Source organism: Balaenoptera musculus, chromosome 1 (assembly GCF_009873245.2).
Source record: "Balaenoptera musculus isolate JJ_BM4_2016_0621 chromosome 1, mBalMus1.pri.v3, whole genome shotgun sequence".
In the NCBI taxonomy this organism is placed as follows: domain Eukaryota; kingdom Metazoa; phylum Chordata; class Mammalia; order Artiodactyla; family Balaenopteridae; genus Balaenoptera; species Balaenoptera musculus.
In genome coordinates, this window is record NC_045785.1 from 97,352,078 (window position 1) to 97,424,166 (window position 72,089).

Consider the following 72,089-nt stretch of genomic DNA (forward strand, 5'->3'; position numbering starts at 1 on the left):
AGCCCGCATGAAGCAACGAAGGCTCAACACAGCCAAAAAAAAAAACGTGCCAAACTTTTTGGCAGTATGTCATCTGGGACAATGATGCCAGTAGGGGGCTGCTTTGGATGCAAGTTTCCCAATCCCAGTGTCACATTGGATTATGCCTTAAAAGCAAGGCAGTATCATTGTTGGTTATTATAGCTGGAATTAAAAAAAAAATGCTCTCTACCCTCAGCTTGGGATTCTATCTGTATTCTTCTCATATTTCAATATTTTCCAATAATAAAAACAGACTCACTCATCTTAAAAAAAAAAAAAAAAAAAAAGAAGGCCTAAATGGGAACCCAGTGATTTCTCCATGTCTATGTGAGGTTTTGTCCATTCAGGAGGCATTTTGGCAGGTACTACTGCATGATAATGCAGCATCAATATTTTGTGTTCCCACTCCTTATCTGGCCAACTTTAAGTCTCCTAAACACCCAGGTTCTGTTATCACCTATGATGCTTGATCAATAACATGAACTGAGAAAACCAAACCATGAGTCTGACCTTCTGCTATATCCTTTTTCTAATTTAGTTTTTTTCATAGTTTTTGAGCATTCTTCTGGATTATTCAACAACATGGGCTGCCCTGACATTGTCTTATTCTCCATTTTTTTTTCTTGTTCCTCCAAATGGATTGTAAACATCTAATGGTCAGAAACAACATTAAGTTCTCAATGAAACCTTGTAGGATTGGGTCTGAGTGGGTGTACAGTTCTCTACCCTTCCCTGACTCCCAGGCCACAGCTGCCTCTGGTTGTCGAGCACTTGGATCAGCACTTGGGATGATGGAGAGGAGTACATTAAAGAAAACATTTTCTCCATCAAAATGATCATCCATTTCTGCTATGAGGAACTCTTGTCTTGAGATATTCTTCCTGATATTCCTAAAATCCTCTCTCTAATAACCACTTCTCTCTCCATAGATGTTCACTCTACTTATCTCTCTCTCCTTCTCTTACTTTCTCCTCCCTTCCAAAATCTCCAGTTCTCCTAACTTTCAGGCCTGAAGTTATTCAAACATTTATAGAGAACCTCTTATGTGCCAGACACAATTGTTCAACATACACAGAGCAACACAGAGGTTTACAGAGCTTTGAGTCTAGAGGTGAGAGAATATTCCAAAGACAAGAGGGGAGGGAGGGAGGGCGAGTGAGAGAGAGAAAGAAAGAGAACTAGAGTGATTTGTTCAAGCAATTCAAAGGAATTCAATAACCAGTATGGCAGTACAGTGGGGGTGGGAGTGGGGAAGGACTGGACAGCTGAGTGTTAGGAGTTAATAGGACCTGCTTAAAACCTATGGGAAGCCATTGAAGAGTTTTAAACTGGGGAGTGACATGATTAAATATGCATTTTTAGAAGGTGCTCTTCGGGACTGAGGCAGAAAACATCCAAGCTGATCTTGAAGGAGGCTGGTATCCAGTGACCCAGGTGAGAGACAAGGATTAGTGTAATGGCCCTGGAGTGATAAGAAGTAACCTGATTTGAAAAACATTTAGGCAAAGGTATAATTTAAAAGACTTGGTGGTTGATAGCATTGACATAACTCTTTAGGCCCAGGATGGAGCTGCTCCTGCCCCAGGTGCCATGTCAGCAAACTGAAATTTTTTATAACTTTTGTGTCCTTGTAAATGCTTTGCTTGACTGATCAACACATCAACTCTAGGCGCTATACTTATTTCCTTGTTCCTTCTCACCCCAAACAAGTTTGACTATGTGGCCCCAGTCAACCAGATATTTTTCTCTTTATCTCTTCTTTGCTCTTTATTTTCTATTCTATAAAAGCTTCCTGCTTTCTGCCCCACTTTGCAGTTCTCTTAATAGAGACTGTCTACTTCAAGAAGTGTTAAATAAAATTTGCTCCTGTCACCAAAATTGTCTTCTTTAATCATTTTATAGCAATAATATGTGGTAATGTGGGAGAGAGTGTAGCCTAAAAGGATGCTTTGAATCTGACTTGGGGAACTGAGAGTTTAGTCAAGCTTTCCCTGAGATGGTAATGGGGGTGAGGGGGTGGAAATCAGGCTGAGTGGGAGGAAGCTGAGTTTACTAAGCTGAATTTTGGATACTGTACTTGAGGTGCCTGTGTGGCACTCAAGTGAGAGACCAGGTTGCACATAGAGATGTGCATCTTTGACACAGAGAGATAGTAATCAAACTCATCAAGAAGTCTTTCTTCAATTACTCCACTTCAGGGGCCTGTCAGTGTGACAGCAGCCTCGGATGAGGGGCAGTGATTTCTCAGAGTGATGCCAGCTGAAGAGAGGAGAGTTTATAACAGCATTTCCTGAAGTATAGTTACACTGAAAAATTGTTCCCTGAGAAATACCTCACACACACACACGCACACACACACACACACACACACACACATTGTTCTATGATCAAACAAGTTTGGGAAAAGCTACATATTTAGGGAATGTTAAGAGAATATTAAGGACTGACACAACACAGTCTCCAGTAAAGAACCTTTTCTTCTTTGTTTAACTCAGCTTTCCCCATGAGCCAACCCTGGCCAGAAGTTATTCCAGAGTCTTTATGTCTCAGGGCAAAGGAAGATAGCAGAATTATTATTGGATGTTACTATTAATAAACTGAAGCTGAGAGGTTGAGAGTTTCTCAGTATCTCACAGCTAACAGAAATAAAGCTGGGACTGAAACCCAGATCTTGGGACTCTAAACCTGGAGCTCCCTCTACTAACCAAATCATTTCTACTAGTGCCCACTGGATTGTGCCTTGGAGTTTGCCCCTGACAATACCCTTACATAAGGACAGTCCAGCTTTTGAGACATGGAAATCTGAAAATAGTGACCCAATCAAACTGGAGACTACAGATCTTCTGGAAGGTAGTTGGAGGGAAGGTGGAGAGAAGGTGGAGTGGCTTAAGAGACATTCCTAAGTCTCAGCCCTAGAAAACTTCTTAAAATATTGATTCTTGGGTTCCACTCCAGTCTGTCTACCTGAATGGGACTGAAGAAGTATGGTGTGGTCAGGCATACTTATTCTTGAACAGATCCACAGGTAATTCTGAGATGTCACCTTGATTGAGAAGCACTGCCCTTTTTTAGACAAAAATCAATGCCAAAATCTCCCCAGAACCCACCAGTTCTCATAGATTCCTGCCTGAACCAACTTGGACTTCGAGTTTTTCCTGAGTTGCAGAGAAACTGGTTTAGACATTTGGGTGGGTTGTAGAGTAAGCTTCTAAAACCCACGGGGGAAGGATTGTATCTTTGAGGCTAAAGAGGGCGGGCCCAGCCCCACTTCCTCCGTCTCCTCATCTGGGCTTCCTGTCGTCACAGTGTGATCACATTTATTCCCCCTTCACTTCTCCTTTTACACAAATAGCCCCGACATCCGTGTCACCAGTCTTGTCTTGGCGCCTCGTTGATAATCACCAATTCTGCCTAAAGGACTGAGGAAAAGAGTCTGCAAAAGGTAAGATTGGTGATATTTTAATTTGGTTTGAGAGCAGAGACCTGAACCATATTATGTGGGCTAGGGTATCTTCTTAGGAGTCTCTATATACCTCTCTAGTAACTTTACAATTTCCTGAAACTTTTGCAAATATTTACTGCAGGTAGTAAAATTATGAACAAGATTCTAGTGACCCTCAAAAGGCAATCAGGCCGGAAGGAGTTTCAATTAACCGGATTCCCATTATCTGATATCTCTTTGGGTCAGGGCATTTATGTGCTTAAATTGCTTCAGAACTTGAATTTCTCCGTCTGGTCATTTCTGTTGACCAGAGCCATCTGTACAAGATGAAGCTGGGGAGATTTCCTACATGCGCTGGTCTTCAGAAGATTTGTCTTGTGATTTTAAAGTGAGCAGAGAACCAACAGTCATAGCTATTTTAAATGGCAGCTGGGAGATGCAGATCTTCTTCATTTGAGAAATTTTCAAAAGTAAAGTTAGTGACTCCCACTGTGATTCCTAGAGACACTAAACAGAAGGACTGCTATAAATTATAATACCCAGCTCAGAGTCAAGGACACAGGATATGCTCAGAACCTGTATTTTGAGAAGTAAAAGCTAGACACCACTAAGAGATGCTTAGATTGGTTGTTTTTAAAGGGCAGGAGGACCACTGTGATCCTCAGGTTTCCCCCAAATAAAATTATCCTTAGTATTCAAAACAAGAATATTGATAAATATAATATGACATGCACCAACTTTGCATGACTTGCAAAACAAACTTGATATTGCAATGATTTCTAATTCAGGCCCCATAACTAATAACTGAGGTCTTATGGACTCAGAAAGTGATAGCTAAGCTTTGGTCCTGGCTTTCTGTAACCACTATAGTCACTGGGGGTAAGGTTACCACAGGGAACTCTAGATGAAAACTTTCTCCTTCCAATATTTGCAAGGATCTTACTGGGAATGGAGAGGAAAGTCCCCTAGAACCATACTCACCCACCTAACAATGAGGCATGGGAATGGGGAAAAGGGCTCTAGATCCCCAAAGCACCTCAGGGGTTATTGCGCTTTGAATTTAAAAAATAAAGACTAGACTTTTTAATGAATTAATTTAATAATCAGATGTTAAGTACCTCCTAGGGCCAGGCACTGTGCCTGGGAGGAAGGGGGCAAAGTAGAAGGAAGATATTTGTCCAGCAAACAATCTTGCCCTTAAGGAACTCCCTTGGGAGATAAGAAATATCAGATATGTATGCAAGGGCTTTGGAAGAGAACCGAGCAAAAGCAGAATCTTAGCTGCTGGCTAAACAAAGAAGTTTTGCTTTCTCAATCTCTACCAGAATCTGCACTATTTTGAAATTGTGGTTGAATTAGAGCAGAGGCTGAACTGAAACATGATTTCCTGTGATGTTTCCTGTGTGGGCCAATTAGAGTATTTAACCTTTAAATGAAAGGATTGGACATCTTTATACCAGCAAGGAATGATTCAAAGCCCAACCTTTTACATCTACTACTATCTAAGTGACCTTGCATTTGGTAATTGACAAGAGACACACACTGGAAACCTCAAACTCTGTTGGTCTGTAGTTTCTTATGTCTTCAGGTTGACTTCTGACCGTGCAGAGGGCTTCAGACTAGGACCTGAGGTCTGTTTAACCTTCCTCACTCCTACTGTGTAACATGCCAGCAGCTAGGCATATGCTAAGCACTGGAGACCCAAGGATAACTGATGTGGTTAACAATTTCAAAGCATTTGTAGAGTAACATGAAGGACAGACACAGCAATACACAAATATGACACAATGTGATCTTTTCTATAATGGAGCAAGCGTGTGCACAAAATGTAGGAGTTCAGGAGTGTGCCAAAGACTCCCTGGGAGAGGTGACTGCTTGGGTTCATTTTCAAGGAAGGATGAGTTTGCTATGGAGACTGGGGGTAATGGCATTTCAGACAAGACACAGTGTATGCAAACTCAAAGAAATGTGAACACCCAGGCATGCTAGAAATGAGAGTAAGCAAATGAGATTGGACTATAACAAACCATGGTTGCAGGACCACAGGAAGTAGGAAATTTCTCCTACTTATTTCTAGAACCCCAACACCTGAAAGTGGAAAGCAAGATCTCTAACCAGGAGGGTCCCAAGCCCAGCCCTGGACGGAGCTATGCCTGAAACCTCCACTTGACAGGCTTGATGGAATGTGGCTTGAAATTAGGGTGAGAGTCAGATTTCTTCTTCTTCAACCTAGGTTTTCCCCCTAGATTTAAGTGAAAGGTGGAGCTTTTTGCGAGGTTGCAGCCATTCTCTTTCTCTCAGCTTCTGTTTCCGGAAATGCTGTGTTGATTTAGTTAGGATGGTTTGGTTTATGTTCCTGAATTAGTCAGCCTACAGTACTTCCTGTACCGAGTGAGCGTCCAATTTGTGCAGATCACCATGGGCCTAGAGACTGGACACCTGCCTTCAGGAACCTCCAGGACCCAGCTGCCACTGCAGGTGCAGAGCACTGAAGCAGAGTAATGCAGAGACATTAGACAGCTCTGCAGAGTGGGCCTCCAGGGTGGCTGCTAGGACAGAGGAGGAGAGGATTGCAACTGGAGGTTGGGTGGTCAGTTTGGGAAGGCCATCTGGAAGTAGGCCTTCAGAAAGAGGAAGATAACGTTTTTCCAAAGCCAGTGGGTGAGCCCTCAGGCTGTCCATCTCTGTGTTGGGATATAGAGGCAATTCCTCTATTCATTTCCCATTTCACAGTAGAGTTCCTCCCCAAGCAGTAGCAACAATACATCCTAGCTATGGCCAAAAGTTGTTCAGCCACAATGATACATTTCCATAACCATTTAAAATAAATGCACTATATTCCAAGTGTTAGAATGTTGATACTTAAAGGGAACTTAGAGATTATTTAAGCTTAAATAAAATGTCCAACTCATAGTGGGAGCCCTGTTTTGCTATTATAACGTTCCAATTTGTGTATTTTTCAGGTCAGGTGACTTGTCCAAAGTCATAAAATTACTTAACTAGTTATCTAGAATGTTTCCTGAGTCTCTGTGAAATGTTCTTTTCTCCACACTACACTATACACCTTTTTCTTATAGACTTCTTTTTAAATAGGCATCATTAAACTGTGTTATTTGTTCACATAAAGAAGTTTCCAGTGCTTTTTAACATAGGTAGACATGAAAATACAACTTAACTATAAATCCAGATGATCTGAAATCAATATGCTAACAAATCAAGTATTTAATATTTATTTAATTTGTCAAACTTTTGTTTGACATTTTATATTTCAGGAGAACTAGATTGAAGAATAAAGGTGAGAAATGATTTTGATAACTCACATCTTTTAAAATTTGTTCAAGTAAATTTGAACTCATGGCTTAATATTTACTCTATATTAGGAACAAATAGAGGCCTTAAAGAATTATCCCATGGTTTATTCTTCTAAAAATAGTTATTGTAGAATCGCAGTATTTATACCATGAGGGACTTAAATCGTAATGATTTCAAGATAGGAATCCTTCAGATCATTTACTTATGTTCAACTTTTTTTTTTTACCTTTAATTTTGACAAAAATTTGTACTTACAGAAAAGTTACAAAAACAATACCAAGAATTTCTGAACCCCCTTCATTCAGATTTCTCAAATATTAACGTTTTATCACATTTTCTTTATCCTCCAGCTTTCTCATTTGCTGACATGATATCTTTTCCCCTTAAGTGTTTTAGTGTGTATTTTCTACAAAAGAAAACATCCTCTTATATATCCACTTTACAATGATCAAAATCAAGATTTTAACACTGATACAATACTATTACCACTCTATAGATTTTATTCAGATTCCACCAATTGCCCACTAATATTTTTTACAGCAAAGGGAAATCTCTGATCATACATTGTTTTTCACCGTCGTCTCTCTAGTCTCCTATCTGGAACGGTTCCTGTGTCTTTCTTTGTGTTTCATGACGTTGATATTCTTGAAGAGTACAGGCAAGTATTTTCTAGACTGTCTCTCCATTTTGGTATTTCTGATGTTTCCTTGTGACTAGATTCAGGCTCTTCCAACTTTTGATAGGAATATCACAGAAATGGCTTTCGTTATCCCACAGAGAGCCTTGTCCACTGTGGGCAGAGCTTGCCTGAACACACCATGGACAGGTCTCTAGGACAGGGACCCTCCACAGCAAAATTCTACACATTTTATGCTAAGGAAAGAGAACCACTAGTCCACTGACTCTGGAACAATGGTAACTGTTTTGTGGAACTGTTCCTGATTTACAGAGAGGCCTTGTTATATAAGTCCCTGTCTCAGCTCAGCTGCTAGGAACATCTATGATTTTTCTGTTGAGTGATCATCTTCCTAAGCTCTCAAATGGAGGAAAATGAGACCCCCAAGATCATCTGGATTTGTTTTTCCTCATTTTTTCTCTTCTCTTTGCTTCTTCCTTCTTTCTCTCTTTTATAAATCACCAGTTCCTCTCCCTTGAGAACAGCCTTGAAAGGAAATTTTCACCGGAACACAATTTCAGGGAAGAATAAGATGACAGACACATTCCTTTGACAAAGTTATGGAGAGGTGAGAGGAAACTAATGCATGAAAGTTGATGGTTTGATTTGGTTTAATTTTAGTATCACCCTTCCCCCTGTAACTGCTTATTACTCCATGAATAGACATACATGCAAAACCCACATCCTACCTCAGCCACTGCTCACAGGGGTTCAAACTGTGAAAGATGGAAGGAGTCCTCCTGGAGGCTCATCACATTGCAGTGGGGGGAGTTGAGTTGGGAAGTGGGAGGTAAGAACTCAGAGCCTGGGACAATGGAAGGAATGTAGGCTTGGGAGACTGAAAGACCTTGGCCTGTGCCCTGTCGTTGCTGATTATTAGCTGGGTGATCTTGTGCCAGTTACATAGGCTGTCTGTGTCTTGGACTTCCTGTTTTAAAAGTGGGGCTATTGACACCTAAGTTATGAGGTTGATATGAGGATTATAAATAAAATTTATTTATGAAGAGCTTGGCATTTTGCAGAGTTCAGTGAACTATATCATTTATCTAAATTTATTTTGTCAAGACGGCCATAATTTTGGAGCCCTCATGGAGAACAGATTTCCTTTCCTATTTAGAAAAAACTTATGTTAATAATGGTCCCAATATTGTTCAGCAATGAATTAAAGACCTCCACAGATTCTGTGTAGGAATAAATGGGAAGCCAATAATTACCTTGCTGGATGTAAGAACATTACATGTTCTTCTATGTAAATTAGCAAATAGATCTGTATATCAAGAAATGTCTGGAAAGATGTTCACCAAAAATGTTAATGGTGGTTATCTCTGGGATGTGGAGTTTCAGAAGATTTTATGCTTTCTTCTTTGTACTCTCTTTATGGTTTAAATTTTTTCACAAGAACACACAAAACTTTTTTTAAAAGATATTTACAAAAAATGAAACAAGCAAAGGATACTAAAAAGGCCTTCTGGCACCTAATGTATTTTATTCCTGAAAATCTAGCAGAAATTTCAGAGTCACCCTTAAGAATGGACTGTTAGGGAGGCTCTGAACTTGATCTTTTCCTCAGTTTTCACTGAACCAGGCACCCTGATACTGAACCATCCAGGAAATATTATCTCATTTAACTTTCAGAACAACCTATGAGGTATGTATTAATGAATCACCATTTTAAAGATGAGGAAATTGGAAAAGTTAGAGAGATTAAGGAAGCTGATATTCTTGAAGAGTGCAGGCAAGTATTTTCTAGACTGTCTCTCCATTTTGGTATTTCAGATTTCTCAAATATTAACGTTTTATCACATTTTCCACTGCTAGAATTCAAAACTAAACCTGCCCGCGTCCATTACTAGTGTTTGTCAAACTGTTTTCCATGGAACACTATGTTCTCTGAGCTGTTAATAAGTAATCTGTAATATATGAATAGGTTAGTAGACTTTTCTCTTAGACACCCACAATGTACGTTAGTATATATCAGTTTTCACAGAAGTCACACATTTAAAAAACTGTTTATTATTTTATGTTTTATTTTTATTTAATCTCACTTCCAAAATTATTGACCATGGATTCCCCTCACTCCCTATGGTTTTGTTTGGGTTTTTTTGTTTGAGGAATATTTATTAACATCTCATAAATCTAATAGTCCGTGTAACAGCAAAGCTGTCTTGCTGTGGCTCCAAATCTAAAAGTGGATCATATAAGGCTGGAGAGCAAGAATTGATAGTTTCTTGGAACTTCTGTCCAACTTTAGCCACTTCTAAGCTTGATTACCTTCAAGACTGTATTAGATGACCTGCAAATATGGGTTAAAGAAAAGAAAGAGACTGAACTAGAAATCCATGAGACAGCTTAACAGCCTGAGCTCTTTGCTTGGAGGAAAATTAGTAAAGGGTGAACTTCCTCCCTGGCCTCCATGTCGGGTGTGGGAGGTGCTGCAATTAACTGCAGTTCAGTCACAGAGGTTTCCTGGAAGCTGACATCAGGGACTTTCTTCACAGGGCCACATGAGTCACAGATTTTGACTGCAGAGGGGTGTCAGTTTTTCCGGTGGGGTTGGAAGGGGTGGGAACTCAATAACTGACCAGCTACAGTGAAGAAAGGAAAGTGGAATTCTCTCTTGATTTATGTGACGTTCTCTCTTGATTTATGTAAAAGCTGGGTTCATTGTTGTATATGGTAAAAGTAATAATGATCTTCACAAAACGGGCGGCTTTTCTCCTTCAGTTTGGTGCAAGTCTAAGTGGAAAATCAGGAAGGAGAAAGAGGTTCTTTTTCCTGTCTGTGAAGGAAAGAATCAGCGGGGATATCTGCAGATTTGTGGGCACCTCATTAGTTGATGCTCTGTGGACAATAGATTACAAGGTCCTGAAGCAGCTGTCACAGGATCTGAAGATATTGGACATGAGGTGACTCTAGGAGGCATCTGGTCCAATTTTCTTCTGGGTTGGTTATTTTCCATGTCTAAAAAATTAGTTTAATGGCACAATAAATCTCAAGCCCAAAGCTCCTCACTCTGCAGTGTCATGTTCATTCCACTACACCAGATTATTTAGAGTTAATGAGCAAAGTTCCAGTCATTTGTTCATTCAACCATCTTACTTTCTTAGTGTAATTAGGTACTGTGTTAGGCCTCGAGGATTCAAAGTTGAATCCCTCAAGAAGCTGACAGTCTAGGGAGCTGAGTCTCAGGATGATTAGTAGCTAACCTAATTAAGGGGTCAGACGGAAAGAAAGGGGCAAATTCCAGCAAAGGACTGCTGAGCAAAGGTAAGGAAGGAAGCATGGAGAAAAGTATTCAATGTAACTTGCTAGATTTTAAAGTATAAGACTGAGAACGTTGCAATGAATTTGGAGAGATGGACAGGAGCAAATTAGGAAGGACCTTTTAACATATGTATACATGCATAAAACCATAACTACAAACACTGTAAATTAACAATACTTTAATACAAAAAAATAAAATAAAATAAAGTTGTAAATTTTCCTCTAAAAAAAAAAACTGAAGAGCAACAGTCAGCTCTACCCACCACCATTACCTCCCATCAGGAAACTTGCATGAGCCTCTTAGATAGCCTCATCCACCAGAGGGCAGACAGCAGAAGCAAGAAGAACTACAATCCTGCAGCCTGTGAAACTAAAACCACATTCACAGAAAGATAGACAAGATGAAAATGCAGAGGGCTATGCACAAGATGAAGGAACAAGATAAAACCCCAGAAAAACAACCAAATGAAGTGGAGATAGGCAACCTTCCAGAAAAAGAATTCAGAATAATGATAGTGAAGATGATCCAGGACCTCGGAAAAAGAATGGAGGCAAAGATTGAGAAGATGCCAGAAATGTTTAACAAAGACCTAGAAGAATTAAAGAACAAACAAACAGAGATGAATAATACAATAACTGAAATGAAAACTACACTAGAAGGAATCAATAGCAGAATAACTGAGGCAGAAGAACGGAGAAGTGACCTGGAAGACAGAATGGTGGAATTCACTGCTGAGAAACAGAATAAAGAAAAAAGAATGAAAAGAAATGAAGACAGCATAAGAGACCTCTGGGACAACATTAAACACAACAACATTCACATTATAGGGGTCCCAGAAGGAGAAGAGAGAGAGAAAGGACCAGAGAAAATATTTACGGAGATTATAGTCAAAAACTTCCCTAACATGGGAAAGGAAATAACCACCCAAGTCCAGGAAGCGCAGCAAGTCCCATACAGGATAAACCCAAGGAGAAACATGCAGAGACACATAGTAATCAAATTGGCAAAAATTAAAGACAAAGAAAAATTATTGAATGCAGCAAGGGAAAAATGACAAATAACATACAAGGGAACTCCCATAAGGTTAACAGCTGATTTCTCAGCAGAAACTCTACAAGCCAGAAGGGAGTGGCATAATATACTTAAAGTGATGAAAGGGAAGAACCTACAACCAAGATTACTCTACCCGGCAAGGATCTCATTCAGATTCGATGGAGAAATCAAAAGCTTTACAGACAAGCAACAGCTAAGAGAATTCAGCACCACCAAACCAGTTCTACAACAAATGCTAAAGGAACTTCTCTAAGTGGGAAACACAAGAGAAGAAAAGGACCTACAAAAACAAACCCAAAATAATTAAGAAAATGATCATAGGAACATACATATCGATAATTACCTTAAACGTGAATGGATTAAATGCTCCAACCAAAACACACAGGCTTGCTGAATGGATACAAAAACAAGACCCATATATATGCTGTCTACAAGAGACCCACTTCAGACCTAGGGGCACATACAGACTGAAAGGGAAGGGATGGAAAAAGATATTCCATGCAAATGGAAATCAAAAGAGAGCTGGAGTAGCTATACTCATATCAGATAAAATAGACTTTAAAATAAAGAATGTTACAAGAGACAAGGAAGGACACTACATAATGATCAAGGAATCAATCCAAGAAGAAGATATAGCAATTATAAATATATATGCACCCAACGTAGGAGCACCTCAATGCATAAGGCAACTGTTAACCACTGTAAAAGAGGAAATTGACAGTAACACAATAATAGTGGGGGACTTTAACACCTCACTTACACCAATGGACAGATCATCCAAAATGAAAATAAATAAGGAAACAGAAGCTTTAAATGACACAATAGACCAGATAGATTTAATTGATATTTATTGGACATTCCATCCAAAAACAGCAGATTACACTTTCTTCTCAAGTGCGCATGGAACATTCTCCAGGATAGATCACATCCTGGGTAACAAATCAAGCCTCAGTAAATTTAAGAAAATTGAAATCATATCAAGCATCTTTTCTGACCACAACACTATGAGATTAGAAATCAGTTACAGGGGAAAAAACATAAAAAACACAAACACATGGAGGCTAAAAACTATGTTACTAAATAACCAAGAGATCACTGAAGAAATCCAAGAGGAAATCAAAAAATACCTAGAGACAAATGACAATGAAAACACGATGATCCAAAACCTATGGGATACAGCAAAAGCAGTTCTAAGAGGGAAATTTATAGCTATACAAGCCTACCTCAAGAAAAAAGAAAAATCTCAAATAAACAATCTAACCTTACACCTAAAGGAACTAGAGAAAGAAGAACAAACAAAACCCAAAGTTAGCAGAAGGAAAGAAATCATAAAGATCAAAGCAGAAATAAATGAAGTAGAAACAAAGAAAACAATAGCAAAGATCAATAAAACTAAAAGCTGGTTCTTTGAGAAGATAAACAAAATTGATAAATCATTAGCAAGACTCATCAAGAAAAAGAGGGAGAGGACTCAAATCAAAAATATCAGAAATGAAAAAGGAGAAGTTACAACAGACACCGCAGGAATACAAAGCATCCTAAGAGACTACTACCAGCAACTCTATGCCAATAAAATGGACAACCTGGAAGAAATGGACAAATTCTTAGAATGATATAACCTTCCAAGACTGAACCAGGAAGAAATAGAAAATATGAACAGACCAATCACAAGTAATAAAATTTAAACTGTGATTAAAAATCTTCCAACAAACCAAAGTCCAGGCCCAGATGGCTTCACAGGTGAATTCTATCAAACATTTAGAGAAGAGCTAACACTCATCCTTCTCAAACTCTTCCAAAACATTGCAGAGGAAGGAACACTCTCAAACTCATTCTATGGGGCCACCATCACCCTGATACCAAAACCAGGCAAAGATACTACAAAAAAAAAAATTACAGACCAATATCACTGATGAACATAGATGCAAAAATCCTCAACAAAATACTAGCAAACAGAATCCAACAACACATTAAAAGGATCATACACCATGATCAAGTGGGATTTATCCCAGCAATGCAAGGCTCTTCAATATACGCAAATCAATCAATGTGATACACCATATTAACAAATTGAAGAATAAAAACCATATGATCATCTCAGTAGATGCCGAAAAAGCTTTTGACAAAATTCAACACACATTTATGATAAAAACTTTCCAGAAAGTGGGCATAGAGGGAACCGACCTCAACATAATAAAGGCCATGGACGACAAACCCACAGCAAACATCATTCTCAATGGTGAAAAACTGAAAGCATTTCCTCTAAGATCAGGAACAAGACAAGGATATCCACTCTCACAGCTATTATTCAACATAGTTTTGGAAGTCCTAGCCATAGCAATCAGAGAAGAAAAAGAAATAAAAGGAATACAAATTGGAAAAAAAAAGAAGTAAAACTGTCACTGTTTGCAGATGACATGATACTATACGTAGAGAATCCTAAAGATGCCACCAGAAAACTACTAGAGCTAATCCATGAATTTGGTAAAGTTGCAGGATACAAAATTAATGCACAGAAATCTCTTGCATTCCTATGCACTATGATGACAAATCTGAAAGAGAAATTAAAGGAAACACTCCCATTTACTATTGTGATAAAAAGAATAAAATACCTAGGAATAAACCTTCCTAGGGAGACAAAAGACCTATATGCAGAAACTATAAGACACTGATGAAAGAAATTAAAGATGATACCAACAGATGGAGAGATATGCCATGTTCTTGGATTGGAAAGAATCAATATTATGAAAATGAACTATACTACCCAAAGCAATCTACAGATTCAGTGCAATCCCTATCAAATTACCAATGGCATTTTTTATGGAACTAGAATAAAAAATCTTAAAATGTGTATGGGAGACACAAAGACTCTCCGAATAGCCAAAGCAGTCTTCAGGGAAAACAACGGAGCTGGAGGAATCAGACTCCCTGACTTCAGACTATACTACAAAGCTACAGTAATCAAGACAATATGGTACTGGCACAAAAACAGAGATATAGATCAATGGAACAAGATAGAAAGCCTAGAGGTAAACCCACACACCTATGGTCAACTAATCTATGACAAAGGAGGCAAGGATATACAATGGAGAAAAGACAGTCTTTTCAACAAGTGGTGCTGGGAAAACTGGACAGCTACATGTTAAAAGAATGAAATTAGAACACTCCCTAACACCATAACACAAAAATAAACTCAAAATGGATTAGAAACCTAAATGTAAGACTGGATACTATAAAACTCTTAGAGGAAAACATTGGAAGAACACTCTTTGACATAAATCACAGCAAGATCTTTTTTGATCCACCTCCTAGAGTAATGGAAATAAAAACAGAAATAAACAAATGGGACCTAATGAAACTTCAAAGCTTTTGCACAACAAAGGAAACCATAAAAAGATGAAAAGACAACTGTCAGAATGGGAGAAAATATTTGCAAATGAATCAACGGACAAAGGATTAATCTCCAAAATATACAAACAGCTCATGTAGCTCAATATTAAAAAAACAAACAACCCAATCCAAAAATGCGCAGAGGACCTTAATAGACATTTCTCCAAAGAAGACATACAGATGGCCAAGAAGCACATGAAAACCTGCTCAACATCAGTAATTATTAGAGAAATGCAAATCAAAACTACAATGAGGTATCACCTCACACCAGTTAGAATCGGCTTCATCAGAAAATCTACAACCAACGAATGCTGGATAGGGTGTGGAGAAAAGGGAACCCTCTTGCACTGTTGGTGGGAATGTAAATTGATACAGCCACTATGGAGAACAGTATGGAGGTTCCTTAAAAAACTAAAAATAGAATTACCATATGATCCAGCAATCCCACTACTGGGCATATACCCAGAGAAAACCACAATTCAAAAATACACATGCCCCCCAATGTTCATTGCAGCACTATTTACAATAGCAAGGTCATGGAAGCAACCTAAATGCCCATCAACAGACGAATGGATAAAGAAGATGTGGTACATATATACAATGGAATATTACTCAGCCATAAAAAGGAACGAAATTGGGTCATTTGTTGAGACGTGGATGGATCTAGAGACTGTCATACAGAGTGAAGTAAGTCAGAAAGAGAAAAACAAATATCGTATATTAACACATGTATGTGGAACCTAGAAAAATGGTACAGATGAAACAGTTTGCAGGGCAGAAATTGAGACACAGATGTAGAGAACAAACGTATGGACACCAAGGGGGGAAAGTTGTGGGGGGGTGGGTGTGGTGGTGTGATGAATTGGGCGATTGGGATTGACATGTATACACTGATGTGTATAACATTGATGACTAATAAGAACCTGCTATATAAAAAAAGTTTTTTTTAATTAAAATAAAAAGATGCTAAGTTGTGACAGCAATAGAAAAAGAATACAGACTGCACGCAGTAGCTACCTAAAAAAATTAAAAAAATAACCGTCACTACAGTCAAGGTAACAAACATATTCATCACTCACAAAAGATTATTCACAGTCTTTTGCGATCTCTTCTTCCTGTCCTTCCCTGCTCCCCCTCTATTTACCCCACCCCATACTCCTCTACCCCAGTCCCCAGGCAATCATCCATCTGCTTTCTATTGCTATAGTTTTCATTTTCTAAAATGTTATATAACTGTAATAACACATTAGGTACTCCTGTTTTGTCTCACTTCTTTCACTCACTTTAATCATTTGGAGATTCATCTATGCTCTAGAGTGTACCAACAGTTCATTCCTTTTTATTCCTGAGTAGTATACCGTTATATAGTTATACCACTGTTTATTTATCCATTCACCTGTTGTTAGAGCTCTAGGTTGTAAATTAGCTTCCTGGACCTAATTCCAATATATGTGTGTGTGGTGGCTTCCCCACACTAACAAGCAATCCTTGGAGACCAGCAGAGTGTCCAAGAATTCAACTCAATTCTGACACTGTCTACCCAGAGATAGAATCAGATTCCATTAGTAAAGGGCTCAGTCCCACAAGACTTCCTTCCACTTAAGATACCAGTCCCAAGCCCAGGTTGTTACCTGTGCTTCTGACCTACTTCCTATAAGTCAGAAGTTCCCATAACCTCTTTTTGAAATCTGGATAGAAGCCCTTTATCTCATATGTGATTTGGAAATATTTTCTCCTCATCTGTGGCTTGTCTTTTCATTGTCTTAACAGTATCTTTTGAAGAGCAGAAATTTTTTAAAATTTTATGGAAGTCCAATTTATCAGTTCTTTTATGGATTTTGCTTTTGGCACCTTATCGGAGAATTCTTTGTCTAACGAGGTTGCAAATATTTTCTCCTATATTTTCTTCTGGAGTATTATAGTTGTAGGTTTTATGTTTAGGTCTATGATCTATTTTTTTTTACTTAATTTTTGAGATATATGTATCCAAATTAATTTTTTTTGCATATTTGCAATATCCAATTGTTCCAGTATCATGTTGAAAAAATATCCTTTCTCTGTTGTATTAACTTTGTATCTTAGTTGCAAATCAGTTGTTCACATATCTCTAGTTCTCTATTCTGTTCCATTAATCTATTTGTTTATCTTCATGCCAATACTATGCCTTCTTTATTGTAACTTCATAGAAAGTAGCAAAGTCAGGTAGTGCTTGTCCTCCACCTTTGTTCTTTGTCAAATTTGTTTTTGCTATTCTAAGACCTTTGCATTCCCAAGTGAATTTTAGAATCAATATTCGAACATCTACAAAGAAGTCTGCTGTGACATTGATTGCAGTTACAATGAATCTATAGATAAATTTGGGAAGGATTGACATTTTAACAGCACTGTCTCTTAGCCCATGTACATGGTATATCTCTCCATTTATTTATATCTTTTTCAATTTCTCTCAGCAATGTTTTTTTGTTTATTTATGTTTGTTTTTGTTTTTTAGTTTTCAGTGTGTAGGTGTTTCACATCTTTTGTAAGATTAATTCCTAAATATTTCATAGTTTGATGCTATTATAAATGTATTTTTAAAAAATTGACTTCTGATTATTTGTTGCTAATGTACAGAAGTACTATGGATTTTCATTCTTTATTTAAGTATAGTTGATTTATAATATTGTGTTATTTCAGGTGTACAGCATAGTGATTCAGTATTTTTGCAGATTATACTCCATTATAGGTTATTACAAGATGATGGATATAATTCCCTGTGCTATACAGTATATCCTTGCTGCTTATCTATTTTATATATAGTAATTTGTATCTGTTATCCCATACCTTTAATTTGTTCCTCCGTCTTCCCTCTCCCATTTGGTAATCACAAGTTTATTTTCTATATCTATGAATCTGTTTCTGTTCTGCATATACATTCATTTGTATTATTTTTTAGATTCCACATGCAAGCAATATCATATAGTATTTGACTTTCTCTGACTTATTTAACTATGCACAGTATTCTCTAGGCCCATCCACATTGTTGCAAATGGCAGTATTTCATTCTTTTTTATGGCTAATATATATATTATATATATATATATATATATATATAAATATATATATATATATAATATATATACATTTCTTTATTCAATTCAATATCTCCTTTATTCAATCGTCTGTTGATAGGCACTTGGGTTGTTTCCATGTCTTGGCTATTTTCAATAGTGCTGCTATGAACATTAAGGTGCAATTATCTTTTTGGATTAGAGTTTTTGGTTTTTCTGGGTATATAACCATGAGTAGAACTGCTATATAATATGGTAGTTCTATTTTTAGTTTTTTGAGGAACATCCATAGTTCCTTAGTGGTTGCTCCAATTTACATTCCCACCAACAGTGTACAAGGGTTCCCTTTTCTCCACATCCTCGCCAACATTTGTTATTTGTAGACTTTTTGATGACAGCCATTCTGACAGATGTGAGGTGATACCTCACTGTGGTTTTGATTTGCATTTCTCTAATAATTAGTGATGCTGAGTGTCTTTTCATGTGCCTGTTAGCCATCTATCTGCATGTCTTCTTTGGGAAAATGTCTGTTCAAGTCTTCTGCCCATTTTTGATTGGATTATCTGTTTTTTTGATATTGAGTTGTATGAGCTGTTTATATATTTTGGATATTAACCCCTTGTTGGTTTCATAATTTGCAAATATTTTCTCCCATCCCATAGGTTGTTTTTTTATTTTGTTGATGGTTTCCTTTGCTGTGCAAAAACTTTTAACTTCAATTAGGTCTCATTTGTTTCTCTTTGCTTTTATTTCTTTTGCCTTAGGAGACTGATGCAAGAAAATATTGCTATGATTTATGTTGAGAGTGTTCAGCCTATGTTCTGCTCTAGGAGTTTTATAGTTTCCGGTCTTACATTTAGGTCATTAAACCATTTTGCATTTATTTTTGTATATGGTGTAAGAGAATGTTCTAACCTCTCTATTTTACATGTGGCTGTCCAGTTTTCCCAGCACAAGTTTTTGAAGAGACTGTCTTTTCTCCATTGTGTATTCTTGCCTCTTTTGCCATATATTAATTGACCATAGGTGCATGGGTTTATTTCTGGGCTCTCTATTCAGTTCCATTGATCTATGCATCTGGTTTTGGGCCGATACCATGCTGTTTTGATTACTATAAGTTTGCATTGATCTTATGGATAAGATCTTATAGAAAACCCCGAAAGAACTTTTTGGCCAACCCAATAGTACATGTGAAGTCTGGGAGGGTTATAATCCCAGCTTTGTTCTTTTTTCTCTGTACATTGACCAAGTATCTCCCAGACTAAGATATATCTATGGATAAATTATTTGTTTAGCTAGAATTTTTAATTAATTTAACTCTTAAGATGTGAAATTTACCAGTCCTTATCTCCAAATTTTTGAGATTCCTTATGATAGCTCTTTGCACAGGCAATATCAAGTAATGAAAGATGAATTTGTCAAGTCCCAAAGAACAGTACTAACTGCCATGGAAATACAAAGATTTTCAGCTGGATTGATGAAGGAGGTGACATTCAAGTGAACACATTCAAATGAGTGTAGTCTTTTTGAGCAGCTAACCCTTGACTATGAGGCCTGGGAAATACTCAAATCCATCTAAATAAACTTGGGTTCCATTTATTGAGTACTGGTCATATATCAATCTCTGTGGTAAGATGATTTAACCTTTACTTCTACCCTATAATGTATAAGTATTACCCCATTTTACACAGGGATAAATTGTAACTGGAAATGTTAAGTAGGTTTACAAATCTCACACACCTGTTCAGTGGCATATGTGAAAGTTGACTTCAAGTTTGACTTCAAAGCTTATGTAATAAATCATCATACTTTTATTTTTTTTTACCTCCTAAGCATTTCCAAATAAAATTAAAATCCACTTTTATTTTAACTTGGTTAAAGTAATTATTAACAATTAAGAATAATTCTGAGGGTCAAGATAAGAAGGAAGGGAAAAGAGAAGGACAAGATAAAGAAATAGGAAAATGGTATGAGATAGATATAAGTATTTGACCTTTTTAACAGAGAAGATTACTCTATTATGTAACATAAGTAGCTCATCAGGCTTATTTATAGCCTGAATGAACCATCCCTTAAGACCATCTGATTTCTGGGTATCTTGACACTGTAACAAGGGTATGATGGATTATAAAAGCAATCTATGCACTAGAAAAAGCATAGTTCTAATGGGAGAAAAAACAATAAATTGACTTTCTTGCTTTGTATATCAGTTTTATGTGCAGTTTTAAAATATGAGTCATGCTACAGAAACTCATTACTTCTGAGAGAAAATTCAAAACTGTGTATCTGGATCTCTAGAATTGAGGACCAGACTTTGGATACTGATGTCCTCACTGAAAAACAAAATTCTATTTTTAAAAAATTCAAGCTCTCATTGTAATCTCTTTTTGTTTCTTCACTGGATATTTGTTGGTCAGTGTTATCTCTGCTGTAAGATTGACATTTTCTGGAGGATAGCTATTGCTTAGTCATGTTTATATCTCCCACAGCACCTAGAACAGAAAACACCATATATGTTTCTTCAGTAGAAGAATGAATAAGGCATAGATATGTTCCCCCCGTTTTCATGTGGAGAAGTTCATAGACCAAATGTAGAATGTATATGCATCTCAGGGTATTTAAGAAACTGGTGGATCAAGTCACTGACTTTCTCCACAGCTGATTGACCAGCCTATCCCTGATCCCAGGGCTGCCTTCAGTCCCTGAGCACTGGCCTGGTATGTGTCACTGACTCACCCTCCTCTAAGAATGGCTCTATTGCTTACTTCTAGAGTGCTTAATTCAAGGTTAAGCATCTTTAGCTTGCTGAATTGAAACAAACGTGAGTGTCCAAGATGAAACAATTGGTTCCTCAGTTCAGAGACTAAAAGAGCAAGAAGTTTGGGGAAACTTTCCAGAAAAGATTCACAGCTCAAACCCAAGGTGATGCTGGAGATCTTTGAACCCTGGACATATGTGTCCTCTGATCTCTGGTGCCACTTTGCAGAGCCAGGTCACTTATGTCCTCTTTTCTTCCTTCTACTTTTTAGGGCAAGAATATCTCAGCATGGGCATGAGTAGCTTGAAATTGCTGAAGTATGTCCTGTTTTTCTTCAATTTGATCTTTTGGGTAAGTCTGTCTCTTCTGAGCATGGTTGAACTCACCTCTTCCTAGCTACACTCTACTTCTCTCTCCTCTCCTGAAGAGCCTGGTGTGGAGTGGAACCCACACATGCCCAGGTCAGGTGCAGTATACCCAGCCTAAGAAGAAGGGAATGATAATTTTCTCCCCTCTTTCCATCCTGCCATAGTATAAGCCTGCAAAATTGAAAGATACCAGTGCAGTTGGGGATACTGTTTCTCTGGGAGCTTTAGGCTATTACTGCTCACTGCTGACATCTATGGGTGAGAAACCTAAGACTCTACATTCTCTGTATTGAATGGCTCTTTTTTTCTTGCTCCCCCAATGCCCAAACCTGACCCCCTGGAAAAAATAGCTGATTGAAAAGGAAGTCACCTTTTCTGGGGAGGTGTCACTATACCAGATTCAGCAATTGAATTTCAGACATAGAATAGGTTGGTACTCATGTTTCTATGAGAAGATTCTTAAAAGTTTGGCTTCTCTAGTTTTCTGCCAAGAAAGATGAACTTCTCAACCAGGGTATTCTCTTTACATGGTTGTGGTTTCCAAAGGGAAGACCATATATAAGCAGCTGAGGGAACAAGGAGTAGAGATCTGAATCATGAGGATCTGGAAGCAAGAGTGGGAATCTGATGCATGAAGATACTGTGTTACCCATAGGAATGAGCTTTCCCTGGTATCTGATATGGGTAAGATGAGGCATGAGTGGGACATCCAGGAGATGATAACTTTTTTTCTAGGTGCATGGGGAAATCTGGGTAAAGAGTTTGTTGGGTAGAACCAATAGAAAAAGGTGATTCTAATCTCAATTAAGTGAGTATGAGGAGATATTCAAGAACCACATTTTATTTCAGAGTGTTATGTGATTCTTCCTTTCAGCTCTGTGGCTGTTGCATTTTGGGCTTTGGGATCTACCTCCTGATCCATAACAACTTTGGAGTGCTCTTCCATAACCTCCCCTCCCTCACGCTGGGCAATGTGCTTGTCATCGTGGGTTCCATTATCATGGTGGTTGCCTTCCTGGGCTGCATGGGATCCATCAAGGAGAATAAGTGCCTGCTTATGTCGGTGAGTTACTCTCACAGCTGATGTGGTGTCCTAAGCGGGGTGACATGATGCCTTGGCTTAAGCCACAGGCAAGATGTTTTCTGGCAGCTCACCTATTAGTGCAGGGAAATCATAGGAACATAAATTTGGCACCTCAGGTCAGTCCACTCTGTCTAGACCAGTAGTATTTTGTTTTTGACTGGGGTCCCAGGGATGGATAAGAGAGGGCATTGCTATCCTCCTTGACATCCATGTTACACTGTTAATGACGACCTTGTCATTATAATTTGCCTTCATAACTTTTATTTCTTTTTTTTCTATAGATTTCAACATTTATTTTATTTTATTTTTAAATTTTTATTGGAGTATAATTGATTAACAATGTTGTGTTAGTTTTGGGTGTACAGGAAAGTGAATCTGCTATACATAAACATATATCCACTCTTTTTTTGTTTTTAGATTCTTTTCCCATGTAGGTCATTACAGAGTATTGAGTAGAGTTCCCTGTGCTATACAGCAGGTTCTTATTAGTTATCTATTTTATCTATAGTAGTGTTTCTATGTCTATCCCAACTTCCCAATTTATCCCCCCCCATTTCTTATTTATATCTGGTTGAAATCAACTGTCATCCATCTGCCTAAATCCTCCTCACATTATTATATATTTCCAGGATCTGACTCAGAGTCACTAACTGATGGAAAATATAGTCTCTAGATTCTTCTGAGTGCTGTAACCCTCCTAAAATGGCAGAGGATGCTTACCTATCTGATATCTGCACTAGATACACCTTAGTTTGAGTGACCCAACCGGGTGAAGGCCTAGGCTGCAGCCATTGAGGTCTAACATGAGAGATGCTAAAGCTTTTCACTTGCTCCCTGTCAGTTACCTATCTTAAGGAGCACCTTTAGACTTAGGTTTTTCCTGTAAGATCTATGGAGGAAGAGCTCTTCATTTCTCTGGTGTGCTCAGAACAGAGCTTGGTATAACAGTACCACTCTATCCATAAATATGGATTCCCAATCACCTTTCTTTTTCCTCAAGTCATGTGGTTAATCTTCTTTCCATTATGGGTCAACTGTTAAACTGGAGTCAAGAGATAGAATAAGAGGGCTTCCCTGGTGACACAGTAGTTAAGAATCCACCTGCCAATGCAGGGGGCACGGCTTCAAGCCCTGGTCCGGGAAGATCCTACATGTCGCAGAGCAACTAAGCCCGTGTGTCACAACTACTGAGCCTTCACTGTAGAGCCCCGCAAGCCATGACTACTGAAGCCCGTGCGCCTAGAGCCCGTGCTATGCAACAAGAGAAGCCACCGCAATGAGAAACCGGCGCACAGCAACGAAGACCCAATACAGCCAAAAATAAATAAATTAATTAAAAAAGAAAAAAAAAGGGGGATAGAATAAGAAAGTCCTTGTTCTCAGATAGTTCCCAGACTAGTGGCAAAAGATGGAAGATTATAGACTTGGGAAAAAGGTTTTCAGCAGTCAAATTTTGTGTTGGGGTAAAAAATGAAGGAAAGTGAATAAGTGAAAATGTGTTTTCTGTTAATTGTGATTAGTGTAAGCACCTAGAGTTGGAGATAAATATGAGTTAAGACCATGATTAGAGCACCTTTTCTCCCCATCTGTACAGGGCTATTCTCAACCTCTACCATCACCTTCCTCCACCCCAAAATAGCCCTTTGCTTGCCGAAAGGACCAGGCCCCAAACTCTAAAGACACATGGTTTAGTTTACTAGTTTTTGCTCAGTTGTTTCAATAGGCTGATGCCAAAACTTCTTCACTGATTCAACAAATGGTATTGCCTATTCATTATGCACATGTAACTCAGTAGGCACAATGGGAAGAAGAGAACAAAGTTAGAAGACAGCTGATCTGCCCTCTAGAGTCTTGGAGTCTAGTTGTAGGAAAAGAACAAATATTCTTCACAAAACAAGAGAAAGCTTATGAAGGCTCGAACAGGCAGGAACAGAACCTGCAGCACATGTGCAGAGACACGCCTGGATGCTCCCAGGGTGAAGTAGAAGTGGGGGAGGAATGAGGATCAGTGCTGTGAGCATCTCTCTGCTTTGCCCCAGTTCTTTGTCCTGCTGCTGATTATCCTCCTTGCTGAGGTGACCTTGGCCATCCTGCTCTTCGTGTATGAACAGAAGGTAAGTTATAGAGAATAAAACTCATTGCTGTATTGCTAAGAGTGGGTAGTGTGCAGTGGAGAAGAAATTGGCACAAAATAAGTCCTATAATAGAGTTAGAATCAAAGTAGAAGGATGAAGGAAAGAGGGATTAATTGCAATTGGGGAGAGAAAAAAAATCATGAAGGAGATTGCATTTGAGTGGTGTTTTGAAGGATGAATAGGAAGAACAGTAAAAAAACAAGTTTATCTTCCTCCTAGTTACCTATTTACTTTTCTCCATGTGTTTAGCAGTACAGAATATCTGTCTCAGTGCCTAAGAGAACACATGCTTTGATTGTCCATTTTCCTCCTTTGTAAAACCAGAGTTCTGGACGGACAAGAGACCACTGTGTACTTCTTCCTTCAGTGGCATCTCATCCTCAGCATTTCTTCCTATATATAAGCTCCCTCCCCTCACTTCCTAGTTCTGAGGAGACCATTTGGAAGGGAGGAGCAGATGGAACCATTTTATTAGCCTACATTAGAAATTCCTTGTTCCTTGAACTCACTTGCTTTTTACAATGTCTTCTCTGCTGGAATGTGCCCCACCCAGCTGAATGACTATGTGGCTGAGGGTCTGACTGAGAGCATCCAGCAATATTATTCAGACAACAGCACCAAGGCGGCATGGGACTCCATCCAGTCATTTGTGAGTACAAGTGGAATCCTCCTCAGCTCAGCCCAGACATAATTTTCCAACCTCAGTCCCTGGGGACTAGACGGGTCTTCCTTTCATGAAAGTTTCAGAATCTAAGGTCCACAGCCCCTAGGTTCAGAATAATGCTTGGCTGTCACAAACAGGAGAGCACAGGAATCAGCTTGATTGGTACAAAGTTGTCTACATTCTCTCTTTTACCCTTCACCCACTCAGGCTCATTTCTAAAGCCCTACTAAGATGTAAGAAAGACCCAAACATGTTATACTGGATTCATTTATGTATTTTCCAAAATTTTTCTGAAAACAGAAATTGTTTAATGCAAGAAATCTTTTTTGAAGTCCTGAGTATCCCAAATCATTCTTGTTATCTAGCTCACCAGCACCCCATTCCTCATGCCCTAACCCACCAACAAACATATATATTAAATTGGTATTCCTGCCTTGGTGTGTTGGGGTCAGGGAGCCAGCATGATACTGGCATAGCTTGTGTCTCAGACAATACCATTATGACCACATGGAGTCGCCTGTGGCCCTGCTATGCCTGCTTAGTGTGGAGTAAAAGAAATAGCACAGGAATTAAAGCCCAGAGACCAGGATTGGGTGGTCTTGGAAAAGTCACTTAACCTTTCTGGATCCCCAATTCTTTCTTTTTCTTTCCTTTTTTTAAAAAAAAATCCTGTTTAGAAGCCTTCTTATTATAGAATTTCTAGACTTATACAAAAGAAAAGAGAATAATAGAAAAATGAATCTCTGGGTACATATCACCAAGCTTCAATAGTCAACATGTTGCCGATGGTGTTTTAGCTAACCCTCTATGCTTTTTTTGCTAGTATTTATTAAAGCAAATAATAGATATTATATCATTTAAAATTAAATATAAAGATAAGTTCTTTTTTCACAAACACTTTATTTTTTTAGAGCAGTCTTAGGTTTACAACAGAACTGAGAGGGAGGTACAGAGATTTCCCATATACTCCCACACATGCATAGTCTCCCCCATTATCAAATCGCTCACCAGAATGGTACATTTTTTTTTTTAATTTTATTTATTTATTTTTATTTATTTATGGCTGCGTTGGGTCCTCGCTTCTGTGAGAGGGCTTTCTCCAGCTGTGGCGAGCAGGGGCCACCCCTCATCACGGTGCGCGGGCCTCTCACCGTCGCGGCCTCTCCCGCTGCGGAGCACAGGCTCCAGACGCGCAGGCCCAGCAATTGTGGCTCACGGGCCCAGTTGCTCCGCGGCACGTGGGATCCTCCCAGACCAGGGCTCGAACCCACGTCCCCTGCACCGGCAGGCAGACTCTCAACCACTGCGCCGCCAAGGAAGCCCCAGAATGGTACATTTTTTTAAATGAAGAATGAGCCTACATTGACACATAATTATCACCTAAAGTCCATAGTTAACATTAGGGTTCACTCTTGGTGTTGCACATTCTATTCATTTGAACAAATTTATAATGACATATGTGCATCATTATAATATCATACAGAGTAGTTTCCCTACCATAAAAATCCTCTGTGCTCTGCCTATTTATACCTCCTCCTACCCTCATCCTTGGCAACCACTGATCTTTTTATTGTCTCCATAGTTTTGCCTTTTCCAGAATGTCATATAGTTGAAGTCATACTGTATATAATCATTTCAAGCTGGCTTCTTCCACTTACTAATATACTTTTAAGATCCCTCCATGTCTTTTCATGGCTTGATAGCTCATTTACTTTTAGTGTTAATATTCCATTTTCTGGATATACCACGGTTTACTTATTCATTCTCCTATTGAAGGACATCTTGGTTGCTTTCAAGTTTTGGCAATTATGAATAAAGCTGCTATAATCATCCATGAGCAGTTTTTTTTCTGTGGACATAACTTTTCAACTCCTTTGGATAAATACCGAGGAACATGATTGCTGGTTCATTTGGTGAAAGTATGTATAATTTGTAAAAAACCTCCAAATGTTCTTCCAAAGCATCTGTACCATTTCTCATTCCCACCAGCAATGTATGGGTGTTCCTGTTGCTCCACATCTCATGAGTATTTAGTGTCAGTGTTCCAGATTTTGACCACCTTCATAGGCGTGTACTGGTAGCTCATTGTTTTAATTTTCATTTCCTTGATGACGTATGATGTGGATTTTCATATGTTTATTTGCCATCTGTATATCTTCTTTGGTGAGGTGTCTGTTAAGGTCGTTGGTTCATTTTTTAATCAGGTTGGTTGTTTTCTTATTGTTGAGTTTTAAGAGGTTTTTTTTTTTTTTAATATTTAGGCAACAATCCTTTATCAGATGTGTCTTTTGCAAATATTTTCTCCCAGTCTGTGGCTTGTCTTCTAATTCTCCTGATATTGTCTTTTGCAGAATATAAGTTTTTAATTTTATCTGAGTCCAGCTTATCAATTATTTCTTTCATGGGTCATACCTTTGGTGTTGTTTCAAAAAATATATAATCATAACCAAGGTCATGTAGGTTTTCTCCTGTATTATCTTCTAGGATTTTTATAGTTTTGTGTTTTACTTTTAGGTCTATGATCTATTTGGAGTTAATTTTTGTGAAGGGAGTAAGGTCTCAGTCTAGATTTTTTTCTTTCTTTCTTTCTTTTTTTTTTTTTTTTTTGCATGTGTATGTCCAGTTATTCCAGCACCATTTGTTAAACAGACTATCTTTTTTCCATTGTATTGCCTTTGCTCCTTTGTCAAAGATCATTTGACTATATTTATGCAGGCCTGTTTCTGGGCTCTCTAAATCTATTTGTCTATTCTTTCACCAATACCATACTGTCTTGATTACTGTAGCTTTATAGTAAGTCTTGAAGCTGGGTAGCATCAGTCCTCCAAATTTGTTCTTTTTCTTCAATATTGTATTGACTATTCTGGGTCTTTTGCCTCTCTATATAAACTTTAGAATCAGTTGGTTCATATCCATAAAATAACCGGCTGGGATTTTGATTGGGGTAGCACTGAATCTATAGATCAAGTTGGGAAGAACTAATACCTTAACACTGAGTCTTCCTATCCACGGACATGGCATATCTCCCCATTTACTTGGTTCTTCTTTGATTTTGTTCATCAGAGTTTTATGAGTTTTTTCCTCATACAGATCTTGTACATATTTTGTTAGATTTATATTGAATACCTAAGTATTTCATTTTGGGGGATGCTAATGTAAATGGTATTGTGTTTTTAATTTCAAATTCCACTTATTCATTGTTGTAATATAGGAAAGCAATTGGCTTTTGTATATTAACTTTATGTTCTGCAACCTTGTTATAATTGCTTGTTAGTCCCAGGAATTTTTTATGTCAATTCTTTCAGATTCTCTTCATAGATGATCATATCACCTGTGAACAAAAACAGTTTTATGTCTTCCTTCCCACTCTGTATACTCTTTCTTTCTTTCTTTTTTATATTTTTGTGTTCCCCTCTAAAGTTTTCACTGTGTACATCTCTTATTTTCCCTAATTCAGTTAACATTTTTATTACCAATATTTTGAACTCTTTATCTGTAAATTATTTCTATTGCATTATTTATTTATTCAGGGGTTTTCTTTTGCTCTTTCAATTGAGAGCAGGTCCTCTGCCTTTTCATTTTGCTTAACTTTCTCTGCCTCTATGAATTTAGGTGAAAGAGTTACCTACTGCAGTCTTGAAGGGGTGTTGTTATGTGGGAGTGTCCCTGTATAGACTATGCATGCCCAAAGCCTTTGGTGGGAGAGCTGGATTTGATGGGGATGCAAGTCACGTCTTTCCTTAGTGTGTGCTGACAGCTATCACCTTGGTGGGGAGTGGGACTAGAGGTGCAAGGGCTAGATCTAGAGCCAGATGTAAGGTGGAACTTCCCCTCTGCTCAGTGATCATCACTGCCCTATCAGTGGCAGGGTCTGATCCAAGTTGCTGGAGTCAAAGCCCTAAGAGTCAGACCTGAACTGGCTCTGTTCCCTTAGTGTGTGTTTTCCCCTCTGCCTGCACTGGGACCCTTGACCCAGAAAGGGGAAGTGCTGAAGCAAGTGGGACCCATATGGGCTCTTGGCTCATGTCAGCTGAAGACAGACATCTGAGCTGTCTTTGATGTGCTGCTTCACAGACACCTGCAATTGTTTCCCTCATTCTGCTCAGAAGCAGCCTTGGCTGCAAATCCCCTTGTCCCTCACAGCCAATCACTGCCCCCAGCCTCTGCCTCCCCTGCCTTGTTGTGGAGCCACACCTCAGAGTAGGTGGGGTCCACATGGACTCTCAGTGTATGGCGGGCGGGGGGGGAAGGTGGTAGAACAGCCTCCATCAGAGATCTAGGATGTTTCTGATGTACTGCTTGAGTAAACACCAACAATGGCAGCTGCTGCCCCACCCAGGCTCCGCCACTATACTGGGTCACCTCTGTGTCCCACGGTTTGCATCTTCTCCTTGGTCATGGCCACCCCAGATCCAGTGTTGCACTGTGACATGGAATGAGTGGGGCCAGAGCGTTTGCTTGGCTTGGGTTAGGGCATGCAAGTAGGTGGTTGCAAGAAATCTGGCAGCTGCTAAAGCAGACATCTCTCCACCCTGCCTTGTAGGCAAGCCAGCATGCATGCCCTCCTCACGAGTGGAGTCCAGGCTTCCACAGCCCTCCTGTTAATCCAACCAGTACTCCAGTCAGACAAGGCACCTTTTCTCCCAAGCATAGGACCCCACGACTGGGGCTGCAAATTTGTGGTTCTCACCACTCACTCCCCAGGGTCGGTATCCCACCCATGCATTCTCCCTTTCACTCTGAGTCCCCTCCCAGGGGCACAGGTCCTGACCTAATCACTTTTTTTCCCTTCCTACCCAATTATATGTGTATTTTTTTTACAGCCTTGGTTGTACAGGAGTCCTTCTGCCAGTTTTTAGTTAGTTTTCAGTGAGAATTTTTCCACATGTAGATGTATTTTTGATGTGTTCATAGGGGGAGGTGAGCTTCACGTCCTCATACTCCACCATCTTGATCAATCTCTCCAGGCCACTTTTTTTTTTTTTTTTTTTGGCTGTGTTGGGTCTTCATTTCTGTGTGAGGGCTTTCTCTAGTTGCGGCAAGCGGGAGCCACTCTTCATCGCGGTGCGCAGGCCTCTCACTATCGCGGCCTCTCTTGTTGCGGAGCACAGGCTCCAGACGCGCAGGCTCAGTAATTGTGGCTCACGGACCTAGTTGCTCTGCGGCATGTGGGATCTTCCCAGACCAGGGCTTGAACACGTGTCCTCTGCATTGACAGGCAGATTCCCAACCACTGCACCTCCAGGGAAGCCCCAGGCCACCTTTTAATTTTGATGATTTTCTCTATTGATTTCTTGTTTTCAATTTTATTGATTTCTGCTTTAATTCTCGTTTATTTTTCTTCTTACTTTGAATTTAATTTGCTCTTCTTTTTCTAGTCTTCTAAGATATACACTGAGATTATTGATTTTTTGATCTTTCTTCTTTTCTAATATTTTTATTCAGTGTATAAATTTCCCTCTAAGCACTGCTTTTGCTGCATCCCATATATTTTTATAAGTTGTGTTTCCATGTGTGTTTTCATTTTTATATATGTTTTCAAATATTTTAAAATTTCTCTTGAGATTTCTTTTCTGATCATGTGTTATTTAGAAGTGTGTTGTTTAATCTTCTAGTAAAATAATGTCTTTTTAATACACCTAAAAATTTACAATAATTCTTTAATATCATTAATAAATGTCTATAATCATTTACCTAAAAATATTATTTTTAATTGGTTTCTTCCAACCAAGATCCAAACGAGGTCCACATATTATATTTGGATAATATGTCTCTAAATCTCTTTTAATCTATGATAGTATCTCTCTGTGTTCATGCTATTTACTTGTGGAAAGAAATTAGGTTGTTTGTCCTGTAGAATTCCCCAATTTCTGGATTCGGCTATTTGCTTCTCAAAGTATTTTAGCAACAGGGAGTCTCTGTCTCCCATACTTGTGAATCTGGAGGCTTGATAAAGGTTCTATTTGTGGTGAGACTAACATAGATATTTCCTACAGCATCACATAAGAAGGCACAGAATATCTGATTGTCCTACTTTTTGTGATCTTAAGACTTGTTGGTGAGTGTCAGAGGACAGAGGGAACAAAAACTGCCCAACGAACTGAAAAGGCATCTTGAGACCAAAAAGTGAAGCATGCAGCTCCATATAATCAATGGATCAGCTTATTATAGGGTAACTTACAGAGTGGGATTGGGAGTAGGCAGATGATTTGGAGGCATTTGCAGATGCATTCCACACTGTCAAGGGGCCATTGGGATGATCTTATAGGTAACCTAGGGTATGGGGGTAGATACTTGGAAACAGGACGTGCATTCCTAAGTCAAGATTAGCCATCTTACATTCCATCACTTCAATATGTTCTTCCTCTTGTTGTATTTTCTTTGACATAATGTCCTAAGTTGCAGAACATGCCATCCAGACAGTCCTCTCTAGTGCCAGCGCCTCTTTAGTCTTCTCTAGTTCCCAGGTGAACTGTAATTCCTTTTCTGTGCTAATATTTAGAGTCCATAACAAAGGCCATGCAACAGCTGCAATAACTTGCTCACTTTTTTTTCACCCCACTTTCACTTTGCTACCTCTTCGGTTAATACATCTAGTATGCCCTTTGGTGTTTTCAGGGTATCCTTCTACTCTTGCACCAGCCTGAAGTGTTCCATAAATATAGCCAGATCACCCCACATGGAAATGGCTGGCCAACCTGGGGTTTCCCCCACAGACAACAAGCTTTTCCCTGTTTGGCCCCTTCACCCATTCCTGCATTATTTTCAGTCTCCTGCCTGACTTGCCAATTGTCCAAGGATGGAGGGAACGAAAAGTGCCCAGTGAACTGAGGAGGCATCTTGAGACCAAAAAACAAGGCAGGCAGCTCCATATAATCACTGGATCAGTTTATTATAGGGTAACTTACTCACAGGGTAGTATTAGGATCTGGAGGACAAGGATCAGGAAGCATTTGCAGCTACACTCCACACTGCCAAGGAGCCATCGGGACAATTTTATAGTTAACTTAGTGTATGGAGGTCGATGCTTGGAAACAGGACATACATTCCTAAGTCAGAATGAATGGTAACTAGTCTTGTGGGCACTGGGAGAACATCAGCAAAGGTTATCATCATTGTTTGGGGACTAACAGAGCATAGAGGCCACAATATCTATTAATTACAAAGCTCTTTATGACATAGAAGTGATTTACTGTACCCTGGGTAGGGTCAGCGGTAGGACAGGAGAAACTGTAAGGGCCCAAGATAGCGTCAGCTATGCTAACAGCCATACAATGGGTCTAGGTGTGGTCAGCCTGATCCCTCCATTATAAAGTCTCCTGTGTGCCTAATTTTTTATTTGTAAAATGTGAATAAATTAAATATGCCCTCTCTACTTCAAGAAGTTTTGTGTGAAGGAAATGGTATCACAGGTTTGAAAGTACTTAGTTTTAAGGAGCCATAGTAGTCAGGCCAATTCTGGCCCATGGTTTTCTTTCTGTTATCTTACTAACCATCACTTGTTTGGGGTTTGGCTTTCAGCTGCAATGTTGCGGTGTAAATGGCACGAGTGATTGGATGGGCAGCCCACCAGCATCTTGCCCCTCAGAACCACAAGTTAAGGTAATTTATTTTTAGAAATTTTCTGCTATTGGCCACTGTGATTAAACTTTTAATTACCTTAGAAACTCCAGTCGTACAGGACCTAGTCCTCCCAGCCAGAAACAGGAAACCTTAAACAAAAGAGAGACCAGGGAAACAACCCATATAACTAGACAAATAAGAAAAACAAACAAAAAAAGAGTAAATTCATCTAGATTAGAGATGCCATGAAGAATCTTGCTACTCTAAACTATTACATTAGAGGGGAAATTTTATGTGATAGTGGCAGAAGACTATGTCTAGATTTTTCTTGAGCAAGAATTAGGTCTTCTTATGGTTGAAAGTGAAATTGTAAGGTTGAAGCAGAAAAGCTTCTCTCTCTACCTGTTTCCCTGCTCTCCTTCCTTGGAGATGGCAGCATCCAACCCTTTAGCAGAATGAATCATAAGTGAAGGAGTGAGGAGCTGGGGAAGAGAGAGTTGATGGAACTTCTGACTAGACCCAGAGAAGAAGCTCAAATCAACTTTCAACTAGACTAAGTCCCTAAGGTCCTGCTACCCCATGTTAGTCACTTGAGGTTGTTTGGAAATCTCTGGAATTTGGGAGGGTCTGTGAAGAAAGACTGGGACACCTACCAACCAGCAACTGCCCTGCAGCTTGGCATGCCTATTATATGTTTACTGGCTTTTGAAGCAGAAGCTGAAATGCAACCAGTCCTAGGATTGCATAACCTATATTCCCATTTGTCAATCCCAAGACACTAGTGAATATTCAAAAAACACAAAGACATATGTGGTTGACCTGCCTCTTAGGAGCTAGTTTAACTCAGTGTGTAAAGATCTAAGACTTCTACTTTAGATGACACTGTAATGATAACAATACCAGAAAAGTCTCTAGTTTAATATTTTCTATTTTATGCACATTTCTTCATCCATATAAAAAAATTAAAATATAATGTCTGGCCTAAGTCTCTTGGCATAAGGCAGAATACAAACTGTCTTCCCAAATAAGCCTCCTGATAAAGTTGAGTAATATAGTAGTGTCATTTGTACTTGTAATTTTTTCTAGGGTTGCTATGTAAAAGCAAAACTGTGGTTTCACTCTCCACTTTCCTGTATATCGGAATCATCACTATCTGTGTATGGTGTGATCCAGGTAAGAGCTTAACCAGAGGACTACTTTGAGGATTTAATGAGATAAGTCATGTAATTTTTAGAACGGTACCAGGTACATAAATATGAGCTCCCCCAGTCAAGTAGAAAATGATGTTATTACCAGTTTAAGGCATACAGAAAATATGCTGTAAGATCTATCTGGTTAATTTATCCCTAAGGGAAATGAGTGTTTCATTGTCAAATTAAAAACCACCAAGCAGAACCTTACTTTGGTCCCTCACAGAGCTGGTCTGGAAAAGCCTGTGATGAATAAAGCACTCCGCTTGAAAAATTGGCCTTGTGTGCTAAGCAGGAGTTGGTGATGAAAACTGTAATCAATTTCCTCATTGCTTCTCTGCTTAGTTTGACATGTCAAGGGTGAATGGGGGGTAGTTTTTTGTTTTTTTTATTATGTGATATTTCTACCATTTTTATACCCAAGTGTCTTGAGTGTATCACAGATTAGCTAAGACCTAATCAAGACGCTCAGAGAGAAATGATTTTTCTCTGCTTGGAAACCAAAGAGGCCTAAGGCAAGGGTAGAGATCACTCATTGCACAAAGTGTTGACCTGTGCAGAGCTTGATTATACCAGCAGCAGGACTTCTGTGATTTCTTAAGGAGACAAAAGATGTCCCAATACTTTATACTCTACTGTCTTGCCATCATTACCCCCACTTGTCTCCCCACTGCCACTCTAAAGCTAAAGGAGAAAACTCCTGAGAAAGAATTAGAAGTGATAGTAGGAAGGGTAGTCTCAGTGTGATGGACAATTTCTTTTTCTCTGGGACTGATCCCAGGGACTGTGAGTGAGATGTTTCTACCTGTAAAGACCTCACATTTTCCCAACTCTTCCCTCAGGTATTGGGGATGTCCTTTGCACTGACGTTGAATTGCCAGATTGACAAAACCAGCCAGGTCCTAGGATTATGACCTGCGGCTGCCTTGTGCTGGAGAGACTTGTTTCATCACTGTAAATCCAAAACCACTTGTAACATGAAGCCCTAAATGACCACCTCCTGAACTGGTGTCTTTGTCCCCCTCCCATCTCTTCCCTGTTGAGTCCCTGTCTCATACAACCAGAGAAGAGGGTGTTGGTCAGGCACTTCCCATCTCAGATAGCAAGACAATCCTTTACCATTCATGGCAGCAGCTTTGTCACTCATTAATAACTGAGCATTTATCAGACATGAAAGTCCAAGAGAACCTGTGGTACTAATGGCTCAAGATCAAAGGATGGGTCTGCAGCTTGAGTTTTTGCATCTTCCCATTGTCAAACAAGTCTCTGGCCTCTAAATCATGCCCAGCCCACTCTCCAAAGTCAATCAAGAGATAAGCTTAAGGGAGCTCTGGGGCCAGGTTCACTGGATCGTTGTCACAATCCTCTGTTTCCTTTTGTCTGGGGGCCTTGGCTACAGGAATGACAGAGTACCCTTTCTCCAAAGGTTAGGTTTCATTTCAATTTCTTTATTAAAGGGTCTTATTGATTCATCTAAGTCTTTCCAAAATAAACTATCCAATGACTCACATCCTGACTTCTGCCAATCTCTTAGCCTTTGATTTACATAACTATGAAGGAATTCAGCAGGATAGGTATTTCTGGTGGTTTAGGTGATAATCACATTCAAAAGAGTTCTGGTGTTATTTCTCTTTCAGATAAGGTTTTGTTAATGTACTATTTTAATTCTTCAATAAATAAAATAGCTTATGTTCTGTCAATCACTACATTCTCATTCCTTTGTCTCAAATATAATTTCCATGACTCAGCCTGATTGCCCTGCCAGCAAGTTAGGGATATTAGTTATCTATTGCTACATAATGAATTACTCCAAAACTTGTCGCTGAGAACAATGAACATTTATTATCTGACATTTTTTGTTGATCATGAATCTGGGAGCAGCTTTACTGAGTGATTCTGGCTCGTGATCTCTCACATGACTACAATCAGCTGCAGTCATCTCAAGTCTCAACTAGAAAAGGACACACTTCCAAGTTCTCATATGGCTCCTGATAGGCATCAGTTCTTTGCCACATGCACCTTTCCATAACACTGCCTTATGACATGGAGGCTCATTCTCCCCATAGTAAGGTATTCAAGAGACAGCATGAAATACAGCACCCAAAACAAGCCATACACTCCTTTTATAACCTAACTCAGAAGTGCCATCACATCAGTCCTGCTGTATACTATTCCTTAGAAGTAAGTTGAAAAGTTCACACTCAAGGGGAGGAAATTACACAAGTGTGTAGATACTATGGGGTGGAGATCACTGGGGGCTATCTTAGAGGTGGTCAACTACACCATGTTTGTTGGGTCAGGAGAAGCTAAATTTAATTGTCTATATGATAACCATAGTTTGAAAGCAAAAGATCAGACCACATCTAATACAGAGTCAAATGTAGAGAAGTTAAAGAAAGGGGTGACAGAATTGGTTTCTATTCTCAAAGATTTGTGTAGGATCTCCAAATTCCTTTTAGGAAAATTGGTCAAATTCATAGCAGTTTATAAGGAAATCTATATCTTTTGTACTTTCCTGAGGCAAAGGAGCAGAGGGGACATTCTAATGATTATCACAAGTATCAAACATGTCTCACATTCAACATGCACAAAATAAAACTTATTGTATCTTCCAAGCCTGTTTCTCTTCTTTGTTCCCCCATATCAGTGAGTGATAAGACCACCTTCTGGTTGCCCTAGCCAGAAACCTGGGCTGTGTCCTAACTCTAGCCTGCCCTTCCCTCCCAACATCCATTCAGTCATAAAGTTCTAAGGATTCAGCTGCAACATACCTAATTCATCCACTCTCCCCATTTCATTTCTTACCTATATTCCCTCAGTTGTCTGCTATCTGTTCTCCTAGTACCCACTATTGACCCCATCTAAGCTATTCTCCATACAGTAGCCAAAATAATATTTCTAAAACGTAAATATAATAAGGAGACTTTCGAACTCTGGGTCAAGATGGCAGAGTAGGAGAAAGTGGAGTTTGCATCTCCTCACAGGTACAGCAGGGGTGCATCAGAACAGTTCTCACAGAGCACCTGCTAGGCATTAATGGGGAACCTTGGACACCTGGGGGACAGGAGGGGTCCCTGTGCAGCTGGGTGGGACATGGAAGGGAAGGAGGGAGGGAAGGTGGGAGGGAAGAGTGATGGAGACGGAACAGGGCTGGCACCCCTAGGGGGAGGGGCTGGGGGAGAGGAGAGGTTTCAGCACTCAGGGGGACCCACTAGTGGTGGGGGGATCAGCAGAGACGGGGGGACCTTCAAGGGGCAGGGGGTCAGAGGGGTGCCCTGCAAAGGTCTTTGGGGGGAGAGAGGGGTGGGGCCTGTGTGTGGTCTGTGCTAGGCCCCTACGCACGCCAGCCTGGATTGTGTATCCCCTGGTGGGGAGAAGGGCTGGGTGCTGGACAGTGGGTTTGGAGGGTGGACCCAGGGAGGGGACGGTTGTGGGAGGTGGGGAGATGATCTGGGGTGGCAGGGGGGAAGGGTTCCACAGCCAGGAAGTTTGGTGGAGGAGGCCCAGGCCACCAGGGAAGTGGGGCGCAATTGTTGAGTGGTGCGCAGAGGGAAAGGCCACCATTGCAACACCCTTCCCTGTCCACCAGCCTGGCCTCCTTGGGCAGTGGCAGGGGCACACACCTGAGCAGGCTCACCCGCCCCTCAAACCAGGGTTCCCCACCACCACTCGGGCACCAGCAAGCCTGCTAGGGTGCTGGGCCTGAGCCCTAACCTCATGGAGGTCTCTTCAGGCCATATAGGTCCCATGCCTGAGCCCTGCCCCTGCTGAGGCCTCCTCTGGCTTCTTGGGTCCCAACGGACCCAAGTACAACACCCCCCAGGGCTTCTGGGGGCTGCTCAGGTCCTGGTGGACCTGAGCACTGTCCCCCACAAAGCCTACAAAGACTTCACAGGTCCTGGTGGCCCATGTGCCACCCCTGACAAAGCCCCTCCTAGGGCTGCAAGGGTCCAGGCAGACTGAGCACCACCATTCTCCAAAGCCTCCTCAAGCCATGATGGCCCCTGTGGACACACCCATGGAAGCCTGCCCCCAAGCTGGCTTGCACGAGCATATGTGCTCTGGGCCATCTTCAGGAGCAGACACTGGTGAAAGAAACACACACAGAGGTGGGGCAGACACAGCGGGTCCAGATAGCTACCTAAAGGTGTTGGAGGCCCTCCTAGGGAGGCAGGGGTTGGATGTAGCTCACTGTGGGGGCAATGAAATTGATAGCAGAGGCACCAGGGAATTTTAATTTAAAAAAATTTTTTAAGTTAAAAAAATTTTTTTTTGCTGTTGTGTTTTGTTGTTTCATTTTTATTTTTAGTTTTTCTAATATATTTTTTATTTTTCTAATTTTATTTTATTTCTTATTCTTTGTTATTGTTCTGCTCTTTTTTGTTTGTTGTCTATTTTTCTTTTTTGTTCCTTTTTGCTGCACCTCTTGGCTTGTGGGATTGTAGTTTCCAGGCTGGAGGTTGGGCCTGAGCACCTGTGGTGGGAGCATTGGACTAACAGAGAACTTCAGACACCAGGGAACAATAATCTCTGTGAGCTCTCACAGAGATCCTCATCTTGGCACCAAGATCCAGCTCCACCCAACTGCCTGCAAACTCCAGTGCTGGATGCCTCAAGCCAAACAAGCAGCAAGATAGGAACATAGCCCCACCCATCAACAAAAATGAGATGACAGAGAAATATGTTACAGATAGAGGAACAAGATAAAAGCCTGCAAGACCAAATAAATGAAGAGGAAATAGGCAATCTACCTGAAAAAGAATTCAGAGTAATGACAGTAAAGATGATCCAAAATCTCAGAAATAGAATGGAGGAATGGGTCAAGAAAATACAAGAAATGTTTAACAAGGACCTAGAAGAACTAAAGGACAAACAATCAGTGATGAACAACACAATAACTGAAATGAAAAATACAATAGAAGGAATCAATAGCAGAATAATTGAGGGAGAAGAATGAATGAGTGAGCTGGAAGATAGAATGGTGGAAATAACTGCCTAGGAGCAGAATAAAGAAAAAAGAATAAAAAGAAAGGAGGACAGTCACAGAGATTTCTGCAACAACATTAAATGCACCAACATTCGAATTATAGGGGTCCCAGAAGAAGAAGAAAGAGAGAAAAGACCTGAGAAAATACTTGAAGAGATTATAGTCGAAAGCTTCCCTAACATGGGAAAGGAAATAGCCACCCAAGTCCAGGAAGTGCAGAGAATCCCACACAGGATAAATCCAAGGAGAAACATGTTGAGACACCTATTAATCAAACCAACAAAAATTAAATTCAAAGAAATATTGAAAGCAGCATGGGAAAAGCAACAAATAACAGACAAGGGAAACCCCATAAAGTTATCAACTGATTTTTCAGCAGAAACTCTGCAATCCAGAATAGAGTGGCAGGATATATTTAAAGTGATGAAAGGGAAGAACCTACAACCAAGATTACTCTACCCAGCAAGGATCTCATTCAGATTCGACAGAGAAATCAAAAGCTTTACAGACAAGCAAAAGCTAAGAGAATTCAGCACCACCAAACCAGCTATACAACAAATGCTAAAGGAACTTCTCTAAGTGGGAAACACAAGAGAAGAAAAGGACTTACAAAAATAAACCCAAAACAATTAAGAAAATGGTACTAGGAACATACATATCGATAATTACCTTAAATGTGAATGGATTAAATACTCCAACCAAAAGACACAGGCTAGCTGAATGGATACAAACACAAGACCTGTATATATGCTGTGTACAAGAGTCCCACTTCAGACCTAAGGACACATACAGACTGAAAGTGAAGGGATGGAAAAAAGATATTCCATGCAAATAGAAATCAAAAGAAAGCTGGAGAAGCAATTCTCATATCAGACAAAATAGACTTTAAAATAAAGACTATTACAAGAGCCAAAGAAGGACACTACATAATGATCAAGGGATCAATCCAAGAAGAAGATATAACAATTTTAAATATATATGCACCCAACATAGGAGCACCTCAATACATTAGGCAACTGCTAAAAGCTATAAAAGAGGAGATCAACAGTAACACAAAAATAGTGGGGGACTTTAACACCTCACTACACCAATGGAAAGATCATCCAACAGATGAATGAAGGAAGCAGAAGCTTAAATGACACAATAGACCAGATAGATTTAATTGATATTTAGAGGCCATTCCATCTGAAAACAGCAGATAAACTTTTTCTCAAGTGCACATGGAACCAGCTCCAGGATAGATCACACCTTGGGTCACAATCCAGCCTCGGAAATTTAAAAATTGAAATCTGTCAAGCATCTTACGGACCACAACGCTATGGAGATTAGAAATCAATTACAGGGGAAAAAACGCAAAAAAACACAAACACTTGGAGGTTAAACAAACGTTACTAATAACCAAGAGATCACTGAAGAACGCAAAGAGAGAATCAAAAAAAAGAGACGACAATGGCAAAGAAAACACAACCACCAAAACCTCTGGGATGCAGCAAAGCGTCCTAAGAGGGAAGTCGATAGCACACCAATTACCGTCAAGATATGAGAAAAATCTCATAAACAATCAACCACACACCTAAAGGAACTAGAGAAAGAAGACGAAAAAAAACCCCCAAAGTTAATAGAAGGAAAGAAATCAGAAAAAAGTGAGGGAGAAAGAAGAAATAGAAACAAAGCAAACAATAGCAAAGATCAATGAAAAGGAAAGCTGGCTTTGAGAAGATAAACAAAATTGATAAACCTTTAACAAGACTCCCAAGAAAGAAAAGGGAGATAACGCAGAAATAAGAGAATTAGAAATGAAAAGGAGAAGACAACGACTACATGTGAATACACAGGATCATGAAAGAGTACTTACAGCAACGATATGCCAATAAAATGGACACCTGGAAGAAATGGGACAAATTCTCAGAAAAAGCACAAACTTCAAAGACTGAACCAGGAAGAAATAGAAAATATAAACAGACCATCACAAGCCCTGAAATGGAAACTGTGAAAAATCTTCCAATAAACAAAAGTCAGGACCAGATGGCTTCACAGGAGAATTCTATCAAACATTTAGAGAAGACCTAACACTATCCTTCTCAAACTCTTCCAAATATAGCAGAGGGAGGAACTCCAAACTCAAACTACGAGGCCACCATCACCCTGATATCAAAACAGACAAAGATACGACAAAAAAAGAAAATTACAGACCAAGATCACTGATGAAATAGATGCAAAAATCCTCAACAAAATACTAGCAAACAGAATCCAACAGCACATTAGAAGGATCATACACCATGAACAAGTGGGGCCCAGGAATGCAAGGATTCTTCACTATATGCAAATCAAACAACGTATACACCATATTAACAAATTGAAGGATAAAAACCATATGATAATCTCAATAGATGCAGAAAAAGCTTTTGACAAAATTCAACACCCATTTATGATAAAAACTCTCCAGAAAGTGGGCATAGTGGGAACCTACCTCAACATAATAAAGGCCATATATGATAAACCCACAGCAAACATCATTCTCAATGGTGAAAAATTGAAAGCATTTCCTCTAAGATCAGGAACAAGACAAGGATGCCCGCTCTTGACACTATCATTCAACATAGTTTTGGAAATCCTATCCATGGCAATCAGAGAAGAAAAAGAAATAAAAGGAATACAAATTGGAAAAGAACTAAAATGTCACTGTTTGCAGATGACATGATACTATACATAGAAAATCCTAAAGATGCCACCAGAAAACTACTGATGCTTATCAATGAATTTGGTAAAGTTGCAGGATACAAAATTAATGCACAGAAATCACTTGCATCCCTATACACTAGCAATGAATTAGCAGAAATATAAATTAAGGAAACAATCCCATTTACCATTGCAACAAAAAGAATAAAATACCTAGGAATAAAACTACCTGAGGAGACAAAAGACCTGTATGCAGAAAACTATAAGATACTGATGAAAGAAATCAAAGATGACACAAACAGATGGAGAGATATACCATGTTCTTAGATTGGAAGAAACAAGTTTTTCAAAATGATTCTATTTCCCAAAGCAGTCTACAGATTCAATGCAATCCCTATCAAATTACCAATGGTATTTTTCACAGAACTAGAACAAAAAATTTTACACTTTGTATGGAAACACAAAAGACCCCAAATAGCCAAAGCAATCTTGAGAAAAAAACAAAACAGAACAAAACAAACAAACAAACATGGAGGTGAAAGAATCAGACTCCTTGACTTCAGACAGTACTACAAAACCATAGTGATCAAAACAGTATGCTACTGGCACAAAAACAGAAATATAGATCAATGGAACAGGCTAGAAAGCCCAGAGATAAACCCACATACCTATGCTCACCTAATCTATGATAAAAGAGGCAAGAATATACAATGGAGAAAAGACAGCCTCTTCAATAAGTGGTGCTGGGAAAACTGGACAGCTACATGTAAAAGAATGAAATTAGAACACTCCCTAACACCATACACAAAAATAAACTCAAAATGGATTAAAGACCTGAACGTAAGACCAGACACTACAGAACTCTTAGGGGAAAACATAGGCAGAACACTCTTTGACATAAATTACAACAAGATCTTTTTGACCACCTCCTAGAGTAATGAAAATAAAAACAATAATAAACAAATGGGACCTAATGAAACTTAAAATCTTTTGCACAGCAAAGGAAACCATAAACAAGACGAAAAAACAACCCTCAGAATGGGAGAAAGTATATGCAAACGAAGCAACTGACAAGGGATTAATATCCAAAATATACAAATAGCACGTGCAGTTCAATTTCAAAAAAACAAACAACCCAGTCAAAAAATGGGCAGAAGACCTAAATAGACATTTCTCCAAAGAAGATATACAGATTGCCAACAAACACATGAAAGGATGCTCAACATCACTAATCATTAGAGAAATGCAAATCAAAGCTACAATCAAAGCTACAATCACCTCACACTGGTCAGAATGGCCATCATCAAAAAACCTACAATCAATAAATGCTGGAGAGGGTGTGGAGAAAAGGGAACCCTCTTGCACTGTGGGTGGGAATGTAAATGGATGCAGCCACTATGGAGAACAGTATGGAGGTTCCTTAAAAAACTAAAAATAGAACTGCCATATGACCCAGCAATCCCACTATTGGATGTATACCCAGAGAAAACCATAATTCCAAAAGATGTATGCACCCCAATATTCATTGCAGCTCTATTTACAATTGCCAGGACATGGAAGCAACCTAAATGTCCATCAACAGTGGAATGGATAAAGAAGATGTGGTACATATATACAATGGAATATTATTCAGCTATAAAAAGGAATAAAATTGTGCTATATGCAGAGACATGGATGGACCTAGATACTGTCATACAGGGTGAAGTAAGTCAGCAAGAGAAAAACAAATATCGTATATTAACACATATATGTGGAATGTAGAAAAATAGTACAGATGAACCTATTCGCAAAGCAGAAATAGAGACAGAGACATAAAGAACAAACGCATCAACACCAAGGGAGGAAAGGGGGTGGGTCGGATAAATTGGGAGATTGAGATTGATATATATACACTACTATGTAAAATAGATAACTAATGAGAACCTACTGTATAGCACAGGGGGGGAAAAAAGAAGATACAATCTGTTTGTAAGACATATATTAAGGTAACCTTAAAAATGCATTTTAATATACAGTAGTTGTAGACAAATACTGTTTGATTCCACTTATACAAGGTACCTAGAATAGTCAAATTCATAGAGTCAGAAAGTACATTGAATGATGCCAGGGGCCAAGGAGTGAGGGGTGGGTTGGGGAGGGGGAATGGGGAGTTAGTGTTTAATGAGGACAAAGTTTCAGTTTAGGAAGTTGAAAAATTCTGGAGATGAATGATGGTGAGATTTGCACAACTATGTGAATGTATTTAGTGCCACAGAACTGTACAGTTAAATATGGTTAAAATCATGTGTTTTATATTATGTGACTTTTACCACAATAAAAAAAAACTTTAAAAAAAATCAGGAGACTTTCCTGCTGGAAACCCTTCAATAACTATGTTTCTCTTAGAATAAAGTCCAGATTCCTTATTATGCCTACCAGGCTCTACATGATATGCTTTACTCTTAGGTCTTCAACCTCACCCCCTGCCATTACCACTCTTTTATTCTATGCTTTAGTTATGTTAAAATTTATTTAGTTGCTCTAAGCTTTATCAGTACTAAACTTTTCCCACTCATCCACTGATCCACTTTGTCTGGATAATTCTTACCCTCTGCTTTCTCTAAGAAAGTTTTCCTTAATACTGTAAAGTTTAGTATTGAAATTGAGCAGAACCCTGTGGGGCTCCTGGGCTCAAAAGCCTTTCTGTCTCCTGTTTCTTGACTCCGGCCTCCATGACCTTCCCTGGGTTCCAAAGGGCAGAGTCCAACAGTTGTTAATCGGGGAAAGGAAGGAATGCAAAGACAAGGGAGGGGCAGCCAGGAAACAATAGTGCAGTCTTAAGGCATGGTCCTGGTTCCACCTCAAGGGATGCACATAACAATGTCTTTAAGCTCTTTAACATGTCATCATTCTTCACACCAGAGAAAGACCACCTGAGGTTACATTAAAGGAACCAGAGAAACTGATCAAGAAGATTACCTGAGATCAGATTAGAGGAGTGGAGGCCCTGCATACACCCTAATCTTATCAGCAACCTCACCCTTGAACCATTGCTATAAAACTCCTCATCAAATCCTCGCCTGTTGGGACACATAGTTGTTGGGGCAGGAGACTACTATGTCCACCTTTGCCTGGCAAAGCAATAAAGCTATTCTTTTCTACTTCACCCAAAACTCTGTCTCCAAGATTCGATTTCGCACTGGTGCACAGAGGCTGAGCTTTCGGCATCAATATCTATTGAGATTTTATCAAGTATGAGATAGTGTGCTAAGAGCTTTACATACGTATTCCTATTTAAATCTTGACAAAATGTCTCTTGTGTTTACCTCCATAACACACTCATAGAAATTTCATAGTTCTTATCACATTTTCTTTTGTCAACTATTTGTCTATATTAATTATATTGGCCTGATCACATTAGAAAAAGAGAGGGGAGGGCTTCCCTGGTGGTGCAGTGGTTGAGAACCTTCCTGCTAATGCAGGGGACATAGGTTCGAGCCCTGGTCTGGGAAGATCCCACATGCTGCCGAGCAACTAAGCCTGTGCGCCACAACTACTGAGCCTGCGCGTCTGGAGCCTGTGCTCCGCAATGGGAGAGGCTGCGACAGTGAGAGGCCTGTGCACCGCAATGAAGAGTGGCCCCCGCTTGCTGCAACTAGAGAAAGCCCTTGCACAGAAACGAAGACCCAACACACCAAAAATAAATTAATTAATTAGTTTAAAAAAAGAAAAAGAGAGGGGAAATGTACAAATTAACTATAAATAAAAATTGGGCCATAACCACAGATATAGTTAAAATTTTACAGCCCTTGAGATAATATGGTAAAAAATATTAGGCCAATCAATTTTTTAAATGTAGGTGGTGGAGATAATTTTCTAAAATAATAGAAATCATCCAAATTGATTCAAAAAGAAAAAGAGGATTTCTGTTTCTGATAAGACAACAGACAATATTACTAGACTAAACTTCCTATTTTAAATAACTAAGATGCTAGATAAAAACTTTAAAATGTTTTATTAAGAGCACTGTTGAATGCTTGATTCAACAGCACATATGCTAAAATTGGAATGATACAGAGAAGATTAGCATGGCCCCTGCACAAGGATAATACACAAATTTGCGAAGCGTTCCATATTTAAAAAAAAAAAAAAGCGCTTTTGAGCTGTAAAGAAAGTAAGAAATTCTCAATCCAGGGATATAGTGATGGTGTGAACCAGAGAGGTAAAATGAATTTGAGGGCCTTTGCCAAACTAGATGAACTTGGGTATCAGTTTTCATAGTCTCATGGCACATGGAGTACAGGAGGAAAATTTTGTGATCTGCTCAAAATAGGGAGTATAAGAAGAGATCTTTCCCCCTTTAAGTCAAAGACCCCGAACGGTTTCACCTTAGTGTAAGAGAGAACTAGAAATACTGCTCACTTTCACCAAAGATTACGAAATCTGTCTGAACTTGGCAGTTTAGCAGAGGAAGGCAACAGCCCTAAAAAACTGAATTCATAATTTGGCTTAAGGTGTGAGATTAAATTTGCACTTAAGGTGCAAACTTATAGTGTCTGAGTCATTCTTAAACTCTCAAACTAAAAATTTAATATAGTTCCAAATAAAATGTTATCCTTAGCTCTGGCAGAAACAAAATGCACACAATTTCTGAAGGAACCCACATAATACCAGGTCTCCATGAATCTTAAAAAGCAAATTTTCAATGAAATTGAACTACTCACAGAAAAAATTCACTAAACACATGAGAAAACAAGGCACTCTTAACCAAGAGAAACAACAAAATAGGAAAGGACGCATGAAACTTCAGATATTGCAGTAACTTGACCCAAAATATAGATAGTCATGTTTTTATATATTTACAAAAATTAAGGACAGTTTTTAAAAATGTGCAGAGAAGAATCTAAAAGACTAAGCATTTTGAATAATGAAAATTTAATAATTGAAAATTTAAAAACATAAATGAATACGTTTAACAGCAGATTTGATTCAACTAAGATAGATGAATAAACAGGAAGATTTATACAAGTAGATTAATCAGAATGTCGCTGCAGTGTGTTGAATTGTGTCCCCAAAAAAGATATGTTCAAATCCTTGGCACTGGGACTTCCCTGGTGGTCCAGTGGTAAAGAATCTGCCTTAAAATGCAGGGGACATGGGGTCAATCCTTGGTCAGGGAACTAAGATCCCACATGCCATGAGGCAACTAAGCCCGTGTGCCACTACCACTGAGCTTGCACACCTCAACTAGAGAGCCTGCGTGCCACAAACTACAGAGCCCACATGCTCTGGAACCCGTGCACCACTACAGAGCCCACGCACCTGGAGCCTGCACGCCACACTAGAGAAGAGAAAACCCACACGCCACAACTAGAGAGAAGCCCATGTGCTGCAATGAAAGATCCCGCATGCCTCAATGAAGATCCCGTGCACTGCAACTAAGACCCAACGCAGCCAAAAATAAATAAATAAATAATAAATAAATCTTAAAAAAAAAAATCCTTGGCACCTATGAATATGACCTTATTCAGAAATAGGGTTTTTGCAGATGTGATTACGTTAACAATCTTGAGATGAATTCATCCTAATTTTAGGGTGGGCTCTAAATCCAATGTCTGTTGTCTCTGTAAGAGAAAGGAGAGGAAGATTTGAAACACAGATACAGATGAGAAGACCCATAAGGAAAGACCATGTAAAGTCAGAGGCAGGGAATGCAGTGATGGGTCTACAAGCCAAGGAACACCAAGAATTGCCAACAACCACAAGAAGTAAGAGAGTGACATGGAACAGATTCTTCCCTAGAGCATCCAGAAGGAACAAACCCTGAAGACACCTTGATTTTGGACTTCTGGACTTCAGAACCATGAGAAAATAAATTTATGTGGTTTGAAGGCACCAAATTCATGGTAGTTTGTTCCAGCAGCTCTAGCAAATGAACACAGTATCACACAGAAAGAGTGAAAAATATAAAAGTTAAGAAATGATGAGGACTGAGTTAGAGAGTCTAATGTAAGTGTAACTGGAATTCCAGAGAGAGGAGATACAAAGCATGGTAGACACAATACTTGAAGTGATAACAGCTGAGAATATTCCAGAAATGATGAAAAATACAACTAATAAATAAGAAGTCCAATGAATTATTTTCATGAGGGAAAATAGAAACTCAAACCTAGACATAGCATGATGACACCCAGTAAAAATAAAGAAAAGAATTTTTAAAAAGCCATAGAAGTTGTGGTTCTAGTAATGGGCAAACAGAAGTATAATATTAGAACACCAAAGTTGCCTATATCCAAAGGTATGAACTAATGCCACAAGTACTTGCATTTTGATTTTTTGGGGGTGGAGAAAAAGTCTTGTGGGAGACCTTTATATTGAACCACACCCTCAGTCATAGCAAACCAGAGGTTGACCCACTATATTTCCTTCAAACTCTGATTAATTGTGGAATGGACTGCTGTGGTTTTGAACCAAGTAGGAAAGGAAAAAGAACAGGAAAAACAAAAAGAAACATACTTGTGTGGTTATAACAGCAGATCAAGTCTCTCATGTTGTTGCACACTAAGAAAGCAAGGTCTAAGTGAACTAATGACTCGCAGAACTTAAATTTGGTTTGAAGTTGTCCCAACTAAACATGCCCAGAGACCTAAGAGAGGTGAATCAAAAACCTATATTGAGGAGGGAAAATCCATCTTATGCCTCAGGAAATGTCCCAAAATAATTTTTCAAGGACAATGGCTAGCAAGCAATCAAAGTTTCTGAGCCAAAAAAGAGAGCAACAATATAACATGAGCAAGAACCAACATAAACCAGAGTCAGCAGAGACAGAGTTCAGATGCTGAAATTTTTAGACACATGTTTTAAATCAACTGTGTTTACCGTGTTGTAAAAGTAAATCTGAAGTCAGGGAGCCTGATTCCTCCAGCTCCATTTTTCGTTCTCAAGATTGCTTTGGCTATTCGGGGTCTTATGTGTTTCCATACAAATTGTGAAATTTTTTGTTCTAGTTCTGTGAAAAATGCCTGTGGTAGTTTGATAGCGATTGCATCGAATCTGTAGATTGCTTTGGGTAGTAGAGTCATTTTCACAATGTTGATTCTTCCAATCCAAGAACATGGTATTTCTCTCCATCTACTTGTGTCATCTTTAATTTCTTTCATCAGTGTCTTATAATTTTCTGCATACAGGTCTTTTGTCTCCTTAGGCAGGTTTATTCCTAGATATTTTATTCTTTTTCTTGCAATGGTGAATGAGAGTGTTTTCTTAATTTCACTTTCAGATTTTTCATCATTAGTGTATAGGAAGGCAAGAGATTTCTGTGCATTAATTTTGTATCCTGCTACTTTACCAAATTCATTGATTAGCTCTAGTAGTTTTCTGGCAGCACCTTTAGGATTCCCTATGTATAGTATCATGTCATCAGCAAACACTGACAGCTTTACTTCTTCTTTTCCAATTTGGATTCCTTTTATTTCTTTTTCTTCTCTGATTGCTGTGGCTAAACTTCCCAAACTATGTTGAATAATAGTGGTGAGAGTGGGCAACCTTGTCTTGTTCCTGATCTTAGTGGAAATGGTTTCACTTTTTCAAGATTGAGGACAATGTTGGCTGTGGGTTTGTCATATATGGCCTTTATTATGTTGAGGAAAGTTCCCTCTATGCCTACTTTCTGGAGGACTTTTATCATAAATTGGTGTTGAATTTTGTCAAAAGCTTTCTCTGCATCTATTGAGATGATCGTATGGTTTTTGTCCTTCAATTTGTTAATATGGTGTATCACTGTGATTGATTTGCGTATATTGAAGAATCCTTGCATTCCTGGAATAAACCCCACTTGATCATGGTGTATGATCCTTTTAATGTGCTGTTGGATTCTGTTTGCTAGTATTCTGTTGAGGATTTTTGCATCTATGTTCATCAGTGATATTGGCCTGTAGTTTTCTTTCTTTGTGACATCTTTGTCTGGTTTTGGTATCAGGGTGATGGTGGCCTCGTAGAATGAGTTGGGGAGTACAAAGCTACAGTAATCAAGACAGTTTGGTACTGGAACAAAACAGAAATATAGATCAATAGAACAGGATAGGAAGCCCAGAGATAAACCCATGCACACATGGTCACCTTATCTTTGATAAAGGAGGCAAGCATATGCAGTGGAGAAAAGACAGCCTCTTCAATAAGTGGTGCTGGGAAAACTGGACAGGTACATGTAAGAGTATGAAATTAGAACACTCCCTGACACCATACACAAAAATAAACTCAAAATGGATTAAAGACCTAAACGTAAGGACAGACACTATCAAACTCTTAGAGGAAAACATATGCAGAGCACTCTATGACATAAATCAAAGCAAGATCCTTTTTGACCCAGCTCCTAGAGAAATGGAAATAAAAACAAAAATAAACAAATGGGACCTAATGAAACTTAAAAGCTTCTGCACAACAAAGGAAACCATAAACAAGACCAAAAGACAACCCTCAGAATGGGAGAAAATATTTGCAAATGAAGCAACTGACCAAGGATTAATCTCCTAAATTTACAAGCAGCTCATGTAGCTCAATAACAAAAAAACAAACAACCCAATCCAAAAATGGGCAGAAGACCTAAATAGACATTCTCCAAAGAAGATATACAGATTGCCAACAAACACATGAAAGAATACTGAACATCATTAATCATTAGAGAAATGGAAATCAAAACTACAATGAGGTATCATCTCACACCGGTCAGAATGGCTATCATCAAAAAATCTAGAAACAATAAATGCTGGAGAGGATGTGGAGAAAAGAGAACACACTTGCACTGTTGGTGGGAATGTAAATTGATACAGCCACTATGGAGAACAGTATGGAGGTTTCTTATAAAACTAAAAATAGAACTACCATACGACCCAGCAATGCCACTACTGGGCATATACCCTGAGAAAACCATAATTCAAAAAGAGTCATGTACCAAAATGTTCATTGCAGCTCTATTTACAATAGCCAGTACATGGAAGCAACCTAAGTGTCCATCATCGGATGAATGGATAAAGATGTGGCACATATATACAATGGAATATTACTCAGCAATAAAAGGAAACAAAATGGAGTTATTTGTAGTGAGGTGGATGGAGTTAGAGTCTGTCATACAGAGTGAAGTAAGTCAGAAAGAGAAAAACAAATACCGTACGCTAACACATATATATGGAATCTAAATTTAAAAAAATGGTTCTGAAGAACCTAGGGGCAGGACAGGAATAAAAATGCAGATGTAGAGAATGGACTTGAGGACACGGGGAGGGGGAAGGGTAAGCTGTGACAAAGTGGGAGAGTGGCATGGACATATATTCACTACCAAACGTGGAATGGATAGCTAGTGGGAAGCAACCGCATAGCACAGGAAGATCAGCTTGGTGCTTTGTGACCATCTGGAGGGGTGGGATAGGGAGGGTGGGAGGGAGGGAGATGCAAGAGGGAGGAGATATGGGAACATATGTATGTGTGTAGCTGATTCACTTTGTTATAGGGCAGAGGCTGGCACACCATTGTAAAGCAATTATACTCCAATAAAGACGTTTAAAAAAAAATTCACAAATGTTAAAATTTCTACCAGAAATAAGAAACTATGAAAAAATCACAGACTTTAAAAAGAACCAAATAACATCTAGAAATGAAAAAAGCAATAACTGAAATTAAAAACCTCAACAGATGTATGTGGTAACAGATTGAATACAAACAAAAGACAGAATTTGTGACCAGGAAGATAGAAGAGAAAAATATATTGAGAATGCAGCATAGATATATATAAATGTAGAAAACGTACAGAGGACAAGAGATACATAAAATACAGTTTGAGTTCATTTGATTTTAGTCCTGGAATGAATAGAGAGAAATGAGCCAAAGGAAATATTTGAAGAGAATATATCTAAGAATTGATGAAAGGCTCCAATGTATAGATTGAAAACGTCCATTTAATTTCAAGGATAAGTAAAAATAAATCCACAGTCATGACTATCATATGAAAACTGAAGAAAACCAAAGACAGAAAAATCTTGACAGTAGCCAAAGAAAGATTATTTCTGAAGAAATGACAGATTGACCATTGATCAGTAGTAAATCTCTCCGAAGACAGTGGACTTCAAAGTGCTGAGTTTGAAATAAGAATATTCTTAGAGAAATAACAGTCAAGAGAATTTGTCATCAGCAGATGTTCACTAAAGAAAATTCTAAAGGATAAATTTCAGGCATAAAGAAAGTGATCCTAGATGGAAGATCTGAAATACAAATAGAATCAAGGAGAGAAAAATAGTAGTAAATATGTGGGCAAATGTAAATGACCATTGATTCTGTAGAATAATTATAATAATGTATTGTTGGGGTGGAAAAAGAGATAGATTTAAAACACTAGACAACAACAAGTCAAGAAGAGGATAAATGGAGTTAAAATGTTCATTGTATATCTAGGAGGTAGATAAATATTTTTTAAATTCAGACTTTGAAAAGTAAAGCGTGCATGTTATAATTTCTAGGGTAGGCACCATAAGAAGAGAAATAACATTTTAAAACTTCCAAGTGAATATAATAATGATAAAATAATATTTAGTCAATTAAAGCAAAGTCAAGAAAAAAAAATAAAACAGAGTGAACATATATGATAAATGTAAAGAACAAAATAAGAGGGTAGAAAGAAACCCTAATTTATAAGTAATTAAATTGAATGTATATAAATGATATTAACTAGTCAAAGGACAAATTATCATACTGAATTTTTTTAACATTAAACTATATATTGTTTACAAGAGAAATATCTAAAATTTCAAAGGAATGAAAATATGTAAGATATGTGCTTTGCTCATAATCCATTTAGACTGGAAATCTCCTAAAGAAAGATAAAAAAGCACTTCCATTCATTTAGAATTTAAGAAGTACACTTCCTAGAAACCCATGGAACAGAGAAGAAATATAAATTAAATATAATTTTTCTAATATAAATTAGAATATATTTTGAACTGAATGATAACACTAATACTATATATCATGATCTATGGGAAGACACTGCAATTTGGAGAGAATTTACAGCCTTAAATGCATATATTAGAAAAAAAGAAAAGATGAGAATTAATGAGCTAACATCTCAAGAAGTTGGAAAAAGAGAAGCAAAATAATTAAACGTAAACATTTTTTTAAAGCAGAAGGAAGAAAATTAAACAAAGGAGCAGAAGTTAAAAAATAAAAAACAAGCATAAACAAAGTCCAAAGTATGTTCTTTGAAAAGAAAAACTTCTGGAGGTGAGACTTAGGGGTGGGGTGGGGAGAAAGGAGAAAGAGAGGTGGGGGTGGGGAGAGAGAGAGAGAGAGAAAACCAGAGAGAAAAAGCAAATACCAGGAATGGAATGGGGGACATCATTACAGATGCTTCAATGACATTAAACAGATAATAAGAGCATCATCTATTAGAATAAGCTAGATAATTCTACAGTAGCAGCAGAAAACAACACAGATTTATTTCTTGCTTGTGTTACATATTTATTGTTGGGAGAGGGCCACTTCTCACTGAAGTCACTCAGACACCCTGGCTAATGGGGTTAATGGAGTTGAAATTTATGCCCACAAAAAAACCTGTGCACAAGTTTATAGCAATTTTATTCATAATTGCAAAAACTTGGAAGCAAGCAAGATGCCCTTCAGTAGGTGAATGGATAAACACACTGTGGTAAATCCAGGCAATAGAATATTATTCAGTGCTAAAAAGAAATTAGAATATTACTCAATGCTAAAAAGAAATTAGCTATCAAGTCATGAAAAGACATGGAGGAATCTTACATGCATATTACAAAGTGAAAGAAGCCAATCTGAAAGTTACATATTATATGATTCCAACTATATGGCATTCTGGAGAAGGAAAATCTATGGAGACAATAAAAAAGATTAGCGATCACCAGGGGTTGGGGGGAAGGAGGATGAATAGGCAAAGAGTATTTTTAGGTCAGTGAAACCATTATGTATGATACTATAATGGCTGATACATGTCATTATACATTTGCCAAAACCCATAGAATGTTCACCAAAGTGAACACTTATGTAAATTATGGGCTTTGGATGATCATGATTTGTCAATGTAGGTGCATCAAGTTTAACAAATGTACAACTGTGGAGAAGGATGCTGACAGTGGGGGGAGGATGTGTATGTATGGGGACATGAGGTATATGGAAACTCTGTACTTTCTGCTAAATTTTTCTGTGAATCTAAAACTCCTCTAAAAAATAAAGTTTGCAAGCTAAAAAATGAAAGTGAAATACAGACAATTTGAGGCAAAAATAATACAGGCATTTATCACCAGAAAAACCTCATTAAAAGAAATTCTAGATTGGGAGTCAACAAGATGGTGATATAGGATGCTCCTGAGTTTCCCTCCTCCCACGGATGCAATGAATGTACAGTTACACACATAAAAGTTCCCTCTGAAAGAGATCCAGAAACTAGCTGAGTGATTTCTACACAACAGACGAATGAGAAAATACTGACACTGAAATGGGTAGGAAAGACTGAGACACTCTCTTACACCATAAACCCCACCTTTAGCACAGTGCCATACAGTTGGGAGGGAACACCCAACTCCCAGATTCTTTTCAAAGAGTGAAGAGTTTGGACCCCACAAAAGCTTGGACCCCAACTTTTGAGACTCCCATCACAGGGACAGGTTCCCAAAACACCTAGCTCTGAAACCCAGTGGGGCTTGTGTCCAAGAGACCCACGATACAATGGCAAACCAAAAAAAACAATTCCTAATGGGTGCATGAGAACTCACCATGCCTCTCCCTCCAGGGCTCAGCACAGAGGAAGCAGGTAAAATCACCCATCTCCCAGTATTTCCTTGAAATAAGGTTATCAGAATACTTTGAAATCTACTATCTGAGGGCCAGCCTTCCAGTTTTGCAGGTACTAGGGACTGGCTGCAATTCTCCCCAAAGACCAGGGAAGATGGCAGACATCCATCCTACCTTCTCCGTTCAGCCCATTCCAAATTATTAGTATCTGACTGGAAGGAAATTGTACACATGTGTGCAACCCAGTTTTTAGAGCTTCCACAAAAGTGGTATGTCTCCAGATTGCCAGGCTCTGATAACCAAAGATATTTCCTTCAAAAGTCCCACAGGACTCATACAGCATATAAAGAAACAATTCTTAACAGGCTATCCCCCAAGGCTTAGTGCAAAGGGAGCAGGCAAAATCATACATCTCCAAGTCTTTCCCTGAAAGAGGTTTATTTGCATACTTTAAAAACTACTGTCTGAAGGCCAGACTTCTAATTTAGCAGGCACTAGGGACTCACTGCAATCTTCCCCAGAGACCAAGAAAGCTTATGTACACCCTGATCCAATAACAAGATTAAGTTGACAGTGTCTTCCTGAAAGGAGCTTGTACACACATATAGTGCCCCAGGATTTGCAGGTCCCATATGAGGGATGGGTCACTGGATCACTTGGCTCTATAGCCAGTGGTGCTTGCATTCATGAGTCTCACAGGACTGTAACAAATATAGAAACACTTTCTTAACAGGTGTAGGAGCATCTCCTTCTTCATGGCTATACACCAAGGATCAGTACAGAAGGAACAGGCAAAATGACCATCTCCCAGTTTCTCCCTTGGAGGAGCTTAAATGCATACTGTCCCAGCTGCTACCTGAGGATCCAGGTTCTAATCAACCTGCATATAGGTGCTGATTGAAATCCTCCCTTTTGGGACACTGAGATGTCTTGGCATACCCTAAACTACTGGGAGCCACTGAAAATGAAGAAGGAGACTTGGACAGTCACAGAAGTTTGAAAGACAGCTAGGAGCTCAGGCCAAACCATCAATGAGGTTCAATCTCCTATAAAAGACCACTCTATCAAGATGGGGAGGGCTTCCCTGGTGGTGCACTGGTTGAGAATCTGCCTGCCAAGGCAGGGGACACGGGTTCGAGCCCTGGTCTGGGAAGATCCCACATGCCACGGAGCAACTAAGCCCGTGTGCCACAACTACTGAGCCTGCGCGTCTGGAGCCTGTGCGCCGCAACAAGAGAGGCCGCGATAGCGAGAGGCCCGCGCACCGTGATGAAGAGTGGCCCTCGCTTGCCGCAACTAGAGAAAGCCCTCACACAGAAACGAAGACCCAACACAGCCAATAAATAAATAAATAAATAAGTGAAATTCTTAAAAAAAAAAATTGAAAAAGTTTAAAAAAAAAAAAAGATGGGGAGTGGTGGCTGTTTTATCTAATGCACAGAAACCAACACAGTCAAGGAAGATGAAGAAACAGAGGAGTAAGTACCAAACAAAAAAGCAAGATAAATCTCCAGAAACAGATCTTAATGAATTGGAGATAAGTGACTTACCTGATAGAGAGTTCAAAATAATAGTCATAAAGATGCTCAGTGATATCAGAAGAGTAATGCAAGAACAAAGGGAGAATTTTAATGAAGAGATGGAAAATATTACAAAGCACCAAAAAGAAACCATAGAGATGAAAAATATAACTAAACTGAAAATTTCACTAGAAGGGTTCAATAGCAGACTAGACCAAGTAGAAGAAAGAATTCTAAGGCAGTGGAATTCATCCAATCAGATGAGTAAATAAAAAAGAATGAAAAAAAATGAATATAGCCTGATGATGATAGAAGACATCATCAAGTCAACCAATATATGCATTATAGAGGTCCCACAAGGAGACAAGAGAGAGAAAGGGAGCAGAAAGCTTATTTTCAAAAAATAATGGCTGAAAACTGCCCTAACCTGGAGAAAGATAAAGATATCCAAGTTCAGGAATCCCAGAGAGGGACCCAAATAAATAAACCCAAAGAACCATACCAAGAAACATTATAATTAACTTGTCAAAAGTTAAAAACAAGGAGAGAGGGCTTCCCTGGTGGCGCAGTGGTTAAGAATCTGCCTGCTAATGCAGGGGATGCGGGTTCGAGCCCTGGTCTGGGAAGATCCCACATGCCGCGGAGCAACTGGGCCCGTGAGCCACAACTACTGAGCCTGCATGCCTGGAGCCTGTGCGCCGCAACAAGAGAGGCCACGAAAGTGAGAGGCCCGCGCACTGCGATGAAGAGTGGTCCCCACTTGCCGCAATTAGAGGAAGCCCTCGCACAGAAACGAAGACCCAACACAGCCAAAATAAATAAATAAATAAAAAAAAAAAAAAAAAAAAAACCAAGGAGAGAATCTTAAACAACCAGAGAAAAGCAACTTATAATTTACAGGGGAACCCCCATAAACTTTCAGCAAATATTTAAGCAGAAACTTTGCAGGCAGGAAGATGTATTCAAAGTGTTGAACAAAAATCTGCCAATCAAGAATACACTACCTGGCAAAGTGTGCCTTTAGAACTGAAGGAAAGATAAAGAGTTTTCCAGACAAGCAAAAGCTTATGAAATTAATTACCATTAGACTGACCTAACAAGAAATGTTAAAGAACACCTCCAAGTTGAAACAAAAGGGCTCTAATTAATAACAGAAAAATATATGAAAGTATAAAACAACAGTATTAAAAACAGCTATAATTACATCAATTTGTTAATGGATACACATTGTAAAAAGATATAAATTAGTGATATCAAAACCAAGTGTGGAGAGAGGGAGTGTAAAAATGTAGAGCATTTGTATGCATTCAAAGACAAGTGATCAGCTTAAAAGAGACTGTTATAAATATAATATATTTTATATGTCTCAAAATAACCACAAAGTTAAAACTTATAGTAGATACACAGAAGATAAAGAGAAAGGAATCAAAAAATACCACTACAAAAAAATGGCAATAGTAAGTCCACGCCTATCAATAATTACTTTAAACGTAAATGGACTAAATTTTCCAATCAAAACACACAGAGTGACTACATGGATTCAAAAAACCCGAAAAACAAAAACCAAGACCCAACTATATGCTGTGTACCAGAGATGTACCTCAGCTTTAAGGGCACACATAACTGAAAGTGAAGGGATGGAAAAAAGATATTTGATGCAAATGGAAATCAAAAGAAATCAGGCATAGCTATACTTATATCAGACAAAATACACTTTAAGCTAATGACTGTAACAGGAGACACAGAAGGTTTTTCTATAATGAAAAAGGGATCAATTCACCAAAGGGTATATAAAAGTAGTAAATATTTCTGAACCAAATATAGAAGCACCTAAATATATAAAGAAAATATTAACAGATCTGAAGAGATAAATTGACAGCAATACAATAATAGTAGAGAACTTAAATACCACAGTTCAATAATGGATAGATCATCCTGACAGAAAATCCATACAGAAATATTCAATTTTAACTACACATTAGATCAGATGGTCATATCAGACACTTAAAGAACATTCCATCCAACAGTAGTACAATACACATTTTTCTCAAGCTCACATGAAACATTCTCCAAGACATATCATAATTTAGGCCACAAAAGTCTTAATAAATTTAAGAATATTGATATTATATCCAGCATCTGTTCCTACCACAATGGTATGAAATTAGAAATCAAATACAAAAAGAAAACTAGAAAATTCACAAATATGTGGAGAATAAACAACATGCTCCTGAACAACCAAGGGTCAAAGAAGAAATCGAAATAAAAATTTAAAAAAAGACTTGAGACAAATAAAAATGGAAACACAACATACCAAAACTTATGGGATGGCACAAAAGCAGTTCTAAGGGGAAAGTTTAGAGCGATAAATGCCTACATTAAGAAAAAAGGATGATCTGACATAAACTAACTGTAAACCTCGAGGAACTAGAATAATAAGAAGAAACTAAACCCCAAGTTAGTAGAAGGAAAGAAATAAAAGATCAGAGTGGAAATAAATAGAGACTAAAAAGAAAATAGAAAAAAACATCAATGAAACCAAGAGCTGTTTTTTTTAAAAGAAAAAGAAAATATACAAACCTTTAGTTATATTTACCAAGAAAAAAAGAGAAAGGATTCAAATAAATAAAATTGGAAATGGAAGAAGAGTCATTACAACTGAGACCACAGAAATACAAAGAATCATAAAAACAAGTATATGCTTGTTTATTGAACAATCTAGAAGAAAGCGATAAATTCCTAGAAACATAAAACCTTCAAAGATTGAATCATGAAGAATTTGAAAATCTGAGCAGTCCAATTACTAGTAAAGAGCTTGAGCCAGTAATCAAAAAATCCCAAGAAAGAAAAGTTTATAATCAGAAGCCTTCACTGATAAACCCTACCAAACATTTGAAGAACTAATATACATCCTTCTCAAACTTTTCCAAAAAATAAAAGAGGGAGGGACACTTCCAAACTCTTTTTATGAGGTCATCATTACCCTGATACCTAAGCTAGGCAAGGACACTACAAGAAAAGAGAATTATAGTCCAAAATCCCTGACAAACGTCGATGCAAATATCCTCAACAAAATATTAACAAATCAAATTCAACACTACATTAAAAAGATCATACACCATAACCAAGTGGGATTTATTCCAGGGAAACAAGGATGATTTAACATCTGCAAATAAATCAATGTGATATACCGCATTAACAAACTGAAAAATAAAAATTATATGATCATCTTAACAGATGCAGAAAAAGCATTTGACGAAATTCAGCAACATTTCATGATAAAACTCTTAACGAATTGACTATAGGGGAATGTATCACAAAGTAATAAAGTCCATATATTACAAGCCCACAGCTAACATCATACTCAACAGTGAAATGTTGAATTCGTTTCCTCTAAGATCTGGAACAAGACGAGGATGCCCACTCTTGCTACTTTTACTCAACATAGTAGTGAAATTCCTAGCCAGAGCAATCAGGCAAGAAAAAGAAATAAAGGACATCTAAATAAGAAAGGAGCACATAAAATTATTTCTATCTGCAGATGACATAATATTATGTATAGAAAACTCTGAAAACCCCACCAAAAACATGTTAGAACTAATAAACGAGTTCAGTAAAGTTGCGGGATAAAAATTAATATAAAAAAGTAAATTGTTTCTATACACCAACATTGAACTATCAGAAAGAGAAACTGAGAACAATCCTATTTACCATAGCATCAGAAAGAATAAAATACTTAGAAATATATTTAACCAAGGAGTCCTAAGTTCTATATACTGAAAGCTAAAAGAAACTGAAGAAAACCCAAAGTAATGGAAAGATGTTCTTGTTCATGGATTGGAAGAATATCGTTAAATGTCCATACTGGGGACTTCCCTGGTGGTGCAGTGGTTAAGAATCCACCTGCCAATGCAGGGGATGGGGGTTCGAGCCATGGTCTGGAAGATCTCACATGCTGTGGAACAACTAAGCCCATGCACAACAACTACTGACCCTGCTCTCTAGAGCCCACCTGCCACAACTACTGAAGCCTGCACACCTTAGAGTCCGTGCTCAACAACAAGAGAAGCCACCACAATGAGAAGCCCGTGCACCACAACGAAGAGTAGCCCCCACTCACCGCAACTAGAGAAAGCCCGTGCACAGCAACAAAGACCCAACGAAGCAAAAAAAAAAAAAAAAGAAAAAGTCCATATTGCCCAAAGCAATCTACAGATTCAACATAGTCCCTATAAATTCCAATGACATTTTTCTCATAAATAAGAAAAACAACCCTAAAATTTATATGGAACCACAAAATACCCCAAATAGCCAAAGCAATCTTGAGAAAGAAGAACAAAGCTGGAGGCATCACATTTCCTGATTTCAAACTATTTTACAGGGACTTCCCTGGTGTTCCAGTGGGTAAGACTCCACACTCCCAATGCAGCAGGCTCAGGTTCAATCTCTGGTTGGGGAACTAGATCCCACATGCATGCTGCAGCTAAGAGTTTGCATGCTGCACTTAAGGGGTCCACATGCCGCAACAAATATCCCGCACATCTCAACTAAGACCAAGTGTAGGCAAAATAAAAATAAATAAATATTAAAAAAAAAACTATTTTACAAAGCATGGTCATCAAAACAGAATGATTTTGGCATAAAAAATACATATAGACCAATGGATCAGAATAGAGAGCCCAGAAATAAACCTATGGATATGTGGTCAATTAACTTACAACAAAGGAGCCAAAAATATGCAAAGGAGGAACAACAGTCTCTTCAATAAATTGTGTTGAGAAAACTGGTCAGCTACATGCAAAAGAGAAGAATTTGACCCCTGGCTTACACCATACAAAAAATTGAACTAAAAATGGATTAAAGAGTTGAACATAAGATCTGAAACCGTAAAACTCTTAGATGAAAACAGACTGTAAGCTCCTTGACATTGGCTTTGATAATTATTCTTTTTGGATTTGACACAAAAAGAACAAACAAAAGCAAAAATAAACAAGTAGTACTACTTCAAACTAAAAAGCTTCTTCTCAGCAAGGGAAACCATCAAAAAAGAGAAAGGCAACCTATGGAATGGGAGAAAATATTTGTAAACCACATATTAGAAAATAGGCTCATCTCCAAAATATGCAAGGAACTCATACAACTCAGAAAAAAAAATTAAAGAGGGGACAAAGGACCTGAACAGACATTTTTTCCCAAGAAGAAATACAAATACAACAGGTACATGAAAAAAGTGCCTAACATCAGTAATCATCAGGGAAATTCAAATCAAAACCACAGTGATCAAGAGAGACCTTCAAGATGGCAGAGGAGTGAGACATGGAGATAGCCTTCCTTCCCACAAATACATCAGAAATACATCTACATGTGGAACAACTTCTACAGAACATCTACTGAACACTGGCAGAAGACCTCAGACTTCCCAAAAGGCAAGAAACTCCCCATGTACCTGGGTAGGGCAAAAGAAAAAAAGGAAAAACAGAGACAAAAGAATAGAGACAGGACCTGCACCACAGGGAGGGAGCTGTGAAGGAGGAAAAGTTTCCACACACGAGGAAGCCCCTTCACTGGTGGAGACTGGGGTGGGGATGTGGGGCAGTGGTGGTGAGAGGGAAGCTTCGGAGCCACGGAGGAGAGCGCAGCAACTGTGGTGTAGAGGGCAAAGTGGAGAGATTCCCGCACAGAGGATCAGGGCGACCAGCACTCACTAGCCTGAGAGGCTTGTTTGCTCACCCGCTGTGGCAGGTGGGGGATGGGAGCTGAGGCTCGGGCTTCTGAGGTTGGATCCCAGGGAGAGGACTGGGGTTGGCTGCTTGAACACAGCCTGAAGGGGGCTAGTGTACCATAGCTAGCCGGCAGGGTGTCCAGGAAAAAGTCTGGACCTGCCTAAGAGGCAAGAGACCATTGTTTCGGGGTGCGAGAGGAGAGGGGATTCAGAGCACTGCCTAAATGAGCTCCAGAGACAGGCACGAGCCGCGGCTATCAGTGTGGACACCAGAGATGGGTATGAAACGCTAAGGCTGCTGCTGCAACCACCAAGAAGCCTGTGTGCAAGCACAGGTCACTATCCACACCTCCCCTCACAGAAGCCTGTGCAGCCCGCCACTACCAGGGTCCCGTGATGTAGGGACAAATTCCCTGGGAGAACACACGGCACCTCAGGCTGTTGCAACATCACACCAGCCTCTGCCTCTGCAGGCTCGCCCCACATTCCGTATCCCTTCCCCTCCCCTGCCTGAGTGAGCCAGAGCCCCCTAATCAGCTGCTACTTTAATCCTGTCCTCTCTGAGTGAAGAAGAGACACCCTCAGGTGACCTACATGCAGAGGCAGGGCGAAATCTAAAGCTGAAACCCAGGAGCTGTGCGAACAAAGAAGAGAAAGGGAGATCTCTCCCAGCAGCCTCAGGAGCAGCAGATTAAATCTCCACCATCAACTTGATGTACCCTGCATCACTGGAATACCCGAATAAACAATGAATCATCCCAAAATTGAGGCGGTGGACTTTGGGAGCAACAATATATATATATTTTTCCTTTTTCTCATTTTGTGAGTACGTATGTGTATACTTCTTTGTGTGATTTTGTCTGTATAACTTTGCTTTTACCATTTGTCCTAGGGTTCCGTCTGTCTGTTTTTTTGTTTGTTTGTTTGTTTGTTTGTTTTTTAGTATAGTTTTTAGTGCTTGTTGTCATTGGTGGATTTGTTTTTTGGTTTGGTTGCTCTCTTCTTTCTTTTCTTCTTTCTTTTTTTTATTACTTTTAAATTTTTTTATTTTTAAAATTATTTTAAAATTTTATTTCCATAACTTTATTTTATTTTATTTTATTTAGTTCTTGCTTTCTTTTTTTCTCCCTTTTCTTCTGAGCCATGTGACTGACAGGGACTTGGTACTACAGCCGGCTGTCAGGCCTGTGCCTTTGAGGTGGGAGAGCTGAGTTCAGGACATTGGTCCACTAGAGACCTCCCGGCTCCATGTAATATCAAACAGCAAAAGCTCTCCCAGAGATTTCCATCTCAACACTAAGGCCCAGCTCCACTCAATGACCGGCAAGCTACAGTGCTGGACACCCCATGCCAAACAACTAGCAAGAGAGGAACACAGCCCCACCCATTAGCAGAGAGGCTGCCTAAAATCATAATAAGGTCAGAGACATCCCCAAACACACCACCAGACGTGGTCCTGCCCACCAGAAAGACAAGATACAGCCTCATCTTCCAGAACACAGGCACTAGTCTCCTCCACCAGGAAGCCTACAAAAGCCACTGAACCAACCTTAGCCACTGGGGGCAGACACCAAAAACAACAGGAACTATGAACCTGCAGACTGCAAAAAGGAGACCCCAAACACAGTAAGTGAAGCAAAATGAGAAGACAGGGAAACATACAGCAGATGAAGGAGCAAGGTAAAATCCCACCAGATGAAACAAATGAAGAGGCAATAGGCAGTCTACCTGAAAAAGAATTCACAGTAATGATAGTAAAGATGATCCAAAATATTGGAAATACAATGGAAAAAATACAAGAAACGTTTAACAAGAACTTATAAGAACTAAAGAGCAAACAAACAATGATGACCAACACAATAAATGAAATTAATTAAAACTTCTCTGGAAGGAATCAAAAGCAGAATAACTGAGGCAGAAGAACGGATAAGTAACCTGGAAGATAAAATAGTGGAAATAACTACTGTAGAGCAGAATAAAGAAAAAAGAATGAAAAGACTTGAGGACAGTCTCAGAGACTTCTGGGACAAGATTAAATGCACCAACATTCGAATTATAGGGGTCCCAGAAGAAGAAGAGAAAAAGAAAGGGACTGAGAAAATATTTGAAGAGATTATAGTTGAAAACTTCCCTAATATGGGAAAGGAAATAGATAATCAAGTCCAGGAAGTGCAGAGAGTCCCATACAGGATAAATCCAAGGAGAAACACCAAAGACACATATTAATCAAACTATCAAAAATTAAATACAAAGAAAAAATATTAAAAGCAGCAAGGGAAAAACAAGAAATAACATACAAGGGAATTCCCATAAGGCTAACAGCTGATCTTTCAGCAGAAGCTCTGCAAGCCAGGAGGGAGGGGCAGGACATATTTAAAGTGATGAAAGGGAAAATCCTACAACTAAGATTACTCTACCCAGCAAGGACCTCATTCAGATTTGATGGAGAAATTAAAATCTTTATAGAGAAGCAAAAGCTAAGAGAATTCAGCACCACAAAACCAGCTCTACAACAAATGCTAAAGGAACTTCTTTGGCAGGAAAAACAAAAGAAGGAAAAGACCTACAATAACAAACCCAAAACAATTAAGAAAATGGTAATAGGAACATACATATCAATAACTACCTTAAATGTAAATGGATTAAATGCTCCAACCAAAAGATACAGACTGGCTGAATGGATACAAAAATAAGACCCAGATATATGCTGTCTACCAGAGACTCACTTCAGGCCTAGGGACACATACAGAAGTGAAAGTGAGGGGATGGAAAAAGATATTCCATGCAAAAGAAAATCAAAAGAAAGCTGGAGTAACAATTCTCATATCAGACAAAATAGACTTTAAAATAAAGACTATTATAAGAGACAAAGAAGGACACTACATAATGATCAAGGGATCAATCCAAGAAGAAGATATAACAACTGTAAATATTTATGCACTCAACATAGGAGCACCTCAATACATAAGGCAAATACTAACAGCCATAAAAGGGGAAATCGAAGGTAACACAATCATAGTAGGGGACTTTAACACCCCAATTTCATCAATGGACATATCATCCAAAATGAAAATAAATAAGGAAACACTAGCTTTAAATGATACATTAAACAAGATGGACTTAATTGATATTTATAGGACATTCCATCCCAAAACAACAGAATACACTTTCTTCTCAATTTCTCATGGAACACTCCCCAGAATAGATCATATCTTAGGTCACAAATCAAGCCTTGGTAAATTTTTTTTTGTTTTTGTTTTTTTGTTTTGTTTTTTTTTTAAACATCTTTATTGAAGTATAATTGCCTTACAATGGTGTGTTAGCTTCTGCTTTATAACAAAGTGAATCAGTTATACATATACAATATGTTCCCATTTCTCTTCCCTCTTGCATCTCCCTCCCTCCCACCCTCCCCATCCCACCCCTCTAGGTGGTCACAAAGCACCGAGCTGATCTCCCTGTGCTATGCGGCTGCTTCCCACTAGTTATCTATTTTATATGTGGTAGTGTATATATGTCCATGACACTCTCTTACCCTGTCACATCTCACCCCACCCCTTCCCCATATCCTCAAGTCCATTCTCTAGTAGGTCTGTGTCTTTATTCCGTCTTGCCACTAGGTTCTTCATGGCCTTTTTTTTTTTTCCTTAGATTCCGTATATATGTGTTAGCATACTGTATTTGTTTTTCTCTTTCTGACTTACTTCACTCTGTATGACAGACTCTAACTCCATCCACCTCATTACAAATACCTCCATTTCATTTCTTTTTATGGCTGAGTAATATTCCATTGTATATATGTGCCACATCTTCTTTATCCATTCATCTGTCGATGGACATTTAGGTTGCTTCCATGTCCTGGCTATTGTAAATAGAGCTGCAATGAACATTTTGGTACATGACTCTTTTTGACCTATGGTTTTCTCAGGGTATATGCCCAGTAGTGGGATTGCTGGGTCGTATGGTAGTTCTATTTGTAGTTTTTTAAGGAACCTCCATACTGTTCTCCATAGTGGCTGTATCAATTTACATTCCCACCAACAGTGCAAGAGTGTTCCCTTTTCTCCACATCCTCTCCAGCATTTATTGTTTCTAGATTTTTTGATGATGGCCATTCTGACCGGTGTGAGATGATATCTCATTGTAGTTTTGATTTGCATTTCTCTAATGATTAATGATGTTGAGCATTCTTTCATGTGTCTGTAGGCCATCTGTATATCTTCTTTGGAGAAATGTCTATTTAGGTCTTCTGCCCATTTTTGGATTGGGTTGTTCGTTTTTTTGTTATTGAGCTGCATGAGCTGCTTGTAAATCTTGGAGATTAATCCTTTGTCAGTTGCTTCATTTGCAAATATTTTCTCCCATTCTGATGGTTGTCTTTTGGTCTTGTTTATGGTTTCCTTTGCTGTGCAAAAGCTTTTAAGTTTCATTAGGTCCCATTTGTTTATTTGTGTTCTTATTTCCATTTCTCTGGGAGCTGGGTCAAAAAGAATCTTGCTGTGATGTATGTCATAGAGTGTTCTGCCTATGTTTTCCTCTAAGAGTTTGATAGTGTCTGCCCTTACACTTAGGTCTTTAATCCATTTTGAGTTTATTTTTGTGCATGGTGTCAGGGAGTGTTCTAATTTCATACTTTTACATGTACCTCTCCAATTTTCCCAGCACCACTTATTGAAGAGGCTGTCTTTTCTCCACTGTATATGCTTGCCTCCTTTATCAAAGATAAGGTGACCATATGTGTGTGGGTTTATCTCTGGGCTTTCTATCCTGTTCCATTGATCTATATTTCTGTTTTTGTGCCAGTACCAAACTGTCTTGATTACTGAAGCTTTGTAATATAGTCTGAAGTCAGGGAGCCTGATTCCCCCAGCTCCATTTTTCATTCTCAAGATTGCTTTGGCTATTCGGGGTCCTTTGTGTTTCCATACAAATTGTGAAATTTTTTGTTCTAGTTCTGTGAAAAATGCCAGTGTTAGTTTGATAGAGATTGCATTGAACCTGTACATTGCTTTGGGTAGTAGAGTCATTTTCACAATGTTGATTCTTCCAATCCAGGAACATGGTATATCTCTCCATCTATTTGTATCATCTTTAATTTCTTTCATCAGTGTCTTATAATTTTCTGCATACAGGTCTTTTGTCTCCTTAGGTAGGTTTATTCCTAGATATTTTATTCTTTTTGTTGCAGTGGTAAATGGGAGTGTTTTCTTAATTTCACTTTCAGATTTTTCGTCATTAGTGTATAGAAATGCAAGAGATTTCTGTGCATTAATTTTGTATCCTGCTACTTTACCAAATTCATTGATTAGCTCTAGGAGTTTTCTGGTAGCATCTTTAGGATTCTCTATGTATAGTATCATGTCATCTGCAAATAGTGACAGCTTTACTTCTTCTTTTCCGATTTGGATTCCTTTTATTTCTTTGTCTTCTCTGATTGCTGTGGCTAACATTTCCAAAACTATGTTGAATAATAGTGGTGAGAGTGGGCAACCTTGTCTTGTTCCTGATCTTAGTGGAAACGGTTTCAGTTTTTCACCATTGAGGACAATGTTGGCTGTAGGTTTGTCATATATGGCCTTTATTATGTTGAGGAAAGTTCCCTCTATGCCTACTTTCTGCAGGGCTTTTATCATAAATGGGTGTTGAATTTTGTCGAAAGCTTTCTCTGCATCTATTGAGATGATCATATGGTTTTTCTCCTTCAATTTGTTAATATGGTGTATCACATTGATTGATTTGCGTATATTGAAGAATCCTTGCATTCCTGGGATGAACCCCACTTGATCATGTTGTATGATCCTTTTAATGTGCTGTTGGATTCTGTTTGCTAGTATTTTGTTGAGGATTTTTGCATCTATGTTCATCAGTGATATTGGCCTGTAGTTTTCTTTCTTTGTGACATCTTTGTCTGGTTTTGGTATCAGGGTGATGGTGGCCTCGTAGAATGAGTTTGGGAGTGTTCCTCCCTCTGCAATATTTTGGAAGAGTTTGAGAAGGATAGGTGTTAGCTCTTCTCTAAATGTTTGATAGAATTCACCTGTGAAGCCATCTGGTCCTGGGCTTTTGTTTGTTGGAAGGTTTTTAATCACAGTTTCAATTTCAGTGCTTGTGATTGGTCTGTTCATATTTTCTATTTCTTCCTGGTTCAGCCTTGGTAGGTTGTGCATTTCTAAGAATCTGTCCATTTCTTCCAGGTTGTCCATTTTATTGGCATAGAGTTGCTTGTAGTAATCTCTCATGATCTTTTGTATTTCTGCAGTGTCAGTGGTTACTTCTCCTTTTTCATTTCTAATTCTATTGATCTGAGTCTTCTCCCTTTTTCTCTTGATGAGTCTGGCTAATGGTTTATCAATTTTGTTTATCTTCTCAAAGAACCAGCTTTTAGTTTCATTGATTTTTGCTATTGTTTCCTTCATTTCTTTTTCATTTATTTCTGACCTGATCTTTATAATTTCTTTCCTTCTGCTGGCTTTGGGGTTTTTTTGTTCTTCTTTCTCTAATTGCTTTAGGTGCAATGTTAGGTTGTTTATTCGAGATGTTTCCTGTTTCTTGAGGTAGGCTTGTATTGCTATAAACTTCCCTCTTAGCACTGCTTTTCCTGCATCCCATAGGTTTTAGGTCGTCGTATCTCCATTGTCATTTGTTTCTAGGTATTTTTTGATTTCCCCTTTGATTTCTTCAGTAATCACTTCGTTATTAAGTAATGTATTGTGTAGCCTCCATGTGTTTGTATTTTTTACAGATCTTTTCCTGTAATTGATATCTAGTCTCATAGCATTGTGGTCGGAAAAGATACTTGATACGATTTCAATTTTCTTAAATTTACCAAAGCCTTGGTAAATTTAAGAAAATTGAAATCGTATCAAGTACCTCTTCCGACCATAACACTATGAGACTAGATATCAATTACAGGGAAAAATGTGTAAAAAATACAAATACATGGAGGCTAAACAATACAATACTTAATAACCAAGAGATCACTGAAGAAATCAAAGAGGAAATCAAAAAATACCTAGAAACAAATGACAGTGAAAACAAGACGACCCAAAACTTATGGGAGGCAGCAAAAGCAGTTCTAAAGGGAACTTTATAGCAATACAATCCTACTTCAAGAAACAAGAAACATCTCAAATAAACAACCTAACCTTACACCTAAAGCAAATAGAAAAAGAGAAGAACAACAAAAAAACCCCAAAGTTAGCAGAAGGAAAGAAATCATAAAGATCAGATCAGAAATAAATGAAAAAGAAATGAAGGAAACGATAGCAAAGATAAATAAAACTAAAAGCTGGTTCTTTTAGAAGATAAACAAAATTGATAAACCATTAGACAGACTCATCAAAAAAAAAAGGGAGAAGACTCAAATCAATAGAATTAGAAATGAAAAGGGAGAAGTAACAACGGAAACTTCAGAAATACAAAGGATCATGAACAATTACTACAAGCAAATATATGCCAATAAAATGGACAACCTGAAAGAAATGGAGAAATTCTTAGAAATGGACAAACTCACAACCTTCCAAGACTGAAGCAGGAAGAAATAGAAAATATAAACAGACCAATCACAAGCACTGCAATTGAAACTGTGATTAAAAGTCTTCCAACAAACTAAAGCCCAGGACCAGATGGCTTCACAGCCAAATTCTATCAAACATTTAAAGAAGAGCTAAAACCTATTCTTCTCAAACTCTTCCAAAATATATCAAAGGGAGGAACACTCCCAAACTCATTCTATAAGGCCACCATCACCCTGATACCATAACCAGACAAAGATGTCACAAAGAAAGAAAACTACAGGCCAATAACACTGATGAACATAGATGCAAAAATCCTCAATAAAATACGAGCAAACAGAATCCAACAACACATTAAAAGGATCATACTCCATGATCAAGTGCGGTTTATCCCAGGAATGCAAGGATTCTTCAATATATGCAATCAATCAATGTGATACACCATATTAACAAACTGAAGGATAAAAACCATATGATAATCTCAATAGATGCAGAAAAAGCTTTTGACAAAATTTAACACCGATTTATGACAAAAATCCTCCAGAAATTAGGCATAGAGGGAACTTACCTCAACATAATAAAGGCCATATATGACAAACCCACAGCCAACATCATTCTCAATGGTGAAAAACTGAAACCATTTCCACTAAGATCAGAACGAAGACAAGGTTGTCCACTCCCACCACTATTATTCAACATTGTTTTGGAAGTTTTAGCCACAGCAATCAGAGAAGAAAAAGAAATAAAAGGAATCAAAATCGGAAAGATGAAGTAAAGCTGTCACTGTTTGCAGATGACATGATACTATACATAGAGAATTCTAAAGATGCTACCAGAAAACTATTAGAGCTAATCAATGAATTTGGTAAAGTAGCAGGATACAAAATTAATGCACAGAAATCTCTTGTAATCCTATACACTAATGATGAAAAATCTGAAAGAGAAATTAAGGAAACCTTCACATTTACCATTGCAACAAAAAGAATAAAATATCTAGGAATAAACCTACCTAAGGAGACAAAAGACCTGTATTCAGAAAATTATAAGACACTGATGAAAGAAAATAAAGATGATACAAATAGATGGAGAGATATACCATATTCTTGGATTGGAAGAATCAACATTGTGAAAATGACTATACTATCCAAAGCAATGTACAGGTTCAATGCAATCTCTATCAAACTACCACTGGCATTTGTCACAGAACTAGAACAAAAAATTTCACAATTTGTATGGAAACACAAAAGACCCCAAATAGCCAACACAATCTTGAGAAAGAAAAACGGAGCTGGAGGAATCAGGCTCCCAGACTTCAGACTATACTACAAAGCTGCAGTAATCAAGACAGTATGGTACTGGCACAAAAACAGAAATATAGATCAATGAAACAGGATAGAAAGCCCAGAGATAAACCCGCACATATATGGTCACCTTATCTTTGATAGAGGAGGCAAGAATATACAGTGGAGAAAAGACAGCCTCTTCAATAAGTGGTGCTGGGAAAACTGGACAGCTACATGTAAAAGAATGAAATTAGAACACTCCCTAACACCATACTCAAAAATAAACTCAAAATGGATTAAAGACCTAAATGTAAGGCCAGACACTTTCAAACTCTTAGAGGAAAATATAGGCAGAACAATCTATGACATAAATCACAGCAAGATCCTTTTTGATCCACCTCCTAGAGAAATGGAAATAAAAACAAAAATAAACAAATGGGACCTAATGAAAGTTAAAAGCTTTTGAACAGCAAAGGAAACCATAAACAAGATGAAAAGACATCTCTCAGAATGGGAGAAAATATTTGCAAATGAAGCAACTGACAAAGGATTAATCTCCAAAATTTACAAGCAGCTCATGCAGCTCAATATCATAAACACAAACAACTGAATCCAAAAATGGTAGACAGACCTAAATAGACATTTCTCCAAAGAAGGTATAAAGATTGTCAACAAACACATGAAAGAATGCTCAACACAACTAATCATTAGAGAAATGCAAATCAAAACTACAATGAGCTATCACCTCAGACCAGTCAGAATGGTCATCATCAAAAATCTACAAGCAATGCTGGAGAGGGTGTGGAGAAAAGGGAACCCTCTTGCACTTAGGTGGGAATGTAAATTGATACAGGCACTATGGAGAACAGTATGGAGGTTCCTTAAAAAACTAAAAATAGAGGGGGCAAGATGGTGGAAGAGTAAGACGTGGAGATCACCTTCCTTCCCACAGATACAGTAGAAATACATCTACACGTGGAACTGCTCCTACAGAACACCCACTGAATGCTGGCAGAAGACGTCAGACTTCCCAAAAGGCAAGAAAATCCCCACGTACTTGGTTAGGGCAAAAGAAAAAAGAAATAACAGAGACAAAAGAATAGGGACGGGACCTGCACCAGTGGGAGGGAGCTGTGAAGGAGGAAAGGTTTCCACACACTAGGAAGCCCCTTCGTGGGCAGAGACTGTGGGTGGCAGAGGGGGGATGCTTCGGAGCCACGGAGGAGAGCGCAGCCACAGGGGTGCGGAGGGCAAAGCGGAGAGATTCCCGCACAGACGATCGGTGCTGAGTAGCACTCACCAGCCCGAGAGGCTTGTCTGCTCAGCCGCCAGGGCGGGCGGGGGCTGGGAGCTGAGGCTCGGGCTTCGGTGCTAGCCAGGAGGGAGTCCGGGAAAAAGTCTGCAGCTGCCGAAGAGGCAAGAGACTTTTTCTTGCCTATTTGTTTCGCAGCGCACAAGGAGAGGGGATTCAGAGCACCGCCTAAACGAACTCCAGAGACGGGCGCGAGCCGCGACTATCAGCGCGGACCCCAGAGGCGGGCAGGAGACGCTAAGGCTGCTGCTGCCGCCACCAAGAAGCCTGTGTGTGAGCACAGGTCAGTCTCCACACCGCCCCTCCTGGGAGCCT

The 72,089-nt window shown here is 38.8% G+C and overlaps 1 protein-coding gene and 1 non-coding gene across 2 annotated transcripts; both read left to right on the forward strand.

Moving 5' to 3' along the window:
• The first annotated feature begins 3,261 nt into the window (after positions 1-3,261).
• Positions 3,262-35,671, forward strand: CD53 (CD53 molecule). Its single transcript, XM_036862173.1, has 8 exons — positions 3,262-3,463; positions 21,239-21,318; positions 22,210-22,398; positions 24,459-24,533; positions 25,108-25,203; positions 32,740-32,820; positions 33,868-33,954; positions 34,814-35,671. The coding sequence occupies exons 2-8, from the start codon at positions 21,256-21,258 to the stop codon at positions 34,883-34,885; spliced, it is 663 nt and encodes a 220-aa protein (XP_036718068.1). The 5' UTR covers positions 3,262-3,463; positions 21,239-21,255; the 3' UTR covers positions 34,886-35,671.
• Positions 35,672-45,649: 9,978 nt separating this feature from the next.
• On the forward strand, positions 45,650-45,756 carry LOC118887737. The gene has a single exon (XR_005018139.1). It is a non-coding gene; the product is annotated as a U6 spliceosomal RNA (small nuclear RNA).
• Positions 45,757-72,089: the final 26,333 nt, after the last annotated feature.

Bases quoted from the DNA above. Each gene is read 5' to 3' on its own strand.
- CD53 (XM_036862173.1), top strand. From the start codon at position 21,256: ATGGGCATGAGTAGCTTGAAATTGCTGAAGTATGTCCTGTTTTTCTTC. The intron at 24,534-25,107 runs GTAAGTTATAGA...TGCCCCACCCAG, and splicing joins TCTTCGTGTATGAACAGAAG to CTGAATGACTATGTGGCTGA. The intron at 33,955-34,813 runs GTAAGAGCTTAA...CTCTTCCCTCAG, and splicing joins CTGTGTATGGTGTGATCCAG to GTATTGGGGATGTCCTTTGC.